The sequence below is a fragment of the Lampris incognitus genome, chromosome 3 (genome assembly GCF_029633865.1).
Source record: "Lampris incognitus isolate fLamInc1 chromosome 3, fLamInc1.hap2, whole genome shotgun sequence".
Taxonomy (NCBI): Eukaryota; Metazoa; Chordata; class Actinopteri; order Lampriformes; family Lampridae; genus Lampris; species Lampris incognitus.
In genome coordinates, this window is record NC_079213.1 from 74,991,225 (window position 1) to 75,063,313 (window position 72,089).

General features: G+C 43.1%; 1 protein-coding gene across 1 annotated transcript; it reads right to left on the reverse strand.

Annotated features, from left to right (window-relative positions):
* Window positions 1-13,503: 13,503 nt before the first annotated feature.
* On the reverse strand, window positions 13,504-47,586 carry hs2st1b (heparan sulfate 2-O-sulfotransferase 1b). The gene is made up of 7 exons (XM_056276571.1): window positions 47,010-47,586; window positions 27,265-27,503; window positions 19,849-19,934; window positions 19,296-19,434; window positions 19,000-19,097; window positions 16,781-16,938; window positions 13,504-16,477 (listed from the first exon to the last, which is right to left on the reverse strand). The coding sequence occupies exons 1-7, from the start codon at window positions 47,131-47,133 to the stop codon at window positions 16,251-16,253; spliced, it is 1,071 nt and encodes a 356-aa protein (XP_056132546.1). The 5' UTR covers window positions 47,134-47,586; the 3' UTR covers window positions 13,504-16,250.
* Window positions 47,587-72,089: the final 24,503 nt, after the last annotated feature.

Below are 72,089 nucleotides of genomic sequence, written 5' to 3' on the forward strand. Positions count from 1 at the left end.
CCTCCTTAATCACTCACCCAATCCTTAGAGCAGATTTTGCTAGGCTGTGGAATAATTAGGCAAGATGATGTGAGTATGACAAAAGACAACAGCAAAATGAAATAGGCGCTCTCTCAGGCCCTTGGGGTCTTTGCTGCATTTCTAATTAAGCCCATCCACAAAGTGAGGAGCTGGATTGAGGCACTTTCTCATCAGGGTCCCTCCATGAGCCTCTTTTGTTGAAACACACAGCCAATTACAAAGCTCAACAATAGAGCGGGGAAGTCATATACTCGCCACAAAGACAGGAGACTACAGAGAGTGCAAAATATCTATAACCATGAAGCGAGTTTGAGAAAAAAAGTCTTGAGAACAGAAATTAAATATGCATCTTTTCTTTTTGCACTTGTGTGGGCCTCTTTGGTTGACATGATACTCTCAAAAACTTGCCGACAGGTTCAATTCACTGTTGCACGCAAGTCAAAGTCATTTGTGCGTCGTGTTTCCGGGTAAACAGCTCAGGTCCAGCAGTGAGCAGTTTTCCAAAACTTACGAATGCACATCTAATAAGAGCAAAGATATTCCGGGGTTGAAATTAATCTTATCATTTCCCCACTCTAAATCAAAGATATCCTCCCTTGTTTATCATCTTTGCATATTGGCCTATCTCAGCAAATAACGTGAGTGGTTTTCTTATCACCAGGCCTTGCAGACTTTAGATTATGGAGCTATCGTTCATTTTATTCATTGTGCACGGAGGGTAATTACCCAGAGATAAGTGTTCCCTCTCCCAGGCCCGATCAGAGCTTTCCAAAAGCAATCTCCTCGGACACGGGTCCTGTCCCAGGCTATTTGGGCGACACAGAGTGGTAAGTGGGCAGTGGAGGACATTGGCTGAGCTCTGTGGTTTCCTGAGCTTGGATGATACCTCACATTGCTATCCTGACAGTCACGGCCAGGTGGCCCAATCTTTCAATCAGACATCCTATTTACCATTGCAAAGCTCTGCTGCCCTGCCTCATTTATAGCCGCTTAGGGTGCTTGTGATGAAAAGCAGATACAGCGTACATTTACCCTTCCATCACCTCTCTCCCCAGAAGGAGAGAAAGCAACATCCTGGTGTTTTCAATTGTTTTTCTTTCTTTCTTTCTTTCTTTCTTTCTTTCTTTCTTTCTTTCTTTCTTTCTTTCTTTCTTTCTTTCTTTCTTTCTTTCTTTCTTTCTTTCTTTCTTTCTTTCTTTCTTTCTTTCTTTCTTTTCAACATTAATAGTGAAGACAACAAGAGTTGTATTTAATTTCCGGGGTGATATCTGATAATATGTGAGATAAGATTCAATTTTTTTTTCCAAATGAAATTGTCAGAATAACAAAGAGTTGGAAAAACAAGCCCTGGTCTCACTTCAGCTGTTCATACATTTTTATTTTTATTTTGGATTTGCAAGGAGTGCAGAATGTGTGAACTGGACAGTTGTGTGTTTGTCCAGTCACAGAGGTGAGGCTGTGTTGCAGGAGAAGTATGAGCTCCCATCCAAATTGAATAAACAGGTTCCCATAGACCCGAGTAGTCCAGTTAGTGCAACATGGCCTCTCACCAGATAATAAAATGATGGATCATGTACTTCTAAATGCATTATATCATATTCATTTGGTGGAAATTCAATGTTTTTTTTTACTTTTAGGATTACAGCAGTTAGGTTTTTTATAAATACTTCAAATGCTAATGTGATATTTTGGTTGTCTTTGTCTAAAGCTTGAATATCTGTCTAAAGCGAGAGTACAGCTCATACAAAGCATAATGGACTTAGGAGACCTTATGTGTATCAGGATAATAGACATGTGATGGTCCTCTGAAAATGGAAGTCTTAATGGGTTGCATTGAGGGGATGCTTTTGAGAGAGCTTTTACAGAAAATGGAGCTCTTACACCTTGTATGTGCTCACACTAATACAGCCAACACACATCCAATTCAATACATCAAATGTTGCTCCTACCTAAAGCATATCTTGGCAGATATAATAGTTTCCTGTCTACATTTCATTCAATATATTTAAAATGACTCTGATCGTCATCAGCGTTGGTACATTTCACTTATTAAATCTGAAATAAATGGAATTCCTTTTGAAAATTAGTATCTGCTCCAAACTATAAATTAATTCTTATCAGGCACCTTGACCACCTGCCAAATATGCTGTTGGTCCTCTGTGTGCTGTCGAGGCATGGGCTCTATAAGACCCCTGAAGGTGTCCTGTGGTATCTGGCACCAAAACATTAGCAGCAGATCCTTCCAGTCCTGTAAATTGCAAAATGGAGCTGCTCTGGATCGGACTTGTCAGTCCAGCACATCCCACAGATGCTCAATCAGATTGAGATCTGGAGAATTTGGAGGCCAGGGCAGCAGAACATTGCCCAGAGCATCACACTCCCTCCACTGGCTTGGCGTCTTCCCACAGTGCATCCTTGTGCCATCACTTTCCCAGGTAAATGGTGCACATGTACACAGCCATCCACATGATCTAAAAGAAAACAGGACTCATCACACCAGGAAATCTTCCACTGCTCTAAGGTCCAGTTCTGATGCTCTTTGTGCCCTTTGTAGGCACTTTCAATGGTGGACATGGGTCATCATGGGCACTGTGACTGGTCTGTGGCTACGCAGCTCCATATGCAGCAGGGTACAACGCACTGTGTGTTGTGTGGTGCATTTTTTAACATCATTAAAAGTTTCTGTGACTTGTGCCACAGTAGACCTTCTGTCGGTTCGGACCAGACGGGATAGCCTTCGTTGCCCTGGTGCATCAATGAGCATTTGGCACCCAACACTCTGTCGCCAGTTTGTGATTTGTCCCTCCTCTGACCACTGTCAATACTCACCACTGCTGACTGGGATCACCCCACAAGCCTTGCTGTTTCAGAGATGCTCTGACCCAGTCATCTGGCAATAACAATTTGGCCCTTGGAAAGTCACTCAGTTCTCCTGCCCATTTCTTCTGCCTTCATCATGTTGATATGAGAACTGATTGTTTGTTTACCATCTAATCTACCCAGACCTTTACATGTGCCCTTGTTTGGAGATGATCAACGTTATCGGTTCACCTGTTAGTGGTCATAATGTTTTGGCTCATCAGTGCATCGACCTTTCCACCTTCAGGGATCAGGAACACTTTGTCATTTCACCTCATGTACTTGCGCACATGAAGTGAAACAATATGCCGTTTCCCCCAGCCCACAGCAGTGCAACATACAGACAAAAACACATTCAAGAACTACAAGAACACAAATATTCAAACTAACACATATATCCAAACCAAATTTTTTTTAAAAAAAATCACTGTCCAAGGGAACAAACACCAGCCAGGATGACTGTCAGAACGGCCGGTCTGCATGGTTCTGACCTTGTCTTTATAAAGGGAAAAAGCTTGTCTGAGTATCATGTGAATCATCATTTAGTTTCCCATATGTCATAGTGAAAGGAACACTGTACTTTCTGATTGGTTGATCATCCCAAAAACGGGTTTGCTAAGCACAATCTTAACACTGTTATTTCAGCCATGCCCTTCCTCCCCCACAAAAGAGGAACAGCACCAAACCATTTCCTGGTGTCACATATTCCGACTCAGTGGCTGCAACAAGGCTTTCTTTCATCCTAATGTTTGTATTTGCATACTTCAAAAACTTTCTTTGTTGGGTTACCTTATTCAATATGGCAATCATTATCGCTATTTGTAGTAGTAGTCCAAATTGTACTTTGAGCGATATTCAAAACAAGGAAAGCTATCGTTTAGAGATTATTTGGTCAATTTAAAATGTGATCTATATATATATATATATATATATATATATATATATATATATATATATACTATATACTCTGATAAAAGATTTGTTTGAATTTTGATCAAGGTGAACCCCCCACAAGAGAGCCATTGCCAATAAGGGCAGCCTTTAAGTTGTGGTTTTCATTATTTGGCTACCTCCGTAGTGTGGAAGATCCCAGCTGTAATACATTTCCTACTCATATGGTGGATATGTACAGTTAACATGCATTGCCATGTGCAGAGTTCTCTTTGATTTGATCTAAAGAAAGACCACAAAAGTTGGGCTGGGCAATATGTCGATATTATATCGATATCATGTCATAAGACTAGATATCGTCTGGGATTTTGGACATCGTAATATCGTGATTTGTCTTTTCCTGGTTTTAAAGGCTGCATTACAGTAAGGAGATGCAATTTTCTGAACTTACTAGACTGTTCTAGCTGTTATATTATTTGTCTCTACCCGTTTGGACATCATATCCACATTACTAATGAGTGTTTATCAAGCATGTTATTGTGCAAATATTTTGTGAGAGTACCAATAGCCATCTCGACAATATTGGCAAAATATCGATATCCAGATATTCAGTCAAAAATATCATGACATTTGATTTTGTCCATATCGCCCAACCCTATGCAAAAGGTGTGTTAAGAGTGAGAAACTGACCTGAATGTGCAAGGAATACGAACAGGAAATGAGAAGGCGATTCATGTGATTCATGTTTGCCTTAATGGCTTTCATACTGTCGATGAATACTTAAAAAATGTGGCTCAAGCTGACTAAGACTATGTAATCAGAAAAAAAATAGAAGAGACGGTACCTGTCAAATAGAGGAACGACAACACGATTAAGAGTAACGATGAATACAGTGCTAGCATGGGAACTTTGCTGTATCATTGTCCTTCTAGGTGATGTGTCGCCATGTTTAACATCTGCGAAACCGTTGTTACAGCAAACTTTAATGGCTGTCAAAGCTTCATCACCAGATGCAACACTGATTACGAGAGCCCAAATATAAATACAGCAAGCTCTATGATTGTCAATAGGAAATAACAGTACTTGAGAAGGTTGCCTTCAGCAGGTTCCATCAGCTGGAGCATTCAAAAGGAATAACTTGTGCAACTTGTGAGGAGGGACATTCGCATCACTGCAGAAGTCCATTGCATCTAATGCCCCGAGTTGACTACTGACTTGGGCTGGGTTCGTCTCCCCTGGCTGCATCCATACATAGTACCATTGTAAAGCGTCAAAGAAAAAAAAATGCAACTTTGGGGCAGAATCAAACTACATTGGTCATTTCAGATTGTGTGGATTGTTTACCGTTGCACCTCTGACTATTTAATTGGGCATCTCTTTGAAATCTGATGGGGGCACTTGGGCTCAAACAAGGACAAGGAAACTGTTGTCTTAACTTCATGTAGTTTTGCAAGCCATCTGTGTTTTTTTTTCCAAAACCACTCTGCTATCTGCTTGTACAAATATATATTTTACGCCTGAGCAATAACAATTTTCTTTTGCTGACCAGTAAGCAACCCTGCTGGAGTAAATGGAGTAAAGTCAAGTCAAGTCAGGTTTATTTGTATAGCCGAAAATCACAAGGGGGTCCCAAAAGGCTCTGCAATATATTACTTTACAAGTGCAATATGCGGCAATACACAACACCCCCTACCCTTGGACCCCCAACTCAAATGAGGAATAACTCCATAAGAAAAACCTTATGAGAAAAGTGCCTTGCTCGAGGACATCTTGATCATAGTTGTCGTTGGAGGGGATTACAGATCTCATTAACTCTCCCTGGTGCAGACAACCTTCCAGGTAGGAACTTCCACACTGGTAGTTGTTATACTTTGTATTTTCTTTTAATCCTAAGAAATAGGGCAAGAAGGGCATCTCCACTATATGCATACTGAATTGAATGCCTTCTAAGAATTAGCATACGTTCCAAACTTAAACTTGTTTAATTCAGGTTCTTTGTCTTTCCAGCTAATTATCTTGTCAACCTTGTTTCTTATTGCAGAAAAGGCATTTGTTTGTGTTGAGTCATAGCTTGTTCTTATGGCTATCATTTGAATTAGCTTTCAGTCCGCCATGTGGCAAATTACAGTAAAATGGTCTCTGTACTTTATCAATAGAGGTATTTGTTTGAAATGCACAACAGCTTACACAATAACCGATCATTCCAAAAAACTGTTCTTGCTGAGAATAATCTTCGTTTAAGACTTTGTTATTTCAGTTGGACACCCCTCTCTCCTACAAGAGAGGAGCAGCACCAAACCATTTCCTGGTGTCACATCTTCCAGCTCCATGAGGATGAAACAATTCTTTCTTTCATCATAATGAAATATGAGACGTCAGATAATCTCATAAATATGTGTTGTATTTCATTTTCTGCACTCACGCTGGTGGGAGAAAGAGGTAGCCTTTGTCTGGGGCCTGGATCACAGGAAGTGATTGCAGCGGGACAGTGAGGGACACTCATCTCTTGGAACGGGGAATGCTGGAAGACGTATCCCTTTTTGATCAGGGCTTGCTGACGGATCGCCTGGAGAAAGGCAAATGGGTATCATACCTGCACCTGATGACAAGAGGCCAATTTTGATGTCCCTTTTCTCTCATTGCGGTGCTTCCCTTTCAAGCCAAAATCTGCTTGAGCAGCCTGGGAAAATGGGCCTTTTACCCACCTTGCTGGCCACAGAGTTGACAGGACACCCAAGAGCGAACTGGAATATGGATGGGCGCAAGCCCTGATTTAACTACTTCCTGCAATATAAAGGCTGCATGTACTCTTAAGTGTCTTCATCTAGTTGTAACAAAAAGGCTCCTGATTGCTTTACCGACATAGTTTCCCTCATGTTAAGCTGGAAAAAGCGTTCGACCAGATGAGAGCAGGGTGTATCGGTTGTGGTCAGGCTGGTAATTCTCTTGTTTGTGTGCATCAGTTGCTTCGAGCACTGCTGTGTTTGCTCACATTTGGACGAGGCCTTCCACAGAGATGTGGGCATAGAGGCCCTGTAGCAAAGGGCAGAGAATACACATCCCGATATGGATTTCGAAGCGAGAACCGAGTGAGACTGCCGCTCGCTCTCTGAAATAAAAGCTGTCTGCAAGCTTAACCAGGGCACTGGCTGTTTGATCCCCGATTGTTTAATTCAAAAATGTCAAGCCATGTGAGAAACATTATATCTGAGCATCATCAAACTCCATATTCAATGTAACTATAACCTCAAAGGTCACATGTTCTAGCAGTGTTTATAATGCATTAGTGGAACAAACTCTTCACTGTACTCACTTTACAAATCCCACCTGGCCATGTATTAGTTGCAGATGTGGTTCTCTAATTCATAATGAACTAATAATGGTTTTGTTGGTACAAGACTGTTTTTCGTCTCTCCTTCGCACACACGCAGTTTAACTAATCTGTATTTGAGGTGTGGCAGCTAGGAGAAAATATTGCAGCCTTTATTAAGCGTAGTCTCTGGAATGTGTTGTTGCAAGCCTCAGGCTCCTTTGCAATGTGCATGATACTTATAAGATCCACACACCCAAAGACAGAAATCCTGTTAAAGCCGATTTCTATTCACATGGGTAGAGATATTTCGGTTTCACCTGTGGTTCCACGTCGCGCCAGGATTGTTGGGTTCAACATTCACGTCTCAGAACCAGGGACGGGACACGTGTGACAACAAACAGGCACCATCGATTTATGGGCATATGACCATAGACGACCATTTTCACAACTTGTGAATCCAGATGACATAGACCTACCTGGTTTTATGGTTTTCTGTGGCACCTTTCTACTTTGCTTTGACGCATGATTTATGATACATTATTTTTATTTTACTAAATAAATTCCTCTGTCTGATGTTAGCACACAGATACAAAGATGTGTTAGAATACTTAACATAGTATAAAGATAAATATAAGACTCAATCTTCCCCGCCCCCCCAACCGAGATCTGAAATGATCAGTCACTGACCGTTGCAATGCTGATGCAACTGACAAAAAGGGCCTGTAAAAAAGTCTTCCCTCTTTCTTTGTTCCCCTCTGCCATTAATATGGGCATGCTGTCGGTCATATGGATGATGGTTAATTTATTGATATGTGAAAAATGTTTCACGTCCAGTAAAAAATGCCATTTGAGTGAGATTTTAGGTAGGTAAAAGAAGAAGAAAAAAAATGAGCCCATTTATATGCAGTGGATGAATGTGGCAGTTAATGGTTAACAACTGTATCGCAGCACGTTTAAAGTGAACTGCGTTGCAACACAGCCACGTTGGAAAGTATGATGGGCAACATGAACCTGAAGTAAAGCGTTTGATGGCAGGCTCCACTCGATATTTGGATACATTTCTGTGCGTTTTCTGTGAAAGCCTGATATTTCAAGCAAGGATCAGCTACCAAAATGGAAATCCCTCCAATGTGCTGCCAAATGTTAAGATCAGCCTATAACTCTTCTCAAAAGATCTGCTTGTGATCTGGAAATACAACAGAGGTTGCCAAATACCCCTCTGGCCATAATGCATTATGTATTGAGCAGCTTAGTTTTTATGATTTATCTGTATGGATTTGGCCATTCGCTTCTGCATCAAATCATGCTGTAAAGAGAAAGGGGAAAGGGAAACATTTGGAGACAAAAAGGCCTGATCGTGAATCATATTCTAAATTGACATCCAGTACCTCTAGATAGAAGAGTTTCTAGAGGGAGAATTTTCTGGGTATGACAAAAGGCAGGCCACATACTGCATAACAAGGAGGACACATGGTATTTTGCAAACGCTAATCTGCAAACCTCTCAAAGTGGAGATGATCTGACTTGGAATAACCACCAATTCTTTGTATGAAGTCACTTTCTGAATGGTGCACTTACTTCCTCACTGTTTTTTCCTATGCGAGCGAGCTCGCAGTTAAGAAACGCAGCGCTGGTCTGAGTAACGGAGCCTTACACTCGAGAGTTGTGTAAAGTCAAACTAGTCACAGTTTAACAGTTAGCACCCAGTCCTCTGACCAAAAAGCTATTCCGTTATCACTTTTTGAAGAGATATACCTCGACTTCAGGCTTGCATAGACCATGGTATTGTGGTGTATGTGGTTCAGCTATCACATCGCAACAGGTTTTAAGGTATTGCTACTTTATCTCTGGGTTTATCATTAACCCAAGAGGTTTTAACAGCCAGATCTGACTGTAACCATACCGCCTTAGCCGTTAACCTGCGAAGATCACGAAAGAATTAAGTTCCCTATAAAAATGTATTACGTAGGATTAAGTCAGTTAGAAAGTCTTCCCATCACTTCCCTTCCTTGCAACTCTGATGTCTTAGCTGTGCGACGGCTCCAAATCATGCTGCACTCTGTTTTCCCAACATGTGTACTAAGTCCCCGCACATCAATGAATCTGGCCCCTGCGGAAGATTTAGGAATAAAGCGAACAACAATGATAAAAGAAAAGAGAGAGGGGAAGAGAACGAGAGGAAATCCAGTTGAAAGAAGGACTGGGCATATTGTAATTAGTTGCACCTGTTTCCTTTAACTCAGCTCCAGTTTCCCTCTACAAACGCATGCAGATTACCCATCAAAGCCCCTGGTCGCCGCCTCTCCTCAATGGATCCTTTGTTGCCAGTTGTCAGGGAGGCGGCCTACAAAAGTGTGTAACACAAGCAGGCCACATAGCTCTACAGCTTACAGTACATGCAGGCCTCCAGCATGACACACCATCCTCCAGCCGCATCTAGAATAATAGCGAGAGTGTACAGACAAAGAGTCTGGATCGCTGTGGTCTCCATTTGAGATACTCGGGGACACTTTGTTTTGGATATTGACCACAGCCGCTGCATCATCTGTCGAGACACTAACGTACGGAGGCCTGCAGCCACTTAAAACGCATGCCATCGGCACGGGGACATGCTTGGAGGGGCAATGCTCTGGGACCTCTGAGATAAAGAAATTAAACTAATCATATTACTACTACTGCTGCTACTACTTGTATTACAACTACTACTGATAATAATAATATTTCTTGTTTTAAATTATGCAAATTATAAAAATGGATGGAAGAACCAACATGCAACTCAATACCCAGTAAATGTATTAGCAAATAACTTAAGACAGAAATAAACTGCTGTCAAAATAAGCACTATAATATTGCAAGATACACTGAATTAGCTGGTTGTTCTCAGCAGATTAAATACGATAACTTTCTAAGGCGGCAATTTGAGCCAAATCGGCGAGCAGAATATCCCTACAGCTGAAAACAGACTTTCTACTGTATGTTTACAACTATTATTTCATTAATGTGCTGTAGTCCAGATCCCAAAGTCATTTATTGAGCTGTTGGATGATAGCCTTGCTCATAATCAATATCATGTATTGACTTGTTGTTTCTGCATCTGTTAGTTGATGATGTGGATTCTGAACTGTTCCAGTGTAGAATACTATTCGGCTGCGGCCATATCCAGGGGTTTCACACATTCCTGTGTTCACCACCTAACAAATCATGGTGCACCAATGTCCATGACACCTGTGTCACATTGCTTATAATCCCACACTTGTTTTTGACAATACTCTTGTGAGCCCATTCAACGGAGGCATCCACTAGTGCACAGCAATGACATCGTCCAGTTGATGGGTGTAACAGCACTCATTAAAAAAAAGAAAAAGTATTTGACTGGGTTATCGGTTCAGAAATCCACAGCAGGAAACCGAGCATTTTCCTCCATAAAATAAGTAGTGGGAGGGTCAACCGCAGTCTAGTAGGTTACAGCAGTACTGTCATTAAGCTGGACTTAGGTTCACATGTTCACCTCATGGAATGTATCTGACAAAGAGCATTATGGTGGAAGCAGGGGGTAAAAAAAGGGAAGGGACAGCTCCGTATTCAAGCGCTAATTAGAAAAATTAGATCTATGAAAGGCAGCGAGTGATCTAGGCCTTCAACCTACGTCTGTGTACCCCTGTAGCAGCACAAAGAGGAGGCAACAATGAGCGCTGAGGAGGAGGGGGGGGGAATAAATAATTTAATCCATTATCTACTCTGCAAAGCTCATCAGCACTGCTACACAATGGCCACGATTGAATTGCTGATTGCATTTCTCTCCTACCCTCCAGGAGAAAATGCCCGTGCTCCAACTATGTGCACTCAGGCTGCCAGCAGAACCAAGAGCAAGAGAAAGAAAGAAAGAGAGAGAGACAGAGAGAGAGAGACAGAGAGAGAGAGTAGTGTTGAGTGTCTTCCACCAAGGTCAAACTACAATACAGCAATCTAATTAAGAGTATCACAGAGCTTCCTGTTCGGGGTCAACCTTCCCGTTGTGCTCATAGGGTTGAAGTGTCTATTATGTTTTGAGTCATTTACTGTACATTTGTATGATGAATATGACCCTGATTAAATCTCTCTAATTTCTTCCCACTCCATCTCACCCGTCTATGTCCAATTTCATTTCTCAGAGTTTAGCAAAAGGCAGGGTACCATTGTTGTCCTCCGCTTGGCACCTGGACTAGCAATTATCAGTCTGTATGCGTGGATTACTGCTCTGCAGTAAGGGGTTTTTTGGGTTGTTTTTTTTTTTTGCATCGAGCAATTAGTATTTTGTAGCTATGCCTCTTCATTCGTCAAATTTGAGTAGGCAAGGGACCATTAATGAATTACTCTGGCAATGCTCTCTGATGTCGATGGCTTTCACGCCCCCCCCCCCCCGCCGCCGCCACATCATTTGCAATCTATCATCTCTGCCAGGCTTAACTATAGTAAGAATGTCAGGAACACTTGAGTTTTTCTTGGCTCAACGCCTCTGACATGCTGGCTTCATTTTACCTTCCATTCCAGAGCAGTGCATTTACATAAAACACGGTGAAAGTAGTACACATAAAAGTCCCCTTTGGCCAACCGCTTTAAGGTCCTGTCCACAGTCCCAGCAAGGGGGAGTCAAGCTGCCTCTGCTCTGCTCTGTTTGTTTTATGGAGCAATAGTGAAATCACTCAGAGGTCAGCTAGCTTCAAAAAAACTGTGCTGGGTCTCTCTTGGTCCACTGGAAAGGGGTCCAAAAAGAGTCCAGAGGGCCATTGCTGGTTGCCCAGCCAATTTTCATTGACAAAACCAGGTCATTATTTCGTGAGCAAATATAGCAATATGCGGATCACATGTTGTGTGTGTGTGTGTGTGTGTGTGCTATGACAGAACAGCTTTGCACATGTTGGTGCTGCTGCCTGACTGGCCTATCCATCTTGAGCATGTGGGGATGCAGTAATAGACATATCATTAGACAAAAGCCCAAAATGCCCTCTTACACAACAAACAGAATTATGGTTACCCCGTTTACACATCTTGAATTAATTTGAGTGGTGTCATTACGCGAGTGCAGCACAAATTATCCAATACCAAGTTAAACTATTTATAGTCCCCACAAGGCCTGAGAGCAAACCGCGCCTAATGGTGTAATCTGTATTCTTAATGGTAATGCACTATTAGTTTGCTCCATTTAGCTTTGTACAGGTGCATTAATAGGGCATGGTGAGCAGTTTTCACCAAGTCCAAGTCCCCCCCCCCCCCCCACACATCAACTTTCAGTAGGGCCAACGCTCCCTCTAGTGGACTATGGAGAAAGTGACACGTCCAAACTACGTCTTGACAATACAGTATCTCACAGAAATGACAATTCAGACACCGCTTAGAATTTCTGATTATGAAATAAGCAAGGCATAGGAATAAAACTAAAAAGTATTTCAACCATTTTGTGCTATAAATGAAACGGATTTATCATTTCCATTTACCACTATTGTAGTAAGAAATGGACAGAGAATTAAAAAAAACAAAAAAACGGTACAAAGCCAACATGACTGCGAAGTTACAAAACGACAAATAACACAGCAGGATATACTTCTGAAATATCCTGCTCCTAATTAACCTTCAAGCTCATCAGCCACAATCAATAAAGAGTGTAGGCTCTTTTAATTGAGAAGAAGTAATTATCAGACTGTATTCATCGCGTTAATGAAACAATGTTCCAATATGCCTCCAGCAAAACTGTTAATTGAGTTCTATTTTTTTCTAGACCGGCAGGGTCCTCTTGTGTCCACGGCCACAGCCCACAGTGCGTCAGATGGGTTGGGGCCTTTGTGCTGTCGCCATGTAGACACAGGAACAGGCTGTGGACTGGTGGAGCGTGCGCGGCTCATCCCTACTGACACCCTCCCTCCTTCCTGTCTACTCACCCATCAGAGAGCAGACAGGAGCTGGTAATAATGCTGTCCTCAGCAGATCATCCCATCCCAATCTGTTATTTCACGGTTTCACTGGTTAAGCACTCCCTGTTGACTAAGATATAGCGAGGCAATTATTCTGTAATTATGGAGTCAAAAGCGGGGTGGATTCTAGAGTCACTTCTAGGGCAGAGGTAAATTACTGTATGAGCTCAAAAGGTTTTTTCAACCAATCGCTCCAATAATTGATTTCTACCCCACACAAAGACAATGGAAAATCCTCATTTGGTTTGGGGCATGCCAGTCTTTGCTTCGTGTATGTGGGCGCTATTTACAAAAGTATGATTTATAAAAACCATTTGTAAAAGATTTTCTAAATTTTGCATAACTAAAGAGCTGACTGTTTTAATGAGCGGAAGTAAGGCCAAACATGGGCAGGGAAAAAAGCACCTTGTAATTGCAATGTCCATGCTTCTAAAGTCGTAGCATTTTTTAATGATGCAACAACTCCCTCTACAGACAAATGAACAAATTAAAAATTTTTTTTTAAAAAATCAGCAAAATGAACAGACCCCACTTATGCCAATTCAAGTATCAGAACAATCTGTATTAAGATGAAATTATTTTACATCACTTGATTCATCTGGCAACCATGCATGTTGGTTAGGTGACATACAGTATTAAACACTGGATAATGCTGGTAGTGGTTACAATGGAAGAAAATCAGGCAGGTCACTTGCAGATAAGCATTTGTTTAGGTTGGTTGTTGGAGTGAAGGAAAATTTCATTAAAAATTGAACTGGCATGTAAACGTAATACATAACTAAAAAAATGAAAATGCTGCCATGGGTTGGGATTATCTACATATTGATTAAAAAAATCCAATAAAAAATACTGCGTTCACTATACACCAATGAGCCAAAACATTATGACCAGTCACAGGTGAACCGAACAGCGCTGATCATCTCTAAACAACGGCACATGTCAAGGTTTGTGTAGATTAGATGGTAACCGAACAATCAGTTCTCGTAGTCAACGTGTTGGAGACACGGAGAAATGGGTAGGAGGAAAGACCCGAGCAACTTTGACAAGGGCCAAATTGTTATGGCCAGACAACTGGGTCAGAGCATCTCTGAAATGACAAGGCTTGCGGGATGCTCTCGGTCAGCACTGGTGAGTACCTACTGACAGCGGTCCGAGGAGGGACAAACCACTAGGCTATCCCGTCTGGCCCGAACTGACAGAAGGTCTACTGTGGCACAAGTCACAGAACATTTTAATGATAGTTATGGGAGGAATGTGTCATAACACACAGCGCATTACACCCTGTTGCAAATGGGGCTGTGTTGCCACAGACTGGTCAGAGTGTCCATGATGACCCCTGTACACCGCCACAAGCATCTACAATGGGCATGCAAGCATAGGAACTGGACCTTAGAGCAGTGGAAGAAGGCCGTCTGGTCTGATGAGTCCCGTTTTCTTTTAGATCATGTACATGGCCATGTATTTGTGTGCCGTTTACCTGGGGAAGTGATGGTACCAGGACACACTGTGGGAAGACAAGCTGGTGGAGGGAGTGTGATGCTCTGGGCAATGTTCTGCTGGGAAACCCTGGGTCAAGCCATTCATGTGGACGTCAATTTGACTTGTGCCACCTACCTAAACATCATTGCAGACCAGGTACATCCCTTTATGGCAATGGTATTTCCTGATGGCAGTGGCCTCTTTCAGTAGGATAATGTGCCCTGCCAGACTGCACACATTGTTCGGAAATGGTTTGAGGAATATGATGAAGTGTTCAAGATGTTGCTCTGGCCTCCAAATTTTCCAGATCTAAATCCAATTGAACATCTGTGGTATGTGCTGGACCGACAAGTCCAATCCATGGCGGGTCCACCTCGCAAATTATAGGACTTGAAGGATTTGCTGCTAATGTTTGGTGCAAGATACCACAGGAAACCTTCAGGGCTCTTGTAGAGTCCATGCCTCGACAGGAGAAGACCAACAGCATATTAGGCAGGCGGTCATAATGTTTTGGCTCATCCGTGCACGTTGCAGTGAAGGCACTGTCAATTCTCATACCACCACCCTGCTGAACATGACCCTGTGACCAAACACAGAACAAAGTCACAACTATGTAAATGTTATACTTGTAAACCCTGTTTTCAGACATTCAATTCGATTCTCATTTCTCTGACTCAATGCTGCTGCCATGTTTGTTTCATAGAATACAAAATGGAGAAAAAAAAGAGAAGAAGTTATTGTCAGCTATATCGAAGACACTGATGAACGTATGCCTGTGTGTATGATAAAATACTGACACAATGTAATATTTTTTCTAAAAATTGAGAACACCTGTGCTGGATACAAAACTTATTATTATAGACATATTATTGTTAAGGTCACGCACCAAAGGATGCAAGGTTTGAGTATATTTTCTTCATAATTTGGTCCAAGGACAGGGATGCATGGTATGCACACATGCTGATTTGTTTTTGTTTTTTCTTTTCAATCATCCTTTCTGTAGTTTGTAAACAATTACTGATACACCCCAAATAAAATAAAGAAAACAAAATAATATACCACGGCTATCTTACACTTCCTAATCCAGCAGACAATATGCCCTTATAAAACTTGCTGGGGGAATGAATTAGGTAAAAAAAAAAAGTATGGTTTAAAATTATTTCAACAGGTTTAAGTTCATTCAAGTTGAGAGTCCACCATAAAAGCAAAGACATGACTTGTAACAGGGTGAATCAAATGCTTCTAGTATGTTGTTTTTCCAAGTATTTAAAATGTGCTCTAATATTGCACTGCTTATTGTAGCTTGACGGTTTCTTTACAAAAAGGAAAGCTGTCACGTCTGCTGGACCAGTAATAATATCACAGAATTTTAGACAATTTTTGAAAAAAATAATAATATTCCAATCATGTCATTTTATGCATTTAAAATGCATCATCATGCCATTGTAATAAGCTATTTAGTGTGAAAGCCAAACGGCCAGAGTGCAAATTTTGAGTGAAGGCCATCGTTGAGTCTTGGTTAGGGCTTTGCTGCATCACACAAGAGTCGCTGAATTTTTGAGCCCCAGCAAAACTTTCCTCCATGCAGTGATTCAAGCAAAGCTCTTTGTAGAATTAACATCACTTGACATACGTTGATTCCCATGTGCCCGTCTTCTTCCCAGTGTATATAACTTTAAATGAAGACCTCATAAGCTTCCTGTGGCTTTGGCCACCTTGTTGTTTCCTCTGACTATGCCTTAGTTCACTTTGGGATAGATTTTTTCATAGAAGAAGCTCTGTGAAAGGATGTAGAGTTCTCCATCTTTTTCCCTAACAGCATGTGCACGTGCAAACTGAAACTGTTCAAGAGCAAACTCGTAAAACTCATTTTCGATTTTCCAGATCTCTGACTGCTGCAGCTTGGCTATGGTCTCTTTGGTAGGGGGCTTCTTTTCGGTTGTTTTTCGCAGGTGGGACCTCTTTCCTAGAAAAGACAGGGGAACGAGTCCATCAATCTGAGCAACCAAGAGTTGCAGCAAATTGGCAGTGGAGGAACTGAAGTGGGTTCTCGCCAATCGGGTTGTATCAAGGATTAGCAGGATTGAGAATGGCATGAGGGCAAGACAAGCAAGGTCTCAATTACATAATGGTTTAATTGCTATGCTACCTTCTTTGACTCTACCAACAAAGCTGAATGAAGGACATCTCAGAAATTAGTATTTTACAAGCATTCCAGACTAGCATAGCTGCAGTTCGAGCTGTAAGAGGAATCAGCCTAGGTCAGTACCTGTTCTGTAGAGCTCTGTGGCACCTTTGAAGAATCGTGGAAGTGCTGCCTCAAGGATCATGATGAAGTCCTCAAGCTCCTCAGTTATGCCAACCAACAGGTATTCATTCACCAGGTTATACTTGGCCTGCTCCAAGGCCCATCGACTGCCTGTGTTCCTATAACAATGAGCAACACTTGTTCACTTTGTGTGCAAATCAAAAATTCACTGGCACAAATTAAAAACTTTCAAAACAAAAAATAAGGTAAACTAGCACAACCTTCATTTAGCATTCTAGAATGCCATTTTTTGCAATATTTGACCTTATTCTTATTCAGAAGAGAAAAATATATATTTCACACACTACACCTTAAGAACTTTGCAGTAAACATAGGTCAAAGAAATTTTACAATATGGTTTGATTAACATGTTAGCATTTAAGTATTTTTATTTTAAATTTATTTCTGATTTTTCCCTTTTTCTCCCAATTTAGTGGCCAATCGATCCCTATTTTTTAGTTCAAACACCCACCCTCGTACTGCATGCGTTCGCCAACTGCATCTCTCCGGCTGGCAGTCTCGAAGGAGACGCCTCGCCACTTTCGTGACAAGGCGACTCCAGGCCAAACCACTGCTTTTTCCGACACACACAGAGACGCATTCATGTGACGAACACAACCCGACTCTGCGCCCCTCCCGAAGACAGCGTTGCCAATTACTACTGCTTCATCGAGTCCGGCCATAGTTGGATCTGACAAGACTGAGGCGCAAACCCCAGTCCCCAGTGGGCAACTGCATCGATACAAAGCCGATGCTTAGACCGCTACACCACTGCAGACCCTTGAGTATTTTTACAAAAGTATAAACGTTTATATATTTTTTCAAAGCATGTGATTTTCACCAAAGAAATTCGATCTTTTTGATTAAAAGGATGTCTTTCATTGTTGCCAGAATGAATTGCTTCACAAGGTAAAGCAAAAGGACTTATGAGAACTTATGAGAATGTATTGTAACTTGTATTGTATTGTAACTAGATTGTATTGTAACTAAAATGTAACTTATGAGAAGATATTTTTCTGTAGTTTTTCCACTTCTGGTCCCAATTTCAATCTCTACAATGGGAGTTACGCAGCAGATGGGGGTAGTTATACAGATTTCTATTAGTCTTATAATTCTATTAGATTAGAATCACTGTTTGGTGAGTCACTGTTTGGTAAAATTCCGTTTCTAAGCAGACAGATTAAAGCTAGATGGGTAATTTCTTTCCTTGGCCTGTGACAACGGGCAGAATTTGCTATCTTAATTGTTGAACAAGTTATTTCAACCAAGAAAATCAGTAGCTCCACTAGCCTCTTGTTGCTAAGACAAGTAGTAAGGTTACAAATAATTTGGCATGATCTTGTTAAACTACATTTACATTTTCTCATTTAGCAGATGTTTTGATCCAAAGACACAGTCAGTAAGTAGTTGATATAATTGTATCAACAAGCATCTTGGACCACTGAATAGCAGTCATATCATAGCTGAGTGCGTATGTCATGTCTAAGTGCAAAGTTGTGAACTTTATGTGGACCAAAACCAGAAACCAATCTTGACAGGTTGAAAACCAAATATGTAGCATCATTCTTGATTCATTTCAGCAGGTGGATTGCACAGGCTGGGACAGCAGCAAGACATGCATTGCAATACTCTACATGATAAGAGTTGACTAGGGCCTGAGCCAGAAGCAGCGCAGCGTGCTCTGATAAGTGTGGCTGGATCGTTTGGATCTTCTATAGAGCAAAACAGCAGGAACGGGAAACAGCCGCAATGTGGTCAGAAAATGAGAGCATGTTGTTGATCATCACCCCAATTTTCCTTGCAGATTGGCTCAGTTTGCCAACATTTCTTTACTGGCTGATTTTATGTGTTGTACAAGGACAAATCCAGTATGCTGTAGAATACTATCAAAGGCCAATGGACCGTCATACACCATCAAGAAGGTGTATGTTTTGTTATTATCCAAATTGTCAACTCCTCTTCAGTGTTGCAGTTTCAATTTAAAAAAAAAATCAACCTGTAATGTCAAAGTAGGGGTAAAGACTGCCACGACTAACAGATGACAATGCCGCATAAGCAAGTACTTTTACCAAATGCTTAAATACATTTAATTTTAAGTAGGTTAATTGCAGTTCCATATGAGGCATGCATTAACTCAAAGTGATTGTTCTCTGAAAACATAGAGGGTGCAGGGCACTCACCAGCACTCTGAATGGTGGCCGCAGAAGAAGGGAATCTGAAGCCAGAGCTTCTCAGGAGCACAATCAGAACCCCCCGACGATACACATTCATCAAAGGTCTTAGATGCGGGAAACAATAAATAAATAAATAACGGAATACTTTTAAAAAGATTACATATTCTTCAAGGTAAGCACTAAATTACCAAATATGTGGACAGAAATTAGTATGACAGGAAGGAAAACAAATATAAATAAAATAAGTTAACAAGCACACATCGAAGCAAACTCAATATTTTGGAAAAGCACCAAGTTAAGACCTTTTTGTCCCCCTGTTTCCGTCGTCGCAAGCCAGGTCTGTAGTCGTCTCCAAAACGCAGGAAGTAGTAGTATGACACTAGACGCTCTATAGGGTCCCGGACCACATTTATATACATTGGCTTGCCTTTCACCCCATACCTAAAGAGCAGTAATTAGAAGAATTGTAAATTGATATTGAGTTTATACTTTTTTTACTTTCTACTGAAGGGACCAAGTGTATATAGAGTAGAACCTTTTGGACTGAAAACATGAACCCATCCCACAATGCAGAAACATGCCCACAGATTTTAGCTGTAGTTAAAAAGTGTTGTGTCACACTATGGGATGAACTAGGATGTTATGGGATGAGCTGGCCTAACTGCCCGACAGCAAACCACAAGTCTACAGTTACTAAATGATATGAAATGATAATGTCAGTATTGATAAGGCAAACAATACTAATTAAGGATAAAGAACATTTTAGTAATCAATACAAGACCTCTTTTTATTGGCTTGGCTGTTTATTACTAATCTGGATATTAATAATGTTTCAACAAAATGAAGAGATCTTACTTTGAGAAGTCCAGATAAGCTACATGGCCGTGGTAGAAGCCAGGCTTCATCTCTCTCCAGGAGGTGACGTTCCTGACAAACCGCACCTGAGGCCAATATGAAAACTAATTAGATTGCCACAGTAAAACAATTGCCCTTTAATGGTAGAAATTGGGACAGAAAGGTAAAAATGATTGTTCGTTTACTGGAAAATTATTTGTTTCTATTTGAGGGATAAACATAAGAAAACTCTATCAGAGAAACTGCTGCTTATGGTCAATGTGAAGGCTTATTTGTTTCTATGCAAGTCTTAGAAAAATGGCCATTATGGTCAGTTCTTGCAAATTTATGGAATGATTTATACATTTTCTTTTTCAATGAATCAAAATACAGTAGGCCTACATCAGAATACCTATTACTAAGACCCGATTGGTAAGCAATGATATGCAGAAAGACTGTATTGCTTTTCAGATTTTCTCAAAAGGTAAAAACATCAACAGCTTAGCTGTATCAATGGGTGAACAAAGTTGACATTTCATATCAAGAGTATAAACCTAAAATAATATTAAAATAACTATCACCCAAAGCACTAGTGCTATTGCCACTGTATATGTTTTTAGGGTCCCCCCCCCTTTTCTCCCCGATTGTGTCTGGCCAATTACCCCACTCTTCCGAGTTGTCCCAGTTGCTGCTCCACCCCCTCTGCCGATCCGAAGAGGGCTGCAGACTACCACGTCTCCTCTGACACATGTAGAGTCACCAGCCGTTTCTTTTCACCTGACAGGGAGGCGTTTCACCAGGGGGATGTAGCGCGTGGGAGGATCACGCTATTCCCCCCAGTTCCCTCCCCCCATCCGAACAGGCACCCCGACCGACCAGAGGAGGCGCTAGTGCAGCAACCAGGACACATACCCAAATCTGGCTTCCCACCCGCAGACACGGCCAATTGTGTCTGTAGGGACACCCGACCAAGCCGAAGGTAACACGAGGATTTGAACCGGTGATCCCTGTGGTGGTAGGTAACAGAATAGACCACTACGCTACCTGGATGCCCCAGGGTTCCCACTTTAAGTCAAATGTCAAATTCCTTGACTTTTCCCTGACTTTCACTGAATAAAAAGCTGAACTTCCATGACCTATAATGAATGGAAAAACAGGCTGCCTTTGTGCTGAGCAAACAAAAAACAGCCACAGTATTTTAAACCCATCAATTTGTGAGCTTTATTCACAAGTTCAGGCATTTTTAGTACAAAAAAGTTTTCACTGTTTAAACAGTGCACAATTATGATCACATACAAGTAGGCCTACACACCCTTATAATGGGCGCTGAAAAAAAATCAAGTAACCATAATCACTCACACAATATGAGAAATGTGTAAAATAACCCAATGCAGAGAAATACTGCATTGAAAATATTGCATTTTGATAAATGGCAACTAAAATTTATACACGCTACGAACTAGATTTGCTGATATTCTATGACTTGGTCCAAAAAATGATCAAATCCCTTGACTTTCCATGTCTGGAATAGACTTTTAAAAATTCCATGATATTTCAGAAATTCCATGACCCGTGGGAACCCTGTGTTTTAAAAGACCACTTCAATGTACAATTGAATTTTCATGTGTTCAATTGAGTTCAACTTTTAACTTTCTAGCAGTGTAGTTCTCTTCCTTTGCCTCCAACTGGTGTAAACTTTGGAAAGGAGAAAGACTGTAAAATGGAGGGGTAGGGCGTTGTGAAATGGCAGACAGGATATTACCTCGGCACAAGCAGCCAAAAATAACACTTGGATAGCTACAGGGCATATGTCATAAGCAGCAGTAACAGTAATACAAATGCAAGGGGTTTAACAGGTCAGCACTGCATGCCACTGACATGCATATTGTCTGTGGCTCTACAAAGATGTGCAGAGTCTGCAGTTGCAGGCAATGACAAACTGAGTCTCAGCTAAAATGCAGTTCTTTTTGCCATGATTTCCTTGCCAGTTATTTCATGTGTTTCTAATCCTGAACCCAAGTCCCAACTTTAAAACAGCCCCTTTAAGTAGTGAGGATCACCCTCGAAAACCAAGTTTGTCTTCACAAGTAAGGTGGGCTGTCAAAGGTCAAACCTCACAAGTACAGCCGTAATTGCACATGTGCGCGCACACACACACGCACGCACGCACGCACGCACGCACGCACGCACGCACGCACGCACGCACACACACACACACACACACACACACAATAGCAGACAGACAGACAGTCTTGGATAGGTCAAGATGTGAGACTGCATACAAACCCTTTAAGAGATGTGTAGGAATTAGGGGCTGTCATGATATAATTACAATAACAACAACAACAACAATAATAATAATAATAACTATAACACTTTTCTAAAACAATGTTACAAAGTGCTTTACAAAGAAATAAAACCAGACAAGGCAAAAATAAGTAAAACCAAATAAGTAAGAGTAAAAATAAAAACAAATACCAAACATTTGTAACAGCTTTCATAAAAATAAAAGTTTTAAGATGAGATTTAAAAGAAGCCAGAGACTTGGTTAGACTTGGTTAGTCTTAGTTCGACAGGAAGAAATGTCCATAGTATGGGGACTTTAACAGCAAAAGCCCGATCACCCTTTGTGACAAAATGAGACCTAGGAATAACCAGCAGGGCTCCATCTGTGAATCTTAATGGTCGAGAGGTTGTATACCAGGTCAGTAAATCAGAAATGTATGTAGCAGCAAGACCATAAGACCATTTAAAGCCTTAAAAATTTAAAAATCAATTCAAAATGTAACAGGGAGCCAGTGTAGATAGGCAAGCACAGGAGTGATATGGCCATGCCTCTTTGTCCCGGTAACGAGCTGAGCAGTGGCATTTTGTACCAACTCCAGACGGCGGAGGAAGCCCTTGGTGATACCAGAGTAAAGTGTGCTACAATAGTCAAGCCGAAAATAGATAAAAGCATGTACAAATTTTCACAGATCGGCAATTGATAAAAATGACCTAATTTTGGAGATCACCTTGAGCCAGAGAAAGCATGACTGAACAACATCCTTCCATTATCCGAACCGCTTATCCTGCTCTCAGGGTCGCGGGGATGCTGGAGCCTATCCCAGCAGTCACTGGGCAGCAGGCGGGGAGACACCCTGGACAGGCCACCAGGCCATCACACAGGGCCGACCCCCCCCCCCCCACACACACACACACACACACACACATTCATACCTAGGGACAATTTAGTATGGCCGATTCACCTGACCTACTTTGGACTGTGGGAGGAAACCGGAGCCCCCGGAGGAAATCCACGCAGACACGGGGAGAAAATGCAAACTCCACACAGAGGACAACCTAGGACGACCCCCAAGGTTGGACTACTCTGGGGCTCGAACCCAGGACCTCCTTGCTGTGAGGCAACCGCGCTAACCACTGCACCACCGTGCTGCCAACTGAACAACATGTTTGATTTAATTATCAAAACCGAGGTTAGTATCGACTATTACCTCAAGTTTCCTGGCAGCCTGCTTAAGACTACCTGACAAACCACCAAAACTAGTAACAAAAGGGCTAATGGAATTTTCAGGACCGAACAGAATGACTTCAGACTTATCATTAAATTTGAGAAAATTTTCAGCCCATCCAGGATTTAATGTCAGAGAGGCAAGTTGTGAGATTTGCTGGGGCACTAGGATCTGTGGGTTTTAGTGGCATGTATAACTGAGTGTCATAAGCATAAAAATGGTAAAGCACATTGTAATTTTGAATGACCTGGCCAAGGAGCAGCATGTATATAGAAAAGAGAAGGGGGTCAAGAACTGAGCCTTGAGGGACACCACAACTCAGCTGAGCCATTGAGGAAGTCAAGTTACCAAAAACAACATAAAAAGTTCTGTTGGTGAGGTAACATTTTTACAAACTAACAGCCGAGCCTTTGAAGCCAACTCAAATCTCTAAGCGATGTAAGATGATGTTGTGATCGACTGTGAGAAGGCAGCACTTAAGTCTAAAAGAACTAAAATCGAGCCATCACCTCTGTCTGCAGTCAGCAGTAGGTCATTAGTGACATTAACTAGAGCTGTCTCGATACTATGAAGTGCTCTAAAACCAGATTGGAAACTGTTAAAAACATTATTAATGTTAATAAAAGAAATCAACTGAGATGAAATTACTCTCTCCAGAACCTTAGATAGAAAAGACAATTTGGAGATCGGTCTGTAGTTAGTTAAGGACGGGGGATCTAAATTCGGTTTCTTCAGCAATGGGTGAACAATGGCATGCTTAAAACTGTCTGCAAAAGAACCAGAGGCCTGAGAATTATTAAGAATTTGCAGAATAATGGGGCAAACAATTGAAAAATACCTCCTTGAGCAGCTTAGTGGGAATGATGTCTAAGATGCAGGAGGAGGAGTTCATATTATTGAAACTAGGTAAAAGAGGCAGAATTAACATGAGGAATGGAATGAATGCAAGAGGCTGGCTGGATTTGGGACTTGATATTCTCCACCTTATTTACAAAATGAGTGAGAACTTTTTTGGACAACTCAACATCAGGTTAAAAAAGAAAAAAGAAAAAAAGTGGAGGGACCATTAATAACAGAATCAATTACCCCGAAGAGAACTTTAGGGCTGTGGTTACTTTGTGATATTAGTTCAGAGAAGTACGCTGATTTTGCATCCTTATCTGCCTTCTGATAAGTTAACATTTGGTTTTTAAGGGTTTTATGTGCTAATTCGGACTTGTTGACCTTCCATTGTTCTTCTGATTTACTACAGAGTCTTCTAAGGGCACAAGTACGATCGTTCAGCCATGGGAAATTATTTGATTTGTTTCCCCTAGTTTCAAACGGTGCAGTTTGGCTGAGGATGGATAGGCACTGATCATTGAAGGAATTTAACAGTGCATTTGGATTGAGGGGGGATAAAGAGGGATTAAAGGATGATGAATTAAAAGCATCACAGAATTTAACTTCAGAGCCAGCACTGAGAATGTGACAGCATGTTTTAGAATAGTGACTAGGAATAGCGAGCTGTAGTGGGACTTAAAATGACAGCTTTATGGTCAGATACAAGCATATCCACCAGATTAAGACAACTCGAGAGTGAAACCAGATGAGAGTACAAGGTCTAAGATGTGGCCTTTGGGATGTGTGGCCGTTTTAACAGATTGACTGAGGTTAATATAAGATCCAAAAAATGGGAAGGCAGGGAATGGGAAGGACAACACAAATGAATATTAAAAATCATCAAGAATAAGCACCCTGTCATATATTTGCATGACAATAGATAGAAGGTCAGAAAACTCAGATAAAACTAACTGAATTATTCCATCCATTATCTAAATCGCTTATCCTGCTCTCAGGGTCATGGGGATGCTTGAGCCTATCCCAGTAGTCATTGGGCGGCAGGCAGGGAGACACCCTGCACAGGCCACCAGGCCATCACAGGACACATGTAACCTGAATTAGGGGGTCTATAAATTAAGATCCAGAGTAAAGGGGGAGGGCCAGTGATTAAAAAGCATAAAACCTCAAATGAGATAAATTACCAAAAGTATCAGGATGGCATTGAAGACCTAACTTACATAAAATAGATAGGGCATGGGAATATGAAAATACGCAAAATCAGGGGGCATAGCCTCAATCAGGGGAACAGTGTCCCCTGGGGACAGTCATGTCTCAGTAATCATAAAAAAATCCAGATTATTAGAAACAATAATATCATTAATGATAAAGGACTTATTATCCAGAGATCTCACTTTTATGAGGCCAAAATTGTTTGGGGTCGAAGCAGAATTAAAACCAATGGGAGTACAACAAATAGGACACATATTGCAGATATTTGCTCCAGATATTTGGTTGCTGTTGTTTATACTATTAGATACACTGTGTGGATGAGAGGCACGGTGCCTAATAATAGTCTGTATGGGGAAACCTCCCGGCGAGAGGGTCAATGACAGACGAGGCCAGGAGAGGGAGCCAGCGGGCAGAACAGTATTGTCGCGTGCCACCACAGGTGGAAGTGGAGGCTCCAGGAGGGAAGCGTGGGATGTGAACAGTCAGTCACGTGCAGAGGACTGTACGGCATGCTGCAGGTTGGCCACTATCATCCAGCTACCCAGCCTGTTTGGGTGGACGCCGTCAGATTTGAAGGAGAGACAATCCCAAAACAGATTAAAATTGTCAATAAAGCCAATATTGTGAGCTCTGCAGGCAGAGATGACCCATGTGTTGCAGTTTGAGAATTCTGCTGGAACGCCTCACTCCACAGGCCAACGTCGGTATAGGACCTGAGATAAAAACAGACTTTCCACAAGTACTTAAAAAGCTGCAAAGGTCCTTTTTTGGTTAATTCAGACTGCTGACGAGCTGCATCATTTGTCCCCACATGAACGATCACTTGATTGGTGGAGAACAGGACTGAGCGGATCAACCCTGGTTGTTTATTCAGGATATCAGGGACTGGCTCCAAGGAAACAGTGAGTGGCTGTGTTGAGAAAACGGATGTTCCTGATTGTGGAATCCCCAACAGTTAATGTGGCTGGGGGGAAAAGGGGATGAGGAGATGTCAGCTGTGGGTGTACACAATCCACACTGTGTTGAAATCGCCGACTGGGGATGAGGCGTCTGAGCAAGAGTGTTGTCACGAGGCAGTGACATCAGCTCTGAGAATGGATTTTTCTGCTGGCTCGGGGCAAGGAAGACTTTGAGAGCATCTAATCATGGCCTCTTTCAGGATCTTATGACGGGAAGAGGAGGTCATTACCTGGGATGAGGACTGTTGTTTTGGCTTCACAGTAGATGGACAGCCACCTGAAGACCATTAGCCACCAGAGGGGTAGCTGCAGTGTCGGCAGGCACCATTTTCTCAGAAGGGCTCCCATCAAGATGTGTCGGAGCTGCAGGAACATCAGCTGGGTGGACTGGAGTGTTGTCAGACAGGGTCACAAAGCAGTTGAAGAGGCCTATCATCTTAAAGAAACAGGACCAGAACTCAACTAATTTTGAACAGGAGAAAAACATATGACTATGATCGTGACCGTGCCAACACTTATCAGGTCTTGAAGATCCGTCGCCGTATTGCGAGAGGAGAAAACCCAGCTTTAATCGTATAACATCACTCAATGGGAACACAGACCATTCGCAATTGTGTTTTGTTGACTTAAAAGATTGCTTCCATTTTGTGCAAAATTGCAATGGAAACCAGCCTACAGACACAGGCAAGCCACACCACCACAGTGGTATTGAGAGAAAGAGAAGGAGAGCCAGTCAATGCTCTACAGCAATGAGAGAGTGAGGCTGCAAACGGCTACAGCACCAGAGCATACCGGCCATATGAGGCGTGCATGGGAAAAGGCAGACCCTGAGAAAAAGCGGTCTTAAAAATCCTATATCAGCCAGGCCCTATTACCTATATATATTATGCCCTATAAAAGCATCACAATCTTACCTGGTCCTGTAAAGACATGACAGGGTTGTTTTTGGTCGTATTGATGTGTAGGACGTGGAATCGATTCTTCCCACACAAGTCATAGGCAATGTTAGTGAAGGAGGTGCTGGCCGTCTTGGGCACTCTATTGTAGATGATGACCATGTCATCTGCTTCAGCCAGTGGTGGGGAGTCCCGGCCACCATCTTCACTGTGGCGCTGCTCTACTTCAGCAACCTCATGCCTTGCGATGGTTTGCTCTGGTGAGGAAGACAAATGACATGTAACATTGTCTAGAAAACTTTTGAGAGTTTAAATCCTTAATTCACAGCATTATGAAAAGCATAAAGACAATACTGAAGAAATACTAACAAAGGCAATAATCAGAAGTTACTCACTAGTCAGCAACTCTCAGCTATGATCTGGCCCTGATGATGTAATAAACACTGCAGTGCTTGAACAGTCCAGTATAATGTCTGGTGCACACTAGGGGATTTTCAAATCTTAACTGATTTTAAAAACGTGGGAGACCACAGACATAATGACAAATTTAACTGATTTTTAATATTTAATAGTAACAACACGCACACCAGATGATTCAGTCAAGATGCAGGGCCACAAACTTGGTGTTTATACTATACGAGTTCATAGTGGCAATACCAGGGACTTGGGATCTAACAGAAACTCGCATGATCAAACTGAATCACAATGTAAAACTCTTAATTGGCTTTCTCCCATCATAAGAAGACAGCGATATTGGCTGCATTTATTTTTAAATGTATACATTTCAATTACCCTCACGATTTAAAACAGTACCTTTCTCCTCTAATTATCAGTCTATACAGGTCCTTCTGATTGGAATAATCAATCCATCCATCCATCCGTTATCTGAACCACTTATCCTGGTCTCAGGGTCACAGGGATGCTGGAGCCTATTTCAGCAGTCATTGGGCAGCAGGTGGGGAGACACCCTGGAGAGGCCGCCAGGCCATCACAGGGCCGACACACACACACACACACACACACACACACACACACACACACACACACACACACACACACACACACACACACACACACTCACACATGCACGCACGCACGCACACATTCATACCTAGGGAAAATTTAGTATGGCCAATTCACCTGACTTACATGTCTTTGGACTGTGGGAGGAAACTGGAGCCCCCGGAGGACACCCACGCAGACACGGGGAGAACATGCAAACTCCACACAGAGGACGACCTGGGATGACCCACCAAGTTTGGACTACCCTAGGGCTTGAACCCAGCACCGTCTTGCTGTGAGGTGACCACGCTAACCACTGTGCCACTGTGCTGCCCTGATTGGAATAATCTACCTGTAAATATTTGCTCGATATCATCTTGCCACTCGTTTCATACATTCTGTTCTACACAGGTACGCAACATCCAGTTGGTGACGCTTCCCAGTCAGCTCGCTCTCATTGGCTATTGCGGGTTTCTGCTCAATATTCCATCACTGTTCCTTTCATACTACAGGATTTCAAGTTGTAAATATCAAACATGTTTGATATTTAGGATTTGAAATCAGGGAGACAACGATCCAGTCGGCAACATTAAGATTATATCTGTAAACCCCTCACACGACATGATCATTTGGGCAGATAAATTGGTTCAGACCAGCCTTGAATTGGGAACGCCCTGGCGATTGTCGGGAGGTGAATCAGACCCAAAAACAGCCCAATTATCCTCTAGTGTGGGGCCAGCATAAGGAGGTTCAGTCTTACTTCAGTACAACATTGCTTTTAAGTGATTAAATATCCTTCCACAGAAGTTAGTTGAATACAGTGTGGAATATCGTCATCATCAGCCATTTCTCCGGCGTCGGGTCACAACCCAACAGTGTGGAACATCATTTTCAAAATCCAACTCCAACTAGCACTTAGTTATAGCCTTAATGCTTGGTTTTATTCTCATATTCAACATGAAACTAGCCGTTGACAATGTCATTTAAAAGAAAGAGTACACATGTGCACTGAGGCTGCTGCTCAGTGAGCTGAACATGGATCTAAACATTGACTACAGATGAATGCTTCATAAAATCAATGTGATCAACTCGTGAAGCTACTCTGGCTTGTGAGGGTAGCTTAATGGAGCTTTGGGGGCAGAAAACCTCTGCCAGGTATATGGGTGGGGCTTCCCCTGTTTTGTTTAATGCATTTGAATATTGTCTACTGTATTGTGGGTACAGTCTTTGAAAAGGAAATTTCAAATGCCGTTTTCATTTTCATTTTCAAATTGTTAGAAAATTGCATTTTAACTTTAATTGACTTAAATAATGCGTGCAAAAATTGAATATTAGACTACATTGTGTATATTGCATTTTAATCTTCAAATTTAACGTTTGAATATTGTCCACAGTACAGCAAGGTTAACTCTTTGAAAATGAAAATAAAATGTCAAATGCTTTTTTCATTTTCATATTTTTCAAAAATTTTAATTTTGTGTTAGAAATAATCCTTGCATAAATGGCAAATAAAGTTACATTGTTTATAGTGCATTTTAATTTTAAAATTTGAATTAACATTTGAATATTGTCCACTGTACAGCAGGGTACGACTTTTAAAATTAAATTAGGGATCAGGAACACTTTGTCATTTCACGTCATGTACTTGCGTATATGAAATAAAACGAATTGCCACTTCCCCCAGCCCACAGCAGTACAACACAAAGCCAAAAACACATTCAAAAACTACAAGAACACATATATCCAAACTAACACGTATATCAAAACTAAAAAAAGAAAAAAAAATCACTGTCCAAGAGAACGAACGCCAGCCAGGATGAATGTCGGAACCACCGGTCTGCATGAGCTAGAACTTAGCTTAGCCCGCCCCGCTTCCGCATCCTGTCAGACCGCCCGAGGCGGAAATGCCAAGGGCGCAGCTCCAGGCAGGGTCCGTGGTCCCCGGGCCCACTAGACAAAGCAGACCAAGCTCTCTCAGCTGATCCAGTCCCAGCTCCCCTGGCCAGACACCCTTGACACACCTCCCCGCATTCCTCACGATGACATCAAAAACACCACAGTCAATGTCAACACAATGTCAAACTTTTCCATTTTCATATGGTCATTTAACGCCCATACGAGTATGTGAAAATGGAAATGCAAATAGGATTATTGCATTTTCATTTTCATTTTTACTAAAATAACACATATGTGGAAAATTATGCTATTGTGGAATTACATTTTCATTTTCAGGTTTTACATTTTCTTTTTAATATAGTCCCCTATAGGCATCTATACTTATCCTTTCTGTACCCCTGAGATTTAACACCAAAACTAGGCTGCCATCCCTATCTCAGCTATGCGTAGTACAGGACTCCAAACAATGAATAAAAAGATAATGTGGACATCGCCAAATACCATACATCTCATCAAGACAATGTGAGGGCAAGACCATTCATGCAGCCAAAGTAAGAAAATTAGTGAACTCATTGGTGCAATCAGGAGGAAGGCTAAGTAGACATCAGTTGTGAGGCATTTTTGAAACCAATTCTGAATCTGTCTTCACCTACTCGATACCTAAGCAATCAATCAAAGATGAGGATAAGGGGTGATGATCCAAACAAACCAACAAAGGCAGCCAATTTAGAACTTCACCCCAAACACTTTGAATGGTTGATGATGTGGGGACAGTGAATCAGGAAGTGCAGTGGATTAGTAAGGAGGAAGTGAGGGCAGCTATGAAGACGATGAAGAGTGGAAAGGCAGTTGGTCCTGATGACATACCTGTGGAGGCACGGAGCTGTTTAGAGAGATGGCAGTGGAGTTTTTAACTAGACTGTTTAACACAATCTTGGAAAGTGAGAGGATCCCTGAGGAGTGGAGAAGAAGTAGAGTGGAGAAGAAGTCTGCCTGTTCAATAGTTTTCTTATGTATTGTTATGTTTTTACTTCTGTATTAATTGTTGTTTGTTTGCCTGCCCAGGGACTGAAGATGCAAATTAGCTGCCGGCTAACTCTGGTGCAATTGTAAAATTGTGCGTTGTCCCTGTCAAATAAACAATAAACTAAACTAAACTAAGTATACTGGTACCGATTTTCAAGAATAAGGGCAATGTGCAGAACTGTAGCAACTACAGAGGTATAAAGTTGATCAGCCACAGCATGAAGACATGGGAAAGAGTAATAGAAGGCTAGGTTAAGAGGAGAGGTAATGATTAGCGAACAGCAGTATGGTTTCATGCCATGAAAGAGCACCACAGATGTGGTGTTTGCTTTGAGAATGTTGACTGAGAAGTATAGAGAAGGCCAGAAGGAGTTACATTGTGTCTTTGTGGATTTAGAGAAAGCATGATTAGGGTGCCGAGAGGGAGGTGTGGTATTATATTAGTCCATGGGCCAGAGCCCAAAATTTCCTATTTCGGTACACTCAAGGTGGCAATACTTACTTATAATTTTTGAAAGGATCCATGTCTGTAGATGATATTTTGGTATGATAACCATTCCTGAGTGGCAGCTGTATCACAGTTATCAGCTCATGAAGTTAACCACCCGCTAAAGTAAATTGCATTTTAGACGCTGGTGCATATCCTGGTTTAGCCTCATGGTCAGGACATTTTTCAATGTTCTATAATATTGTCTTTGGTATCATTTTAAAGGGGACCTTCGTAGCTTTCATTCAAGCCCTGTTGTGGATATTTCTCACAAATATAGAGGTCACTTGAGCTCTTCAACCCGTCAATAACACACATCTTTCTGCAATTTTCGCCTAAACTATATACTTTCTTTTAGCCCTGTGGCATCTAGGAATATCAGGGACACAAAACACAAAAACTGGAATACTCACAGGACTGTAAAGATTCAGGAAATGTATAATATACCCATACTATTTCATTGTGTGAGGTGATTGTGAACCTTAAATTAGAACGGCATTATTACTAAGAAACTAACTAGACCAAAGCCAGTTAGTCCATGGGTCAGACCAGATATCGATATCACCCAAGGTGACACAACTTCACTGGTGCCATTTTATTTGGTACACTAACAGAAGTAAAATAATACATGATAACCTTTCCAAATGAGCAGCTATTTCATTTTTCTTTCAGGAAACCTGTTTCTGTGCCTCTCACGATTGTGTATTTGCCCAGATTTTTACAAATATAGCATTTCAACACCCCTGGTACTGATTAGCCTAGCTTAAACTCTGGGACAGTTCTTAGTTGGCCAACAACCAAGGATAACCAGTACTGTGTACTTCCATTCATTGTGCTAAGCTAGGCTAACGTGCAGCCAGATAGCTTTCTACTAAACACATATAGAGGAAACTGGTATCTATCTTCTTGTCTCACTCTGGAGAAGATTGTAAGCTAATTTCCCATAATGTTAGCATGTTCTTTTAATGTATATGTTAATATGATTAGTTAAAGTGGCTATGAGGAACTTTCATCTTGTGTTGATTTTAGCGGCCTCATGTGGACAAAATACAGCTGTTGCATAGCAACTAGGTAATGTATCTATTTGTGGCTATGTAAGATAAATAATGGTAATATGACGCTGGTGAAGCAAAGTAAACTTTGTTTTAGTAGTGTTCATACACCTAAGTTACATGTATTTGTTTGTATGTGGCAGGTGAAAACTGACTGAATATGGCCACTGGTGAACAAGCAAGTTTTTACCCAATACCAAAGCGCCCACGGGTGGAGTGCATTATCCACTGTTCTGATGATACAGATAAGCTGGTTTCACTACAAAGTGTCGACTCATGGAGAACTCTGCTCAGGGCAGCTCAGATACGAAATCATGCACCAGTTTTGAAACTGGCAAAAGACATTCCTGAGGGACAGATTCCAGCAATCTACTACCACAGAAAGTGTCGCAGTATCTTCACTATGAAGCAAATTCTTGATGGCCTCCTTGCAAAAGAAAAGAAAAGTTGTGTCTCTGCTGAAGAGAAACAATCTAAGAGAGTAGCTCGACATGCTCCAAGTACATCTAGGACTTATGATGCAGAGTGCATATTTTGTCAGAAAAACAGCAAATATTCCAAGAGACAGAATACGAGAGAAGTACTGGTGCAGTGTCGAGAACTGCGAGCTGATGCAAAGATCAGGAGTGCAGCCACAAAGAAAAGGGACAGCAGAATCCTTGCCATTGTGAGTAGAGACCTTGTAGCAGCTGAAGGGCACTACCACAGGTCATGCTATAGACTTTACACCAAAGAAGAGGTTTCCAAAGGAGAGGTTGCCAGCAATGAAGATGATGATGCTGCAGCCCAGTATGAAGCTGCTGTGAATAAGGCATACAATGAGCTGTTCCTCTTCATCAGGATGGAGCTTTTTGGCAATCCTCAAGTGATGACAATGACTGATCTCTCTTCTAGACTGGTAGCTTCAATGAACTCCCAAGGCATTGCCCAAGTCAAGGAATCAACCAAGAAGCACATAAGGCGAAACCTGGAGAGTGAGTTTGCTGGAGCCTTGCAGATATTCCCTGATGAGAAAGGAAAATTCCTCCTCTATCCCGATAACTTGTCCATGAGGGAACTTGCCAAAGAAAATCAGTCTCTCAAAAGGGAGCTGCAGACCCTGAAAAGTGTCAGCGCACAAGATGTTATAGCCAAAGCAGCCATCAAATTGAGAGCAGACATTAAAAGTCAAGATGTTCCTCAAACCTGGCCGCCTGAAGTCAAACCAGAAGCAGAATGTCCTACCATTCCAGAGTCGCTCATTATCTTCCTGTACTCTCTACTCACAGGCTCAAATGATCCTGATCATGCATCCCAGAGAGTGCAGTGCCTTCTGCAGTCATTTGGCCATGACATAGTATATGCAGTGACATGTGGAAATACCAAGCCTTCCAAGCACATTGTTCTGCCATTCAGTGTCAAATCGTTGACAGGAAATGTAGAGTTGATAAACATCCTCAACCGACTTGGTCACAGTGTGTCCTATTCACAGATGGAAGAGATCAACACTGCCCTGTGTCTCCAGAAACTCTCATCATCAGGGAGTGGCATTGCCCTTCCAGCTAACATCCATCCTGGCATATTCACAACTTTAGCCTGGGACAATATTGACCGTCTTGAAGAAACTGTCAGTGGTGAGGGAACATCTCACAGAGTCAATGGGATTGCTGTGCAAGCAAAGCCAGTCAACCCACTTCCTGTCCAACCCATGCCCACTGTTCCCAAAACAAAGAAGAGAAGCATTGATGGACCCCCACCAATGTTACCAACTTACAATGCTGGACAACGGGTAGGGCCACCACAAAGCAAAAAGTCAGATGCCGATACTGCAGCCAATACTAAGCTTGCCAGAGAGAAAAACCTTCTTTGGGTCCTAGCACGCATGTCACAACAAGAAGAACAGTCAGTCAGCAGCTGGACAGGCTTCAACATCCTGACTCGAGGAGAGATGACGGTCATCCCCGACAATATAGGCTATCTGCCTACCATCCCCGACAATATAGGCTATCTGCCTACCATCAATGCTCCAGCGACACAAATGTCTACTGTCAACGAGGTGCTTAACCAGTCACTGAGCATCATGCAGTGCTTAGGCCTGAGGAAGATTGTCTGTGTCTTTGACCAAGCCCTGTATGCGAAGGCTGTCGAGATCACATGGAAACACCATGACAAGTTCCATGATATCATCGTTAGGCTTGGGGTATTCCACACCATCTGCACACTGCTGGCAATAATAGGAAAGCGTTTCCAAGATGCTGGACTCAAAGACCTCTGCATTGAGTCTGGCATGATTGCAGAAGGCTCAATTGCTGGTGTTATGGATGGCCGCAAGTACAACAGGGCAGTGCGACTACACAAGCTCCTGTATGAGGCTCTCATGCGACTGACCTTGAATGGTTTCCTGTCCTGGTTGGAAGAAACTCACAGGAATGACATGGTTCACCTGAATGAGACACTGAAGACCATTGACAGCCTTGGGAAAGAAGTCTCACAACATGCTTTGAAGGAGGTCCTCGAGAACAGCTCTTGTACATGCATCATGGATCTATTTGAAGTCTACCGTGAGTTCCTTAGAGGTGGAAACGGCAGCCTCTCGAACTTCTGGATGTCCTATTTGGACATGGTTGAAATCTTGTTGGGGCTCATCCGAGCATCCAGAGAGGGAGACTGGATGCTACACTTGGCTAGCATTCGAGCAATGATCCCATGGTGCTTTGCTTATGACAGGATGAGTTATGCACGCTACCTCCCCTACTACTACGCCCAGATGTCTGAGCTGCCCATCACACACCCAGATGTGTACACAGAATTCATGGAAGGAGGCTTCTCAGTCCAACTGGGCTCCACCAATCCCTTTGGCCGAATCCCTGTTGACCAAGCTATAGAAGAAACGGTGAACAAAGACACCCAAACAGCTGGAGGGACAAAGGGATTCAGCTTGAAGCCAGGAGCTGTGACCAAATATTATCTCACAGCTGAGTATAGAAGCATGTACCTCAGACAGCTGAGAGACCTGACAGGTCAAGGCAGGTGCAAATGGTCTCATCCAGATCTACAGAGTCCAATGATCAAAAGAGATGAAGCAGATGTCCAGTCTCTCATGGACCTTATGGAGAATAACTGGCTCAATCCTATGTCCCCTGATGAGATTGATTTGGTTAGCCTCTCCACTGGCAACATGGCTCCACCTGATGTGACCATAGATCTCTTGAGAGCTCTTGAGAAAGGAGAAGAGGCCAACCAAGCATTCCAGCAAACAAGGTTAGATGCAGACCCACCACCTGTGAAATTCCACGACAAGATGACCAAGCAAAGTCTGAAAACATTCTCCAATGTCAGCACAACACAAGCTCATGGAAAGAAAGCACAGGATGTGGTTCTGAAGGCAGATAGAAACCTTTTCAGTTACATGATCCTGGTGGCTGAAAGCAGGAAGGTGAATCTGAAGGATGTCCTTGCCTACCCATTGGGCCCACTACCATGGGCACTGGCAAATGCTGACGGGTCCTTACGAAAAACAAACAAGGCTGCACTTGCCAGAGAGCTTGAAAAGAATGTATCTCCTGCAGAAGACATCCCAATCCCATCTACTTCCATCATTGATGGGATGAGCCTGGTCCAAAAAATGAATGGCAACAACAAAACCTTTGCACAGGTGGCAGAGTCAGCCTTGACCCAGGTCCTCCATGAGGGAGCACAGAGTGGGAGGATTGATGTTGTTTTTGATGTCTATCACCAGACTTCGATCAAAGATGCTGAACGACTGAACCGGGGTGGAGACATCACTCTCCAGTACAAGAATCTTGCAGGGGGACACCACGTCCAGCAGTGGAGAACATTTCTGTGCAGTTCCTCCAACAAGACCAGTCTCATCAAGTTTCTGGTGGAAGAGTGGAAACTCCTACGATACAGAGCTATGCTGCATGGCAAGGTGTTGTACATGACCTGTGAGGAAACCTGCTACAAGTTGACAGAAGATGGGTGTGAGGAAGCAGCAGAACTGCACTCCACACATGAAGAAGCTGACACCCGTCTGCTCCTGCATGCATTGCATGCAGCAAATGCGGGCTCAAAGTCGGTTATCATCACAGCTGAGGACACTGATGTCATGGTGCTTTGTCTTGGCTTCCAGAAGGACATCACCTGTCCCATCTACCAGAAGTGTGGGACTCAGAACCGCACACGGTTTGTCGACATCACCAAACTGGCAAGTTCACTTGGAGACAGCATCTGTGACAGCCTAATTGGCTTACATGCCTTCACAGGCTGCGACACTGTCAGTGCATTCGCTGGTCGAGGGAAGCTGAATGCCCTGAAGATAGTGAGAAAGCACACTTCCTGCCAAGAGACCTTTAGTCAACTGGGACAGACATGGAATGTGAGTGATGAGCTGTTCCAGAAAATTGAGCAGTTCACCTGTCGGATGTATGTTGCTAATAGCAGCACTGCTGAGGTGAACAAACTGCGTTACCAGCTCTTCTGCACCAAAAGGGGAAAGGTTGAGTCCAGCCAGCTGCCACCATGTAGAGACTGTCTCTTTATGCATGTTCAACGAGCCAACTATCAGGCAGCAATATGGAAGTGCTGTCTGCAGGCTAACCCTGTGGTGCCAAGCCCTACTGAGTATGGATGGACAGACGATGAAGGCAAGCTGGCCATTTACTGGATGCGCTCCCCACCTGCACCAGATGTGGTCTTGGAAATGCTAACATGCAAGTGTGTGCATTCATGCAAAATGCCAAGCTGCATGTGCCTGTCAAATGGACTTCCATGCACAGACATGTGCAGGTTACAGACCTGCAGTAACCAAAAACAGCAGGATGGTCCAGAACTGGACTTTGAACTTGGGGAGTCAGATGATGAGAGAAACGAGCAGTTTGATGAATGACAGTGTGATGATTCTGATGGTATTACTGTGGTAGTAGTCTATTGATGCACAGGATGTTGATTCTGGACTTGGTTACCCAGAGCTTGATAACAATAATGTAACCATATTCACATATACCCATTACCCTACCCATTACCATTACATACACCCACTAATGATATGGGATTACATGTATCATTGACTAAGTCTATGTAAATGTCAATGTTGTTTAAAATATTAAAATAGTTCATTACCTCACTATGGTATTCCTTTTTATCATGTATTTTGATTGTGTATTTAAACAAATGTATAGAGACCAGTTTGTGACCTAACTGGCTTTGGTCTAGTTCTCATTTAAGGCTCACAATCACCTCACACAATGAAATAGTATGGGTATATTATACATTTCCTGAATCTTTACAGTCCTGTGAGTATTCCAGTTTTTGTGTTTTGTGTCCCTGATATTCCTAGATGCCACAGGGCTAAAAGAAAGTATATAGTTTAGGCGAAAATTGCAGAAAGATGTGTGTTATTGACGGGTTGAAGAGCTCAAGTGACCTCTATATTTGTGAGAAATATCCACAACAGGGCTTGAATGAAAGCTAAGAAGGTCCCCTTTAAAATGATACCAAAGACAATATTATAGAACATTGAAAAATGTCCTGACCATGAGGCTAAACCAGGATATGCACCAGCGTCTAAAATGCAATTTAGTTTAGCGGGTGGTTAACTTCATGAGCTGATAACTGTGATACAGCTGCCACTCAGGAATGGTTATCATACCAAAATATCATCTACAGACATGGATCCTTTCAAAAATTATAAGTAAGTTTTGCCACCTTGAGTGTACCGAAATATCGTCTGGCCCATGGACTATATGAGGAAGTCGGGAGTTGCAGGGAAGTATGTAGGAGTGGTGCAGGATATGTATGAGGGAAGTGTGACAGTGGCGAGGTGTGCGGTTGGAATGACAGATGGGTTCAAGGTGGAGGTGGGATTACACCAAGGATCGGCTCTGAGCCCTTTCTTGTTTGCAATGGTGATGGACAGGTTGACGGACAAGATCAGGCAGGAGTCTCCATGGACTATGATGTTTGTGGATGACATTGTGATCTGTAGTGAGAGTAGGGAGCAGGTTGAGGAGAGCCTGGAGAAGTGGAGGTATGCACTGGAGAGAAGAGGAATGAAAGTCAGAAGGAGCAAGACAGAATACCTATGCGTGAATGAGAGGGAGGACAGCGGAATGGTGAGGATGCAAGGAGTAGAGGTGACAAAGGCATATGAGTTTAAATACTTGGGGTCAACTGTTCAAAGTAACGGGGAGTGCAGAAAAGAGATGAAGAAGAGAGTGCAGGCAGGGTGGAGTGGGTGAAGAAGAGTGCCAGGAGTGATTTGTGACAGAAGGGTAACAGCAAGAGTTAAAGGGAAGGTTTACAAGATGATTGTGAGAGTTATATGGTCTGGCGACAGTGGCACTGATGAAAAGACAGGAGGCGGAGCTGGAGGTGGCAGAGTTGAAGATGCTAAGATTTTCACTGGGAGTGACGAAGGAGGACAGGATTAGGAATGAGTATGTTAGAAGGACAGCTCAGGTTTGACGGTTTGGAGACAAAGCAAGAGAGGCAAGTTTGAGATGGCTTGGACATGTGTGGAAGAGAGATGCTGGGTATATTGGGAGAAGGATGCTGAATATGGCGCTGCCACGGAAGAGGAAAAGAGGAAGGCCAAAGAGAAGTTTTATGGATGTGGTGAGAGAGGACATACAGGTGGATGGTCTGACAGAAGAAGATGCAGAGGACAGGGAGAAATGGAAATGGATAATCTGCTGCGGCGACCCCTAATGGGAGCAGCCGAAAGTAGTAGTAGTACTAGGCTATCAATAAAGGCGAACTGCAAAATACATTTGTCAGCCCATTCTTGTACTATATTTATACTTTGTAACTGCACTGTTAAAATGTGGAAATATATACTGTCTCAGCTGCAGCATCTGACATCCCTCTCACTCACAGCAGTGACGTCACACTTCAGTTCACCTTGGCCATTAAAGGGAAGACAAAATACCGAAGACCTCAGCTGTGTGGCAACACTTTAAATTGAGTGATGACAAGGCAGTGTGACAAATATGCAATCTGAAACTGACCTACCACAGTGGCACAACAAGCATGATAAATCACTTGAATGCTGTAAGCAGTAGGCTATTCTTATATGGTATAAAAAACTGAGCCTATACTAGCTAGCAAACAGCTTAGCTCATTTCTGATTTCTAGTCGCCATTATCAAGCTACTTTTATCCGCCGTTTAAACAGTAACGTTACACATGATAACATTTTGCACTTACTTTCCTTGGAAAATAGTTGCAACTGAGCCGAATAGATAAAATAAAACACAACTAGTAATATGAAAACATCAGGTGCGAAGGCAATTATCGGCATGGTATTACAGCCATCAACATCCTCAACCACACCAAAAACTACACATCAGACCCTACAGTTCCAAAAACCAATAACGAAGAAAAAGAAAGACATAACAGATGCCATAGTAGACTTCATCGCTATGGATATGAGACCCATTAACATAGTCGAAGGCGAAGGTTTCAGAAAATAAAGTAGACACCAGAAACTGATGTATAATATGGTGTAACAGTGGGAGCCAGTGTCAGGTAACACATAAAATAGACCTGCAACTGGAGATAATTTAAGGGTTAAAGTAGGCTTTTAAAAGGAAAGTTTTTGTCTTTTCTTGAAGGAAGGAAGTGAGTCAGTAGTTCTGGTGGAGTGTAGGATTGGGGGCATAATTTCTATTTTCATATCTTCCAATTGTGGTTACCCGAGATTGCCGATAAGTGATCTGATCACCAGGGGGAGGTAGGAGTAGAGGAGGTGGGGAGAGTACATCACAGCATGCCAGTGAAATGCCAGGATGGACGACTTAGGGTCCTGGCGCAAAGCAGCACACAAGTGTCGTCGCCAATTTCCAACCAAAGCAGTTGTCATTTTCCCATCCAGTGCCCACATTGTTTAAATAGCAAATGTACTTGCACCCATCTGTGTACCCATGGGCGTGTTGGTCTTAAATGAGGTGTGGTCAAGCACAATGTTGGCACATAGCTATCTTGAGGCAGTGGAAAGCGATTGCGCCATTGACCAACAAAAACCTGGACTAAAGTTTAAAGTCAATGGTGCAGTATTTTCCTGCGATTCAAAGGGTGCATTATTCAGATAGTAAGATGTGCCTACATAGGCGGATGCACAATGTGCATACTCTGCTTGTTACACACACAGGGAAGCGCAGAAGCGCACAAATACGCAAAAGATTACAACTAAAAACATTACAATGTGAAAGATTATTGTGTACATTACGATATTCAAAAAATAAATATCATAAGGTTATAATAGTTATCAGAATTAGCTAATTGCAGTAATGAGGTATGAAATTGGCTAATTAGTTGACCAATCGTGGTAATACACATAGGCATTTAACCAGACCCATCAAACAGAGGAGCCTATCGAAAACGGATCAGAGTCGGGTCGACTTTCCTGCAATGTCAATAAAAAAACATGTTAGTTGGAACACGGAGCTCTGATGAATTCCTGCTGCTCCCATAGATGGTCTGCTTGCAGGCTTTCATATGCACATGAGCAAATCCGTTTCCTCAGCAGAAAACCATTTGTTTTCCCAACTTGCCGAATCTGCCACTTAAATAACAACGCGCCAAGGTGCAAGCGCATCTGATTCTGATTGGTTTAATTCATGTTACGCCAAAAACACACCTATGATTAATTAAGAGGCTACGTACAACGCTTTTGTGCCTTACTTTGCACCCAGATTACGCGCCATTTAACTAGCAAGTCGATTTGGAAATGCACTTGTGCCATGCACTTTAGACCATATGCTATAGATCTTTTAAATACGGCCCTTGGTGTCAAAGAAAAACATATCTCATATTTGAGAATATTATGGGTTTTACTTGGTTTGTAGAAGTAGTATATTTATTCATTTTTATTAAATAATTTATTCTCTGATAAGCATTTTTAAATTATTGATGTTTGAATTTAATTTGGATTAAAGATTTTGAATAATCATCTTGAGCGTGGCTCAGCGTCTTGACAAAGCTTTGAAATAATCAAACCTTCAAGCTTTCTGCAAGCAATACAGTTAAAGTTACATGAATAAACATTTATAAGAGTGTGACCATTTTATTTAAAATATTTTAACAATAAAAAAAAATCTATTTTCTAGCAATGTCTCCTCTATTGAAACTAGGGGTTGACCGATATGTTTTTTTTCAGCGCCGATACCAATATCGATTATAGGTAAGCTATGGTGGCCGATAACTGATATTTGGGGCTGATATTCAGTTGCAGTAAATGTAAAACATTTTGTGCCAAAATTTACAGCAAAACAAACCCCAACACAAGGCTGCCTTTAAATGAGCATATGTTTGACTGAATTTTGTGTAAAACAGAAAATATTTGAAAAAATAAAGTGCACGATGTTCAAGGCACTAGATAATAATCTGAGTGGAATTATTTTTAATTAAAAATAAATAACTTCCAAAACATGAAAATGGAATGAATTTAAAAAGCATGGACAGCAGGAAGTAAACTTTGATCAAACTGAATAATTATAATATTAAAATAATTCCACATAAATTGGTTAAAGTGCTCCCAGCAGGCTTTGACTGAACTGAATGGAAAAATGCACATTAGTGTCATTATGTTCTCTTTCTCTTATCTTTATAGTGATAGTTCGGGTTTTTTGAAGTGGGGTTGCATGAGGTACTTATCAACAATCAGTGTATTACCTGCAGTAGATGGGAGTCTGTGTGCTCCCAGTTTGGAGATTCAGCAGGAGTAGCCGGCATGGAAGTTGAGGAATGGGACAGGGACAAAACCCTCCTTTGTGCCGCCCCCCCCCCCCGATTCAGTTATATACGAATTTGGAACATTCATTGACAGCCCTACCAGTTTACCAAAGAGTTGGCCTTTGCTCTCTCCCTTTATGAAAGTTTATGACAGTTTTTAAAAGCAACTGTCAATAATGTACTTTTGTATTTTGAAGTAATGATGTTGCCAATGTTTAGAGGGTTTTTTAAAGACTTTTGCAAAATTTAGAAATGCCTTGAAAAATGTTCAGGTGAGTTCCAGCTATATAAAGGTTGTAGCTTCATTTTGAAGTTTATTTTCATAACCTTGCTCATGTACAGCGAAATTTGATTGCTGCATTTATTGGAGTGTCTAATAGATTTTACTCCTGATAATGCTGTAGTTATGCTTTTGAACACACACCCTGACCGTTTTTCTACAAGTTTCCCCTTTCTCCTATTTTCACATCTCTCCTCTTCATGTGATTTTTTCAAAACCTTTTTTTCTATATGTAAGGAAATAATAAACATTTTCAATATGTGATTTAAAAAAAAACATCGGTTTGGCCACTAAAAATATGCCAATAATGATAATACGAAAAATGACAAATATCGAAGTCAATAATCAGCCAGACCGATAATCGGTCAATTCCTAATTGAAACAATGGCTCTCTTCGAAAGTCTGTGTGTCTGTGCTTGGTGTGACACTATCACAGCATCATATTCCGTTTAACATTATTATCTTAACTTTATTATCACAATCCAAATCATATCCATAATGTTAAATACTTTTATGGAGTGCAAAGCAATGTTTTGGTGAACACGCATAAGGAGAACGGAGAAGTGGGGTGTCAGATCCATGGAAAAGAGACAGCAAACTGGTTTGTAATTAAGGGTTTTAAATTAACTCGCCATTTGTGCTGATTAACGGGGCTCAGCGGGCGGACATGCCACTCCACCAGACACATCTCTAAGGTACAGATTTTAGAGATTTTTTCTTATAAAATCTTAATTCTGATAGTAAGTTAGTTAAAATTGCCTTGATATTGCCGTAGGAAGAAACAATTGTCAATCATCCCTTCAGTAATCGATATATGATCCGATCGCCAATCGGCACAAACCTAATTGAGACCAGGAGGCCATCCCACCATTTTGGGTCTAGGTGAGAGAAAAGCCAGGATCTAGAGCTTCACATTGTAGTAGATGGGACAGATATCAGCCTATTACAGAGGCAGAGAGAAGAGATCGAGGAGAAATGTACATGCTGATAGAGGATTGCATGTAACTACATGCAGTTCAGTGAACTGCCTGGAATGCAAAACAGCAAGGTTTTGAACTTTCCACGATCAGCAACTGGAAGCTAGTCTAAGGATACAAAGAGAGGAGTGACGTACACGTTTTGGGAGGCTGAAGACCAAGCATGCAGCATCATTCTGGATTGTCTGGAGTAGTTGGATTGCACATGCAGGGAGACCTGCCAGACATGCAGTGCAGTAGTCTAACTGTGAGAACTAGAGCCTGGACCAAAAGCTGGACAGCATGTTGTGACAGGTATGGTCTGATTTTGCAGGTGTTATATAAAGTGAAGCGACAAGTATGGGAGACAGTCATAAGGTGGTCTGAGAATGATAGCCATTTCTCAATCATCACACAAAAGTAAATGTTCTTTTCTTTTTTATGAAAGTAAACTGCCATAAGCTTTTTTCCCTTATGGTGACAGATTAACACAAATATGTTTAAAAAGATATACAAAGATAGATCTAGGCCTATATGTTTTCAGTGTTAGATATCACTTGCTCATTTTCTCCCTCTTCTTCGGTTTTGAGGCAGGGGAAATAGGCAAATCTGCTACATCTGCCTAATCTACTTCTAACAACTAGCCGATGCTATTGGCTATCATTTCAGGTGAGACACTTAGTGTATCGATATATGTTAGACGAGTGGAATTCAATTATGTGCCATGGAGAGTCATGCGTATGCAGATTTTCTTTCCAAACCAACACTACACCAGCTGATTTCACCTCCTGTCTGGTTGCGATGTTACTCAGTGAAATCCGCTGGTGTAGTGTTGGGTTGGAAGAAAACCTGCATACATATAGACAGCACATAATTGAATTACCACTGTGTTAGATTTTATAACATAAAAACTTGAGTTTAGATTCTAAGGGCTCCCGTTCTTTAGAAAAAAAAGAAGAAAAAAAAGAAAAAAGAAAAAAAAAGAAAAGTAATTTTCCAGAATATTTCAAGAACATGTCCAACATTTTCCATGATTTTTGTTTGGATTTTAATGACAGCTGTTGCTCACATTGGACCATATTATTCAGTAAATATCAGTGGAAGCCTCAATAGTCTCTAAGTGAACTGTTACTTTGTATCACCCCCCCCAAACTTAAATCACTGTTGTACACTCTCAGCGCCTAAAATCACACATAAAATATGCAATCTCAGTAGGTAATTATACTACTTCATAACCTAAATTTACAATTTTCCATGACCCCAATATTTGTCATTTCCCAGGTGTTTTCCAAAAAGCTAGTCTGTAAATCTCTATATTTTCCAGGATGAGTGGGAACCCTGAAAGAGTAGCGCAACACATTTTCAAAGAAAGATGAATGATCCTGCTATCTCAATGTGTCAACTAAGAGGCTATACTTTCAGAGCACTCTTCTCTAATTTTACAGAGCATAAATTAAACAAAAAAGAAAGCTGGAAAAACTTACTGAAAAGCACTTCATCTGTTTTTATGAACAGTGAAAAGTGCATAAACCCTTTATCAGATGTTTTTGCTATCATAGCAGAAAACTTTTCCAAAGTCAAATCACCCTGTTAATGCAAAATCTGCGTCACTGCCAAACAAAATAAACATAGCATGAACTGTAATATGATATGTCTTTATGCATACTCAATAATCCAGGTAAGAAAATGACGAAGTTGAATCAGTTCATCTGGACATAACGTTTATTGAGAGAGAAATGTTTCATCACTCATCTAAGTGACCTCTTCATAAGGGTGAGGATACCTGCGGTCAGTTGAGACTGAAGAGGTCACTTAGATGAGTGATGAAATGTTTCTCTCTCTCAATAATCATGTCCAGATGAACTGATTCAACTTTCTGTGATGCAATATGATACACTTACATATGATGCACTTTTAAACCCCTTTTTGGGATAACTCAGTTCACATTAGGCTAGATAATGAAATGCACCACACAGCTAAAGAGCCACCCCTCCCTGCAACACTTCAGTACAGTGAGTTGTTTTGTTGAGGTGTAATACACCACTGTCTGATTGAAGAAGAAGAAAAAAACCCCACTGTGCCATGAATGACATGTTTTGTGTATCAGAATTAATGGACTGTATGGTTATGGCTTCTAGTACCCTACATATACTAAAGAGCAGTAAGATATTTCCAATCAGCATACAATATGCAATCAACAGACTAAGAGCTGATTGATTTTATTGGATAGACTCAGATGCCCCATAATGCATTGCTTCTGCATAACATCGTATGCATTTTCTGTATTGTGCATTTGTCATTGTCATTTTCTAAATGAAAATGAAGCAGCCTTTTCAAAATATGAGAAATGAGAATTGTCTGGTAGTTCATAAATTTTATTTATTTGAGGAACAGGTGCAGTGAGATTGATGCTACTTCACTTTGAATAGACTGTGAGCATTCAGTCCCAACGACATATGTGGCACTCCCCCTGTAGATTCCATCAGATATTGGGGTCATTATATCACTAATACAATGGCTAGTTGGCCATGAAAATGCTGATTGATGGAAATAGAAAATTGAAGTTTGTCAGTAGTAGTAAGGATGTTAGTGTGCCATTCCTAATGAAAAATACATAAAGTCGAGCAATTAGGTCAGACCAATGCTTAATTTTTTTTTTTTGATTTTGAGATACTTTATTGATCCCCGTAGGGCAATGACGCACTGCATTTAACCCATCCTAGCTGTGGCGCTAGGAGCAGTGGGGACCAACTCCAGTTCGTCTTGCCATGTCTCGGTCAGGGGCACAGACATAACCCGAACATGCATGTCTTTTTGATGGTGGAGGAAATTGGAGCACCCGGAGAAAACCCACCGCAGACACGGGGAAACCAAACATGCAAACTCCACACAGAGGACGACCTGGGACGACCCCCAAGGTTGGACAACGCAGGGATTCGAACCCAGGAACTTCTAGCTGTGAGGCGACAGCGCTTACCACTGCGCCACCGTGTCGCCCTACAGGGTAGCTTCCAGCATAGAAAAAATTGCCAAACACAATTTTGCTGTTAACGACAACACATCTACAACATTCACTGCACTGTTTGAAATAAATGAATGCCCAATGGGGTCTAAATCAAAGCGCACTTAATGTTAGCAGATAATCATTTGCGTTAATGGGCTGTACTGATTAAACAGCGCGCTGCGTGTCTATGGACTCTTGATTAATAGACAGCACCGTTACTATACAGATTAAATGTTCAAGTTATTCGATGTTACTCAATTCAGGCAGGGAAGAATGCAAACATTTTAACACTAAAGGAGGCAAACGCGACAACACCTGGACCATTTGCAGTTACCTCTTGTTCAACTTACCTAGTTTGGCTCTTGACTCCTCCAATTTTTGAATTTGATTCTCAATGAAGATAGTCGCCAGTCCAAATGCCAGAATTGCCAAAAGCTGAAACTTGGGCGGCATCATAACCCTTAAAAGCCCCATGAAACAACCAGATCGCAAGACATACCGCGCATGCAACTAGAAAGTGAAGCAACGTTGTCTGGGTCCTTTGCTGGCTTGGTCCTTGCCTACCCTAGCAAACGTTAGCAACAGCAGCTCGCCATTACCGTTAGCTAACGAAAGTTGGTCCAAAAAAAAAAACTGGACGGCACCCTCGTCTAATTATTGTTGACTGGCCCTGTTAGCTCGTTATCAAACTAAAGATCGAGTAGGATTAACGTAGTAGTTCGACGAACTCGCACACGAGTTTTCCAAAACACTGCTTCATGTTGGTTTCTTGCTAGCTATCGTTGCACAATTCGCTAACAACTGCTAGCTCGGCAAAACTCGACATGTCAACCCAATCCGCAATACTGAATTGGCTTTTAATAGTATCGGCGTTAAGCCGCTCCATATACACATTGAGTTCAAGATGCGACATCCATTTAAATGCTAACCCCCCCGTGGGCAACGCGAAACTATCCCCAAGCGAGTTTCAACCAGAAAAGTTAAGTTAGCACATAAAAGCTACTGTGTATAGCCGTAACGATGTAAAGTTGAACGGCTACCAGGGACGTATCGTGTGCGCGTGGGGATGTGCGGCTTGCTAAAGATGCGCTGTTTTTGAACCGCGTTTAAGCTAACCCTAAACCAAACCCGAGTTTGTGGTTGAACTGACAAAGAAACAAAACCGTTTAAAAAAATAAAAATACATGTCAGTAATGATTTCATATCTAGCAAGATTTTACGGATATTTCGAAAGTTGTATTTGGTGTGACAAGAGTTAGAATTCCCGAATGGACACCGCACCTCTACGTACAGCCGCGTGTATCCCTACGTATGTCAGTGCTTATGTGTACCACTGGGGGTTCAAGGCAAAACAGAGCTGCCATACATAGGGAACATATGCCCTATTTAATAACGAATCTGGATTCAGCAAAGAAAGACAATCTGCTAAGATTTGTATGAAACCAACTAATGCAACAGATATGCTTATCTGTGAATTATAATCAGTTATGGTGTGTGCAGTTGCTGCAATATCAACTGGGAGTAAGTAAAACATTCATCACATCTGCTGCTGCTGTTGCAAAACAAAACAAATCAACACCAACAACAGCAGTCTCCATGTTATGGTCACAAATTAAAACCAGCATAGAATTTTCCAAATTAAAAATGGCCTCACCTGCTCAGCATGATCATTTCTGCTCATGTTTAGCACCCAGTGTTAAACGTATGCTGAATATACTGCATACTTTGTAAGCTTGATGAGAGCGTTCCTGATTTGTTTGCCATTCTGTTGCTGATTTTGAATTAAAACTCTAATTTACTTGTCTCCCCTTTTTCATTCAGTTTCTCTGCACTTTGCTTATTCATCCGTGGAAATTAAAGAAACACTCAACGGTAGGGAACGTGCTCAACAAATAAGGAGCAAAATAATCCAGTGATTCAAGTAAATACTTTAATAGACAGTTAAATCAGCCATCAGTTTGTTTAGTTTAGATTGACAGCTGATGATTGTTTATGGCATGAAACAGGCTTGTACTGTCTATTAAAGAATTTATTTTAATCACTGGATTACATATATATAGAGCGTTTTTTTCCAAAACCGTCAATGGTGTTGATAGAAGTGCTCAACTAATGAGGAGCGGAATCGTTTTTTCCTGCCTCTGTATTGATATACATATATATAGTTTAGGGTTAGATGGGTTAAAATTGCTGGATTTGTTAGTGCTGTCATGATGTCCCGCATGAAGTGCAGTGACCTTCAGCTGCAGTGATGTGAACTGGGGTAAACTGGGGTTGGGTAATAGGAGCTGTCCTCTGAATACTGTGTGCTAACTGACTGGCAGGGGGAATCATACAAAGCACTTGAAATGTTTGCAATCCCTACATAGAAGAAAAGAAGGAGAGGGGCCAGGCATTTCAACAACTAGGGTAGATGGGGGGCTGACATCTTCGGAAATTGGGTAGAATAAATGTGGTAACTGACTGGAGGTGGGGGTGGGGGTGGGGATACTATCTGACAAAAAAAGAGAAGGGGAGCCCAGACTTTTGTGGGGGGTGAGGGGAGGTCATCTTGATGGCTTCTTATTAAGGAGTATAAAAGGCCTTGATCTCTCTTCCAGAGGTTTTTATTATTTATTTTTATTTTTGTACAGCCCAATATCACAAATTACAAATTTATCTCAGTGGGCTTAATAGCAACACAACATCCTGTCTTTAGACCCTCCCAGGACAGGATGTTGTGTTGCTGTTAAGCCCACTGAGGCAAATTTGTAATTTGTGATATTGGGCTGTACAAAAATAAATAAATTAATCCATACATACATAAATAATAATAATAACAATAAAAAAAACCTTCAAAGAGCGATCAAGGCCTTTTATACTCCTTAATAAAAAGCCATCAAGATGTCCTCCCCTCACCAGGTTGTGACAGATGTAGTTCATGCGCATGTAGAGATCTGTACAGGGCTACTGTTTTGCAGTTTCTAGCCCTTCTTGAAAAAGGGGATTTGAACAGTTAGAAATGAAACAACATTCTTACTTCCATGAGTCCATAATAACATATGTACTTCCTGCTTAATAATATCCATGTTAGATCAGCTTCACTTTTAAGTGCTGAGTGTTGTGATAGCGTTGGAAAGAGAATAGTGCCCTTTTCATTCTAATGCATCTGATTCTTCACCCGGGCCTACAGTTATTCTTGTGGTGAGCAAAACACATTAAAGGATTTATGCATGTCTTTTTAATGAATCAGGTATGTCACCCATTATGATATGAAGAGGAATAACCAGACATGGAAGCGAAGAGAAATGATAACAAGTTTATAGCAACAGTAATAAATTGGACAGTACAGCTATCATGAAACGTATCCATCAAAAAATGGTTCACAGTGCATCTGACAGCATCACAGGCATCAGAATGAAGAGATTCAATATTTCCTTTTTTTATGCTGCAAGGCAGCAGCAACCGTCGCTTTTATGGGGACCAAGCAGCTGCTACGCCTGCACTTTTTAAACTGCCCCCACAATAAGGCAAAGACCAAGTTTGGCCTGTAGAGCTAGAAACAAATTTGTTTTTCCATATCAATATACTTACCCCAAGGCACTTTAGATATCAAGAATCCTTAATGGTAATCATTAATGTAGCTTATGCAGCACACCTCTGATTTATACCAAATTACTTAAAATGCTGCTCCCAGACAAAGCCCCATATTCTTGAAATTTCTATATCCACTGTTCCCATAACCAGGATGTTTTTAATTAACTTAAACAGCTAAATGTAATGTTTTGGTTTCTTGAAAAAAAACAACCTTATAAACACTTATGACCGCATAATCCCAGTTGTGTGTTTTTGGTCAATGCTGAATGTGTGTGTCTCTGTGTGCACATGCAGGCCTCGTATGTCGGTGTGTATGCATGCATGTGTCTAAACAAACATATATGTGTTTCTCTGCCGTCCTGTTTCATCGTATTATCTGTTTAGAGTTTGCTCCCCACCAGTGCAGATGAACAGGTTGTGTCGTAATCTTTTTAGTGTCCTTATCAATGAGGGATCTCCATAAAGGAGGTGAGAATTCGGAAATTGTGCCAGTGACGCTGCTGACAGAGATTTGGCTGTGAACCTCAGTAATAACACAACCTGTGTGAAGACATTTCTCTCACAAACAACCACAGACTCTTCAAGGTGGGATGGTCATACCTAATGCTGAATGCAATGCTGAGTGTTAAAGAAAAAAGAAGAAGAAGCCCACCCTCACCTATGTCTCGAATTCTGATATTGTTTATAAACAGATATATGTTTAACCTGATGTAATCATTTTATCAAACCAGGCTTTCTGGTCAATTCAGCTCAGGTCTCTCCAGCTGTTTAATGCCACTTGCAGCACTGCTAATGATGCTCATCTTAGCTTCCACTAAATGTGTCCTAGTTCCATTAAGTAACATTGCCTTTGAGGTCATCAAAATGCTACTGCAAGAGGATTGGGGTTACTGCAGGAGAATTGTTTCTGAGCTAAACAACAGGAGAAAGGGGGCATTTTCAGGAAGGGGTAAGAGCTGTCATGCTGGTCTTCTTGCAAGAAAGCAAATACACAAACAGGAAGATTGATTCAGATTGAATCAATAAGATGGAAGATTGGGTACAGATGAAATCCTACATTCAAACGCAACTTGGCCATTTAGCGACTAAGCAGCGGTCATATGGTTTTCAACCAGTAGATGGAGCCAGAGTTTTAAGGATAAAATTGCACTGACCAAAAAGACTGCTTGTTCCCTTTCTCTCATCCCTTTTCATCCAAAATCTCAGGTGCGTCTGAGGCGTAGGGGCCACGGGACGCGATCAGTCCACGTTTTCGTGTCATTAAAGATCAGAATAAGATGCTACAAAGAGCAACATGAATGCATCAAAAACAAACGGAAAAAAATAAAGAAACATGAATGATTTTTCAAATCCTAACGGGGAAAACACTATGGTGAGCAAATGACAACATATTAATTATTAGTAAACATACTAATACATATTAGTAAACATACTAAGAATTTGATCATTCGATGTAATTCAAAATCACGTGAAACAGTATTTTTGTACACTCAGCTATAGGGCATACATTGGACGTATTCATACTGAATGACGTTTAAAGAAGACGACGCATGCTCCTCCGCCTCCTCACAGTGCAGACCTGCAGCAGAGGCGGAAGCGGAAGCGGAAGCAGCAGCAGCAGCAGCAGCAGCAGCAGCAGCAGCAGCAGCAGCAGCAGCAGCAGCAGCAGCAGCAGCAGCAGCAGCAGCAGCAGCAGCAGCAGCAGCAGCAGCAGCAGCAGCAGCAGCAGCAGCAGCAGCAGCAGCAGCAGCAGCAGAAGCTCAGCTGGCTGCAGGTGGAAATGGGAACTCTTGCAAGAATGCTAAAGTGGACTCAGGTGTGTGCTAGTACGTATTGCCATTGTGCAACACAAAAGCATTGGGGAAAAACGCATTATACGTATTCCCAAACAAAAACAACCTTTACAAACTTGAAAATAGCGCTGAATACGTTGTCGTCATTTAACGAGAAATACTGAGACAAAATTACATCCCATGTGTATTTTTTGCTACTAGTTTTTTTTTCTTCTTACAATCGAGACAGTTTTTATTTTGAAGTTATCCCCAACACTTCCTGACAGTTTTCGATAATCAGACCCCTCTAGATGTATTCTTTGTCTGACTGCAGTTAGGGAAAAGTTTTGAATGGGACCCTTTTTTATTTATGTGCTCAGACAAGTGAACAGCCCATGGACTGAAACAGAGGAAAGGAGACATTTAATAGACTTTTTTTTTGTTTTTTGTTTTTTTTGGTAAAAATTATACTTTCTAAAGTTGTAAATGGAATCCAGTGTCGATTCTAGACTCGGGGGGAGGGGGGGCAGGCAAAGAAGCTCATCAAATTAATTCGATCAACTGTGCTTGATCAACCATCATAATCATTTATTAAAACATAATAATTAACACCATGTACACACGTGCATCACACAGCTTAGATTTTTACATTATGGGTGTCACAAGAAGTCAATGTTTTCGGTCTCTCTCTCTCTCTCTCTCTCCATATATACACTGCTCAAAAAAATAAAGGGAACACATACGCAATGCAATGTAGCTCCAAGTCAATCACACTTTTGAGATATCAACCTGTCCAGTTAGGAAGCAACACTGATTTGTGAATCAATTTCACCTGTTGGTAAATTATCTAATTTCCACCTGGTGGACATTAGACAATTTGAAAGACAACCCCTATAAAAGGAATGGATTTGCAGGTGGTGGCCACAGACCATTTGCCTGTCCTCATCTTTTCTGGCCGATCTTTGGTTAGTTTTACATTTTGCTAGTGCCCTCACCACTAGAGGTGGCATGAGGCGGTATCTGCAACCTACAGAAGTTGCTCAGGTAGTGCAGCTCATCCAGGATGGCACATCAATGCGTGCGGTGGCAAGAAGATTTGATGTGTCTCCCAGCACAGTGTCCAGAGCATGGAGGAGGTACCAGGAGACAGGCCAGTACACCAGGAGACATGGAGGGGGCCGCAGGAGGACAACAACCCCGCAGCAGGACCGCTATCTGGTCCTTTGTGCAAGGAGGAACAGGAGGAGCACTGCCGGAGCCCTACAAAACGACCTTCAACAGGCCACTAATGTGCAGGTTTCTGCTCAAACAGTGAGAAACAGAATGCATGAGGATGGTATGAGGGCCCGACGTCCACAATTGGGGCCTGTGCTCACAGCCCAACACCGTGCAGCCCGATTGACCTTTGCCAGAGAACATCTTGGTTGGCAGATTCGCCATTGGCGCCCTGTGCTCTTCACAGATGAGAGCAGGTTCACACTGAACACATGTGACAGACGTGAGAGAGTCTGGAGACGCTGTGGAGAACGTTCTGCTGCCTGCAACATCCTCCAGCATGACCGGTTTGGCGGTGGGTCAGTGATGGTCTGGGGAGGCATATCCTTGGAGGGCCGCACAGACCTCTACGTGCTAGCCAGAGGTACCATGACTGCCATTAGGTACCGGGATGAGATCCTCAGACCCATTGTCAGACCATATGCTGGTGCAGTGGGCCCTGGGTTCCTGCTCATGCATGACAATGCTCGTCCTCATGTGGCCAGAGTGTGTCAGCAGTTCCTGTATGTCGAGGGCATTGATGCTATGGACTGGCCTGCAAGTTCCCCAGACCTGAATCCAATCGAGCACCTCTGGCACATCATGTCTCGTACCATCCGCCAACGCGATGTCGCACCACAGACTGTCCAGGAGTTGACCGATGCCCTGATCCAGGTCTGGGAGGAGATCCCTCAGGAGACCATCCGTCGTCTCATCAGGAGCATGCCCAGACGTTGTAGGGAGTGCATACAGGCACGTGGAGGCCACACACACTACTGAGCCTCATTTTGAATCGTCTTGAAGAATTTCCACAGAAGTTGGATCAGCCTATGTTCTCATTTTCCACTTTGATTTGAGTATGATTCTGAATCCAGACCTTAATGGGCTAATGATTTTGATTTCCATTGATCATTCTTAGGTTATTTTGCTCTAAACACATTCCTCTGTCTAATAAATAAAGATTTTCAGCTGAAATATTTCATTCATCGAGATCTATATTGTGTTTTTAGGTGTTCCCTTTATTTTTTTGAGCAGTGTATATAGAGTATATATATATAACCGGCTGCGACGGTTCCTGTGGTTGCTCAGCCAGACCGTCACAACCGGGACGCGAGCTCGGAGTTCCCGCACCGCGGGCGATAACGTTAACCAGTGGACTAAAGTGTCCAACCCGTTACCCAAGGCCAACGTGTCTACTAATCCGTGCATGTTGCACTACGCCCCTCCTTCTGACACCAATGTAGCGAACTCAGGAAGCAACCACAGGAACTACCGCAGCCGGGAGGCGAACCCGTATCTCCCGCACTGCCGGAGACATCGCTAACCGCTTGACTAAAGGATCCGACATTTTAATCAAGGGCCAACGTGTCTACTTATCCGTTCACGTTACAATATCTCTCTCTCTCTCTCAGGCTGTAAGTTGTTTCAGTAGGCTATCTTATAAAGAATGACACACACACGAGTTGCTCAGTGCAGCCAAGTATATTCAAAGTGATGTAACATGTTCCTGAGCGCGGGTCATGTGTATCTAAGGTAAACTAGTGGATAGCCGATGGCATCGATCTATCTAGACCCGTAACATCCTCCTTTTCCAAGTATAAACACATACACATGAAGTTAGTGCAAAATAAAATTACTTTCATATACGAACAACCAATAACAGTGCAACAGCAGTAAATCTCTTCATATCCCATACCAGTGTAATAACCACAGTAGCGTATGATAACATTTCTCCTCTTTTCCCCCTCTCTCCCACATAGCAACCATCAACATTATTCAGATTACATAGTGAGTTTCAGTGGAGGTTTAGACAGCCGTCCAACCCTTGTGTAAGTGTGTCCATCCGAACGCGGAGCGCCAACAGGAGTAGATGGCGCCTTGGGCATGGACCTGATGGGGCTCGGCTCGAACACAGCCTGAGGGGTCTCAATGACAGTTTCTGTAGCTGGATCCCCGTCCGGTGTGTGTGCCGCAGCGGGTTCAACAGGATCGTGCGCGGCTCGTGCAGCTGGCTCAGCCACTCTGAGATCGATCCTGTTACGACGGTACAGGGAGCCATCAATGTCCACAAGATAAGACCTCGGCGCAACCCTGCGGAGACAAGTTCCGACTCTCCAGCGGCCAGTGTTATCACCTGGCAGGGGCTTCATCCGTACGACTTCCCCAACTTCAAGTGCCGGCAATTCACGGGCAGATCTGTCATAGAAGGATTTGGCGAGTTGCTTCCTGTGGCGCAGCTTTTCAGTGACGCCCACGACAACAGCTGGTTCCAGGAGCTTACTTGCCGCCGGGATGGACGTCTTCAACCGGCGGGACATGAGGCGTTGTGCTGGGCTGCTGCCCATGTTTTCCGTAGGTGTATTCCTCCAGTGAAGCACGGCTTTCCAGGGGTCTTCACCATCATGCGCGGCCTTACGCAGAAGATTTTTTACAATCTTCACGGCCGACTCGGCCTTGCCATTCGCTTTCGGGTGTCTGGGAGAGGAGGTCACGTGCTCAAATTCCCACTCAGAAGCGAACCGTGTGAACTGAGCTGTGAACTGAGGGCCGTTGTCTGTAATAACCTTCTCTGGCTGACCATGTCGGGCGAACTGTGCCTTACATCGCTTGATGACTGTCTCTGCAGACATGTCGGGTAGAAGCTCAATCTCCCAAAAATCGGAATAGTGGTCGACTATTAGGAGATAGTCTTTCTGTCTGAAGCTGAATAGGTCCATGCTCAAGACCTGCCAAAGGGCCTGGTTGGTACTTCGTGAGAGAGCATGGTCTCCTTTTGCTGATTGTGGGCGTACACATTGCAGGTCGAGCAGCTGCTTACAAAGTCCTTTATCTCTGACTGCATGTTGGGCCAGTACAATGTCTCTTGAGCGTGTCGGTAGCATGCATCACCCCATATGTGACTTGAATGTATGCGCGTCAACATTTCTGGGCGGAGTGACTTTGCGATGATGACTTTTTGCCCCCGGAACAGAACTCCGTTCTGCACACTGATTTCATCCCTGAAGGGCCAGTACTCCCTAGCGATGAGGGGCGCTTCCTCCTTTACATCTGGCCAGCCCACGAGAACAGTGTTCTTCAGTGCCTGTAAGCATTCATCTCTGTCGGTGTGTCGTCTGATCTGTTCCAGCCGCTGGTTAGTCACATTCAGGTACTCTGCCTGGTTCACGTGCTGTATGTCTTCCTGCTCTTGTTGCAGGGAGCAGATAGCGTGTCGCTGATATGCAGTCCCTCTGCCGGAGCATCCAGCCGTAGCTCTGCTGAGCGTGTCGCTTATGAACATCTCTGGGCCTGGTTTGTAGATTACCCTCAGGTCGTAGTTCTGCAGAGTCATGAGCATGCTCTGGAGTCTCTTGGGCGCATTGAGAAGTGGCTTGCTGAAAATAGAGATCAGAGGCTTATGGTCCGTCTCTGCTGTGATTGGGTCGCGGCCATATAGGTAATGGTGAAACCTCTGGCAGGCGAAGACGATACTGAGACACTCCTTCTCAATTTGTGCATAGTTTTTTTCGGTGGGGGTAAGAGCCCTCGAGGCAAATGCGATTTGCTGACCTTCCTGCATGAGACAACAACCGAGACCGCTCTGGCTGGCGTCGCTCTGGATTGCGATTGGCTTAGTTACATCATAGTAGCGCAGGACGGGCATGGCTGTCGCCAGCGCCTTAAGCTCATGAACCGCCGCCTCGTGCTTAGGCAGCCAGTGCCAGGGTGTGTCCTTGTCCAACAGGCGTCGCAACGGCTCGCAGACAGTAGATAGATGAGGCATGAACTTGGCTAAATAGTTAGCGAAGCCAATGAGACGCTGCACGCCCTTGGCATCTGTTGGGTTCGGCATGTCAATAATGGCTCTCACCTTCTCTGGATCGGGCTTCAGTCCAGCAGATGAGAGAATGTGGCCATGAAACTGCACCTCAGCCACCTTGAACTGCAACTTCTTCAGGCCGAGGCGAAGCTTGACCTCGCGGCAGCGTTCCATCAACGCCGCAAGCTTGACGTCGTGGTCGTCCCCAGCCTCCTTGTCTGTGTCCCCGCAGCCGACGACCAGGATATCGTCTGCAATGGGCTCAACGCCCTTCAGACCGGCGAGGAGCTCGTGCTGCTTGCGCTGATATACCTCGGGCGCCACCGATACTCCAAATGGTAGCTTGAGCCACCGCTTCCTCCCCCAGGGGGTCCAGAACGTGGTCATGAGGCTACTCTCATAGTCCAGTTTGCATTGCAGGAATGCATCCCGAGCGTCCACTAACGTGAAGACTCTGGCCTTGGGCAATTTATACAAAATGTCCTCCAAGGTAGGCATGATGTAGTGAGAGCGCTTTAGGGCTTTGTTCAATGGTTTAGGGTCAGTGCATATTCTCAGCTTCTCCGGTTTTTTAACAATCACCATGTTGCTGATCCAATCTGTAGGATCTGTGACAGGCGCAAGGTGGCCGTCAGCCTCGTACTTGTCCAGCTGGGCTTTGACTGCTGCTTTCATTGCGATTGGGACATTGCGAGGGGCACTCTGTACTGCAGCAGCACTAGGATCAAGGTCAAAATGGACCTCCCCAGGCACGGATTCCACAGCGGAGTTGAACACGTCACTGTATCTGTTGATAAGCTGTTCTTTAGTTAGGGCTCCTGGTTGTGTGTGTTCCATTTTGAGCACATCCTCTGGAATTGTGAAATGCATGAGCCCTAAGCGTTCACAGGTGGAGCCTGACAGAAGAGGATGTTGGCTGGTCCTCACTATTTCGAATGAGAGCTTGTGTGTTTGGCCTCTCACAGTACAGTCAGTCTCAAAGGTGCCCATAGAGCTCAGTGTTTCCCCCGAATACAGCTTCAGTCTGGTGTCACTCGGGCGGAGAGGTGTGTTTGGGGCCAGCCTTTTCTTGTCTTGAAAGCCCATTACATTGCAGGTGGCTCCAGAGTCCAGCTGACATTGTTGTGGCTTGTCGTGGAGTTTCAGAGTCACAAACCACTTCTTTCCTTTGGTGTGCACTGCGCCGATTGACTCAAACATGTACAGATCCTCTGCATCATTACTATGCTCTGGGGGTTCTTCTGTGTATTCCACACAGTTTACCTTGCCCTCAGCATGCCCCTTTTTGCTCTTTAAGCACACTTAAGAAAAGTGATTAAGTGTCCCACATGACCTACATTGTTTCCCGAAGGCCGGGCAATGCTCTCTGCCCCTTGAATGCGAGCTGCCACAATATTTGCAATTGCCTGCATCTCCTGCTGTTCTGGGTGGATTGCTCTGTTTCCATTGGTTTTGTCTGGGTTGCCTAGCAACGGCATGCACTGCCTCCGGCTGCGGTGTTGTTGCAAACTCCATTGCTCTCATACGGATGTCAGTTTGCTCTGCTGCGCGACACATGTCAATAGCTGTGACCATGTTCAAATCCTTCTCTCTCAACAGCCTGCGCCTAACGGCCTCGCCTGCAACTCCCAGGACTATCTTATCACGGATCATTTCATCTTTCAACTGTCCATACTCACAGGTTGCTGCCCTCTCTCTCAGTCTCGTCACAAAGGTATCAAACGATTCTCCTTCCTCCTGCTTGCAACTCCCGAAAATGTACCTCTCGTATATTGTGTTTTTTGCTGGCTTGAAGTATTTCCCCAACTCTCTCAGTATGGCGTCAGGATCCCCTTGATCATCTTCTGAGAGGTTCAGATTGTGGCGGTAAATATGCCTGCATTCACTTCCCATCACACTTCTTAGAGTAGCCGCTTGTATTTTCTTGTCCTTGCCAAGTATGCCCGTGACGAGGACGTAGTCTTCATATTCGGCCCGAAAAATGTCCCAATTGACACTCCAATCGCCTGTGAAGCTCATCGGGGACGGTGGTGGAATATTCACGTTAGCTGCCATTGTATGTGATGCTATCGGCGCCGGTAATGCTAGCGTTAGCTCCTCTGTGACAACGACTTCAGCAGAAGTACTTTGCTCTGAATCGGAATCCTCCGACATGTGACCTACTCAGGCCTACAAACTTAAACATGCGAGCTAGTAAAATAAGAAATTAGTTCTCCGACTTCTGGCACCATGTTTCAGTAGGCTATCTTATAAAGAATGACACACACACGAGTTGCTCAGTGCAGCCAAGTATATTCAAAGTGATGTAACATGTTCCTGAGCGCGGGTCATGTGTATCTAAGGTAAACTAGTGGATAGCCGATGGCATCGATCTATCTAGACCCGTAACATAAGTTACACATGCACGCAAGCTTCAAGTGAATTGTTTGTGTGTTTTTATCAAAATGCCTCCCTCTATCTGTGACTTGATACAGCAATATAAAAATCGTGAAAGTCTGGAACATTTAATGTCAGAGTGCACCATATATGGTCATGAGAGGCGCACCTTCCAAATAAATATCTCAAAAACGATAAAATGTAGGTCCCATATTTTTTCTTCGTGGGTGGCTCGACAAGTTTTCCCACGTTTTATGTATTATTTGTGTACATGCACGCAGAACTGTGTGAACAGCAGCGAGTTAGAAATCCTTCAGACAAAATCACAGTGCTGTCCTCCACAGAGGACCACAGGCGAACCCTGCTTTCTCCTGATCCTCCCTCCCACAACAACTATAAGGAACTCCACTTAGGGTTTTTTCTTTTTTTTGAGTTAGCAGCAGTGCACTGTATAGTGCCTTTATGGGAAGATTAAGGAGGTTTCTAGTTGTCATTGCAAAATGACAATATGAGTGGCCATCAGCGGCCCCTTTTCCCAATTTTTTTTGGGGGCCCCAAACATTGCCTGGTTTACCTCTCCTGATGGAGCACCTCTGTGGGCATCTTCACGAGAACAATATCTTGGACGATGTCATGACAGTTTGCAGTTTTGTTGCGTTTGCAACTCAAAAGATGGAACACTACACTACACTCATCATCATCATCATCATCATCATCATCATCATCATCATCGGCAGTCACTTGGGGTTAAGTATGACCGTCCTCCCTCTGGGTCCTCAGGTGGGCGTAGAGACCGATCCAGAGCCGCATAATGGGAGGACACTTGCACGTGACATCTGGTCCTTGTATAACCAAAGTGAGAGCTGTGTTCGCATTCTCGGCACAAAGTCAAACACGTTTTCAGAAGGTATTGAACTCCGCCAAGGTTGTCCCTTGTCTCCAATTCTGTTTGTGATATTCATGGACAGGATCTCAAGGTGCAGCCAAGGTGAGGAGTGTGTCCGTTTTGGGAAGCGCAGAATTGTATCTCTGCTCTTCGCAGATGATGTGGTTTTGTTGGCTTCATCTGAATGTTAGATTGGTGGTTCCTGGATGATGATCCTGCAGCTGACCCATGGGCACCAGAGGAGGTGTGCCAGACAGTAATGCCCAGCAGGTAATACCAGCTACCTGTACATTTACTAAAATGAGTAACATCAAAATGACTTATGATTTGGATATTTATGGACTGGCTATTGTCTTATATATGCCAGTGATAGAAAATGTCAAATATGACATTTGTTTGTATGTAAAACTTCAGGATCATAGCTTATCTGTACTAAAAAGCTTCCAGATGAGAATAAAGCTATCCCCTCATTTATATCACTGTTCTTGTGTTTGGTCTTTTCCTGCTCTTTCCCCGCTTTACATTTTCAGATGCAAATAAGTAAACCAGATTATTCTCCTTAATCACTATACGCTTGATATGAAGCTGGGATAAAGTATCAGAGTTTGTTTACAGGTAAAGTGAAAGAATGATGAGAGACTTCATGGCCAGCACGGTGGCCCAGTGGTTAGCACTATCGCCTCACAGCAAGTAGGTCCTGGGTTTGAACCTCGGGGTTGCCCAAACTTGGAGGTCATCCCAGGTTGTCTTCTGTGTGGCGTTTGCATGTTCTACCCATGTCTGCGGTGGGTTTTCCCCGGGTGCTCCGGTTTCCCCCACCATCAAAGAGACATGCATGTTAGGGTTAATGCTCCTGTCTGTGCCCCTGACCGAGGCATGGCAAGACGAACTGGAGTTGGTCACTGGATGCTGCACGGTGGCTGCCCACTGCCCCTAGCTACACAGCTAGGATGGGTTCAATGCAGAGAAAGAATTTCCCCAAGGGGGGATTAATAAAGTAGTAAAAAAAAGAAGGCAGGAACAGCCCACTGTATAGGCAGTATAGGCAAATGCTGGGGGGGGGTGTCACAACTTCAACCTAAAAAAAACAACAACTTTTACTATTTTTATCGTTCTATGCACCCCTATCGATATAATGTAAACATTGTTGAACACCGATGAACACTGTCTGTCTTGAATGCCCTTATGCTGACGTCACTGTGCAGGGGGGGGGGCGAGTGATTACTCTACATGTGCTGCTAATTATGCTTTTCAATAAATAAACGGCCGGTTGCCCTTGTTTGGCATTCCGGTGAGACCAGAGATCCGATGGCTACCGTGTATCAGTTTGTCCCCGTTAATAGTGCTTTCTGCTAGCTATATGTTACCTACACAGTCCTGATGGCAGCTGCAACAGGTTATGGGCCCAGGAGGGACGTGGGAACGCGTTGGAGCAGATTGTTTTTTGACGGGGACGAAAAGAAATATGAGTTGTGGGAAACGAAGTTTCTGGGACATTTGCGCCTTCAATGCTTGAAGGACTGCATCCTTTACGAGCCCGACACAACTCACGCGGATTATGACGAGGAGAGCGAGCAGAGCAGAAATGAGGAAGCGTTCGCTGAATTGATCCAATTTTTGGATGACACTAGTCTCTCTCTGATCATGAGGGAAGCGGCAGATGATGGCCGAAAGGCATTAAAATTACTCCGAGAACACTACGCAGGTAAAGGAAAGCCTCGTGTGATAAGCTTGTACGTCGAATTAACCACGCTGCAGAAGTCAGCAAACGAGACTGTTACTATGTCATCAGAGCCGAAACGGCAATAACAGCACTTAGAAACGCAGGCGAGATTCTTCCCGAGTCGTTACAGCCATTTGCTGTTCAGATCATCACCCAAGCTGATGACAACATGACTTTTTCCGAGTTCCGAGCTAAGTTGAGAAGCTTTGAGAACACTGAGAAGCTGAACACGCAACCTGATGACGGAGTGATGAAGGTGACTGCTATTCCCGGGGCGGGCGGGAGAGCGAACGTTACCTGTTTTTCCTGCGGGGAGAGGGGTCACATTGCCCGGGCCTGTCAGCAAAACGACCAGGGGGGCCAGCGGCCCAGGCAGTGGTGCACTCTCTGCAGGAGCACAACACACAGCGACGCCGCATGCAGACGGAGGAGGAGGGATTACGTGAGCGCGCCATCATACTTACCGCCGACGAAGAGGAGCACGAGTTCGCATTCCGGGTCAGCGACGGACAACGGGAGGGCTCCGAAGGTGGCCTGATGGTGGACACAGGAGCGACATCCCACATCATCACCGACCAACGCAAGTTTAAGAGCTTCGACTCAACGTTCCAGCCAGCGAAACACACCCTGGAGCAGGCTGACGGGACCAGGATAACGGGTGTTGCCACGAGAAGAGGAGACGCGGAGGTGATTCTGGAGGACACCAACGGCTGACGGGTGAAAGCGACGTTGAGGGGAGCGCTGCACATTCCCTCCTACCCACAGGACATCTTCTCCGTGAAGACAGCGACTGCAAACGGTGCCTCAGTGACCTTTCAACAAGGCAGAGACCGGCTCGTCCACAAGGTTCGACATCAGCGAGCGCAACAGGCTCTACTACCTGAACACCTACGACAATGGTGAGCATGAACTCGAGAATGATGAATGTCATGCATGCTATGGTGTACAGACTTGGCACGAAATCCTTGGTCACTGCAATTATGACGATGTGTTAAAATTGGAAAGTGTCACTAAGGGAATGAGTGTTAAAGGCAAAACTGAGTGTAACTTGGTGCCATGTGAAATATGCATTCAAGGTAAATTTGCCCAAAGCAGAAATAGAGAGGCAGATGTAAAAGCTAAAGTCGCACTTGATCTGGTGCACACAGATTTAGCTGGCCCTATAGAGCCAACAGCCAAAGATGGATTCAAGTACATTTTGGGATTCACTGATGATTATTCAGGAGCAATGTTCACTTATTTTTTTGAGATCCAAGAGCGACACAGTGAAGGGTACAGAAAAGTTCTTTGCTGACGTTGCACCTTATGGCAAAGTCAAATGTATCAGATCGGATAATGGTACAGCATTTATGTCGAGAGATTTTCAGTCACTGCTTAGCAAAAATGTCATTAGACACGAGACCTCGGCCCCCTTACTTGCCTCATCAAAATGGGACATCCGAGAGAAGCTGGAGAACATTGCTTGAAATGTCTAGATGTATGTTGCTTGAGAGTGGCCTGCCGAAAGAACTGTGGACATATGCAGTTCAGACTGCTGCGGTTATCCGTAACAGATGTTATAATGGGCGTGTAGGGCAGACTCCATACTACATGCTGACCGGGAAAAAGCCTGATCTTTCCAAAATGTATATTTTTGGCTCTGCGTGCTATGCATACAAACAAAATAAGAAAAAGCTTGATCCCCGATGTGAAAAGGGTATTTTTGTTGGTTATGACAAGAACAGTCCTGCATACTTTGTATACTATCCAGACACAGGGAAAGTGTTTAAGAACAGGTTGGTGAAGTTCATTACAAAGCGCGCTACTGAATGTCAGACTCAGACAGACCAGGAAACCAGTGAATGTGTTCTGCCTAGAGAGGGCGCTAAGACCCAACCACAAATCGAGATGATGAGTCAGAGTACACAAGATGTAGAGCAATGTGAGTCAGACACCAACATGAGTGGGGAAGGTAGTCGTCCAAGGAGAGACCGGAGACCTCCCCCGTATCTAGATGATTATGAGTGTGATGAACAGGTTTTAACCAGCATTGACTACTGTTACAGGGTTATTTGTGATGTACCCCAAACCCTGAAACAAGCCCTAGGCTCACCAGAGTCCTCACTATGGGCTAAAGCTATGCAGGATGAGATGAGTTCCCTGAGGGAAAATGACACTTTTACCCTAACAACATTGCCAGAAGGTAAACATGCAGTGGGGGGCAGATGGGTTTACAGCGTTAAGGAAAACCCAGTTGAAACCACATATAAAGCAAGATATGTAGCTAAAGGCTATAGTCAAATTGAAGGGATAGACTATAGTGAGACCTTTTCCCCAACCGCTGATATGACCTCTGTACGCAGTTTAATGCAGGTTGCTGCACAATATGGTTTGGAGCTGCACCAAATGGATGTACAAACTGCATATTTGCATGCTCCCATTGACTGTGAGCTATACATGGAACAGCCAGAAGGTTTTGAGGTTAAGTCTCAAACTGGTGAGAGACTAGTCTGTAGGCTCAACAAGTCACTCTATGGCCTGAAACAGTCAGGATGAAACTGGAATAAAATGCTGCATGATTTCCTTTGCCAAAATGGTTTGGTTCAGAACCCAGCTGACCACTGTGTTTACAGCAAACAAATTGGGAGTGAGAGAATCATTTTGATTATCTGGGTCGATGATCTTCTTATTGCAGCGAGTGACTGTCAAACCCTCAGGAATGTGAAAGAGCTATTGGGAGACCAATTCAAGATGAAAGATCTTGGTAAACTAAAACATTTCCTTGATATTGACTTTACACAGGGAGATGGTGAAATAAAGATGAACCAAAAGAGGTACATCACAAAAATCCTGGAGAGGTTTGACATGACTCACTGCAGACCAAGATCGACCCCATGGGAGAACAAACTGAAATTTGATGATGAAGGTAACCCTGTTGATTCGAGGAGGTACCGAGAAATGGTTGGCAGTTTGATCTATGTAATGACAAGTACTAAACCTGTAACTAAAGCTCTGCTTGACAAGTTTGTTTCTTTTGTTTTTGGTAAGTAAGATGTTTTTATTTTCTTTGCTAGATGTACCTGACAACTGCATACTGTAATCAGCCTAAGAGCAAGTGGGGGTGTTGAACACCGATGAACACTGTCTGTCTTGAATGCCCTTATGCTGAAGTCACTGTGCAGAGGGGGGCGGGTGATTACTCTACAGGTGCTGCTAATTATGCTTTTCAATAAATAAACGGCCGGTTGCCCTTGTTTGGCATTCCGGTGAGACCAGAGATCTGATGGCTACCGTGTATCAGTTTGTCCCCGTTAATAGTGCTTTCTGCTAGCTATATGTTACCTACACAGTCCTGATGGCAGCTGCAACAAACATGTTTTCCAAATATATTACGATATACAAAAGCAAAATAATTTTCTTGATCGGATTTTGGACACGACATAATCAATGATTTCACAGCGGAAAAAAAAAGGTAGAAGGGTTGAGTTGTAGAGGATGGCTGTACTTTCAATGTCTTGCCTGTTGGATTTATTAATATTTCTTAACTGGTCTATTTTTCTATAACTGTATTTAATCACAACAAAGAGATGTAAATAGTTGATATATTCATTTATTTTTTGTTATGGTGTTTTTTGATTCATTTTTCTAAATTTTATTTATTTACCGATTGCACATTCTGTTCACACACTAGATTGTACTGAAAAGCTTTTTTAAACCTTATTTCTTGTTCATTTTAAACTTAGTTAAAATTGGGGCTTGTAATAAGAGTTGTTTTTCTAAATGATGTGCAATATTTCAATCTAGTTATTTATGCAACTTTTTTTTATATTGCATTTGTACATTTTAAGTTCACATAACATGACGAGGACATAACATTTCTAATACATTTCAATCCGGCTTTCGTCACAAGTATAGTACTGAGACTGCATTACTAAGAGTGTCCAATGACATTCTTATGCATGCTGATAAAGATGAATACTCTATTCTTATTCTTCTAGATTTAACCGCTGCCTTGATACCATCAATCATGTCATCTTACTTGATAGGTTGGAGAACTGGGTTGGCATTTCTGGTACAGTGTTAAATTGGTTTCACTCTTATCTGACTAATAGATATTTTAATGTTTGTATTAACAATCTTGTATCCTCGTCAGCTCCCCTACTGTGTGGAGTCCCTCAGGGGTCTGTCGTTGGGCCAATCCTCTTCTCTTTATATATGCTTCCTCTGTGTCATTTGTTTAGTCACTTTCAAGACATGTCAATACCACTGTTATGATGATGATACTCAGATCTATTTCTCTGCCAAACCCAATAAACTTAATCAACTGTCCTCCCTCCACCAAAGACTGGATGTCCCTTAATTTCCTCCATCTAAACCCTGACAAAACTGAAGTTCTCGTAATTGGTCCTGAGAACTTTGCCACTACAGTTATACAGTTTATTGGTCCACTTCATTCAAACATCAAACATACCACTACAAATCTTGGTATTGTAGTGGTTATGGGGCTACATAATTCCCCTTATTGAGCTAGTAGGAACGTTAGTTTACAGCTGCTGTTTCCTCGGTTCGGGTTTACAGTGACACACTTCTGCTGCGCGGGTTTTGTTGTTGTAATGGTGGAAGGAATAAATGGTGCACGTTGTGTAGCCGAAAGAGAAAGTTGTCACGACTCCTGCTTGAGCTCCTCTACAGTATCATCTTTGACAAGAATATGTCTTTTGATCCCCATGTTACTAAACTTGTCTAATCTTCTTTTCTTCAGCTAAAAAATATTTAAAAAATCAGAAATATTTTGTCTTTTAAGGTTATCGAAGTATTAATTCACACTTGCATTTTCTCACGTCTAGATTACTGAAACTCCCTCTACTCTGGCCTCAACCAAGCTACTTTAAATAATCTACAGCTGGTTCAGAATGTCGCTGCTAGACTACTAACTAGAACTAGCCATAGGTCCCGCATTACCTCTATTCTTGCATCCCTCCATGGGCTTCCTGTAAAATTTAGAATAATCTATAAGATCTTATTGATTACATTTAAAACACTGCATGATCTTGCCCCCAGTTACATTTCCGATCTTCTCATTCCACTTCCCGACCACCCTGATCCTCAAACCTTGGTCTTTTATCCTTCCCCCAGTGTGACTGCAAAACAAAAGGTGACCACACCTTTGCAGTTTCTGCCCCAAGCCTCTGGAATAATCTTCTCCAATCCATTAGATTTGCTGAATCTTTGGACTGTTTTAAGCGGCTTCTAAAAACCCATCTTTTTAGGCAAGCCTTTTTATAAAGCCCCATCCCTGCCTTTTGTTTTCGTTTGTTTTTAGCTCGGTCTGTTACTCCCTGTGCCATATTTTATATTCATTCAATTTATGTATTCACTCATATTGTTCTGGATTGAGTGTAAAGCACTTTGTAACTGTGTGTTTTTAAAAGTGCTATATAAATAAAACTTTACTTATTTAGTTACTTAAACTCTTGACATATTCTTCCTTCAGAATTACACCTACCCTGTTTCTCCTCTCATCTGCACCATGTCAAAAGTGTTTGAATCCACCTCCAGTGCTCCTGGCCTCACTTTCCTTCCACCTGGTCTCTTGCACACACAGTGTATCTACCTTCCTTCTCTCCAACATATCAGCCAGCTCTCTCCCTTTGCCAGTCATAGTGCCAACATTCAAAGTTCTGACTCTCACCTCCACACTCCTACCCTTCCCCCTCTCTTTCTACTTCATCCAATAGTAGCATAGTTTCCACCAGCACCCTGATAGTCCACAGTACTGGTGGCAGTCGTTGGTAACCCGGGCCTGGACTGATCCAGTATGGAAATCTGATTTATGATCTGCATATTTGATTTGGTAAAGGTTTAAGGCCAGAGGTCCTTCCTGACGAAATCCTCCCCATTTATCTGGGCTTGGGACCAGCACAAAGAATGCACTGGCTTGTGCATCCTCAGTGGATGGGTTAATTTTGTCACTATAGATATCTGACGTTTATCATCAGACAGTCGCAGTGATGCAACTTTTCGTGTAGCTCCTGTTCTGCCACTTGCTGAGCCAACAGCATTGTAGCTTATCTAGTATCAAACTGGAATCTGTTTTTATTGTTTGTTACATTTGGCCACATGTTTCTCATTTATTGTATTTGGGTATTTACAGGATATTATCATGGGTAGTTGAGAACCCATTAAGCATAATTAAACCCCTCCAGGCATTCTGGCAGTTCCCCCTTAAGTACATTGGAAACCTGTTTTTGATGCACTGGAAAATATTCTGTTTGTGCGCTCAAGGCATTTGGTAAATCACATTGGAGAAATCACAGATAACAAATGTATATAATAGAATGTTAGTTTCTTTCATGTTGATGGTGCATAAGCTCATTCCTCACACCAACTGTAATGAATGAAAGGTCACGTGTTTAACTTGACCTACTCACGGGTGTACGTGCAGTGCGCGTGACGTATACAGGAAGTTAGAAGCGCATGTTATGAAGGTTGTATGTCGGATGAACGCTAGTAAAAGCTACACAGTTAAGAACCTACGAAGTCGGCTCGTTCTTGAATTATTCTTATGTCAGTAAGACAAGGCGTCTACGGACATTACATGGTGTCAGAATAGTCTGTGTATCTGAACACGAGCGGTCATGCCGAAGTTTAATCCGCCGAGTGAATTCAAGTTTGACTGCCCCGTTGAATGGCCGCAGTGGAAACAACGGTTCTCGCGATTCAGGCTCGCGACAAAGCTGGATAAAGACGACGGGGAGATTCAAGTGAGTTCGCTGATTTATGCAATGGGCGGCGAGGCTGAAAAGATATTCAGCTCGTTTGACTTCGCGGCGGAGGGTGATAAAGTGGACTATGATATCGTACTGAAAAGGTTCGACGACTACTTTATTCCCCGCCGTAACATCATACATGAGAGGGCGTGCTTCTATCAGCGTAGCCAGCAGCCAGGAGAGACAGCGGAGATGTACATCCGGACATTGTATGAGCTGTCTGAACACTGTGAGTTTGGGGACAAGAGGGATGAACATATCAGAGATCGTCTGGTAGTGGGCATAAAAGATAAGGTTCTCTCCCGTCAGTTCCAGCTCACAGCGGACCTTACTCTGGTGAAAGTCATTGAACAAGTGCGCCAGGCGGAGGCAATAACAAAGCAGCTCAGCCTCCAAGCTAACCAACCAGAGGCCCTGCTGGCTAACGTCAATGTTGTCCGATGGCGGGACGAACGCCAAAACAAAAAGGGCGGACAGCGTCATGGTGGCGGCAGTCCGGCAACCAACAAAGTAGATGAATGCGGGAGGTGCGGCAAGACGCAGCACACCGATGAGCGGAAGTGTCCTGCAACGAACAGTAAGTGCAACAAGTGTCATAAAAAGGGACATTGGGAGCGTGTATGTCACTCTAAAGCGGTGAGAGAAGTCACTGAAGAGGTTAAACAGCTGTTCTTTCTGGGAGAAGTTGGCAAAGAGAGCAGTCAGGAAGATTGGACTGTTAGTTTAACAATAAGTGATGTACCAATAACCTTTAAAATTGACACGGGGGCTGACGCTACTGTTATCAACCAAGGGACATTTAAAAAGCTGAAGCCAAACATAAAACTGGGACCTCCTGACACATGCTTCATAAGCCCAGGTGGAAACATCAGCTGCATAGGACAGTTTCAAGCCACAACCAACTACAAGGAGAAACAATACTCCTTTCCAGTGTGTGTGATCAAGGGGAGAGGCAGCTGTCTGCTGAGTCGTCTAGAGGCAGTGGAGATGGGTCTAGTGAAGCGGATGAATGAGGTCAGTGGAGTTTTCGGTTCAAGTGGACTGCTGAAAACAGACCCAGTGAAAATAGCTCTGGTGGAGGGTGCCCAGCCATACGCGGTGCATACAGCCAGACGGATACCGCTGCCACTTGTACCACTGGTTAAGAAAGAACTGCAGCGCATGGAAAATGAGGGCATTATTGAAAAAGTGACTCAGCCCACAGAATGGTGCGCCGCTATGGTGCCGGTGCTGAAACCGAACAAGAAAGAGGTTCGCTGCTGCGCTGACCTCAGGAGGCTGAATCGAGCGGTGAAACGTGAGAAATACGTGCTGCCCACTATGGAGGAAATAATGCCAAGGCTCGCAGGGTCAAAGTTCTTCACAACGTTGGATGCAGCAAGTGGGTTTTACCAGATCCCCTTGCATGAAGACAGCAGGGGGCTCACCACTTTCATCACCCCATTTGGGAGGTATGCTTTCTGCCGCCTTCCATTTGGTATAACGAGTGCTCCAGAGATTTTCCAGAGAAAGATGGCGGAAACTCTGACCGGGCTAGAGGGCACAGAGGTGTACATGGATGACATCCTTATACATGGAGAGACTGAGGAAATCCATGACCGGCGCCTAGCAGAGGCGCTGGGGGTCATTGAAACAGCAGGTCTCAAACTGAACCAAGCGAAATGCAAGTTCAAACAGAAACAAGTCCGCTTCCTTGGTCATATCATCAACGAGGCAGGCATCAGACCTGACCCGGACAAAGTGGCCGGAATAGAGAACTTTCCTCAGCCCCAGAACGTGACGGAACTCAAGAGGTTCCTCGGCATGGTGAACTATTTGGCAAAATACGTCCCAGAGCTGTCCACTGTAGGTCAGCCGCTTTATGGACTGCTTAAAGCAACGACAGAGTGGCTGTGGGGACCTGCACAGAACACAGCATTCCAAGACCTTAAAGCAGCACTCGCCACCGCCCCGGTACTCACCTTTTATGACGTCACTAAGGCTACGGTGGTGTCAGCAGATGCCAGCAGCTACGGGCTGGGAGGCGTTCTGCTCCAGCAGCACGGGGAACACTGGAAGCCCGTGGCCTACTGCTCCCGACGGCTGAGTGACGCAGAGACAAGGTACGCACAGATCGAGAAAGAGTGCTTAGCCAGCGTCTGGGCATGTGAAAGGTTCGAGAAGTACTTGTTTGGGCTTGACAATTTCAGACTTGTCACCGATCATAAACCACTAGTGCCTCTCATGAACAGCAAAGACTTGGATAATGTGCCCATTAGGTGCCAGAGACTGTTAATGAGGCTGATGCGTTTCAACGCAGTGGCTGAATACGCACCAGGCAAAACTTTAGCTGTGGCTGATGCACTCTCCAGAGGCCCAGAGCAGTGCTACGGAGATGGTGCTTCTCATGATGATGTTGCAGCGCACATTGATGCCATCGTGTGCCAGGTGCCTGCCACACCTCAAAGGATGCAGGAGATAAAACAGAGCACGGATGGGGATCTGCAGCTCCAGACAGTGTTGGGCTTCATCAGACACGGCTGGCCTGAGTATGTCGATAAAGTGCCGGAGACAGTCAGAGACTTTTATCAGGTGAGAGTTATCTGAGGTAGATGGTTTAGTCATCAGAGGCAGTCGTATCGTCATTCCCACAGAGATGAGGGAGGTGATCTTAGACAGAATACACGACGGGCACCAGGGGATAGTTAAGTGCAGAGAGAGAGCTAGCCAGTCAGTGTGGTGACCCAAAATGACAGAGCACATTACAACAAAGATACAGCAATGTCAATTCTGCAGAGAACACAAGAACACACAGAGAAAAGAGCCTTTAATGTCAAGTGAGCTCCCATCCAGACCATGGCAGAAAGTTGGCATAGACCTGTGTGAGTACAAAAAGCAAAACTACTTGATAGTGTCTGACTATTATTCCAGGTTTTTGGAGATCCTAAATCTACCAACAACTACTAGCAGTCAGGTTGTAGCTAGGCTGAAGGCTACATTTGCACGTTTTGGTATCCCTGAAATTGTAGTTAGTGTAATGGGCCACAGCTAGTTTCAGAAGAGATGAGGAGGTTCAGTGAGGATTATGATTTCATCCATGTGACTTCAAGCCCACACTACCCCCAGAGTAATGGACAGGCAGAGAGGGCTGTTCAGATAGCCAAAAGCATATTAAGGCAGGAAGACCCTCTCCTCGCCCTGTTGACATACAGAGCTACACCCTCTTCTTCCACTGGAGCCAGTCCAGCGGAATTGCTCATGGGTAGGAGACTCAGAACCACCTTACCCACATTGCAGCATAACCTGAAACCGGCCTGGC

Excerpts from the sequence above, each read along its gene's own strand:
- hs2st1b (XM_056276571.1), bottom strand. The coding sequence starts at position 47,133 with ATGGGGCTTTTAAGGGTTATGATGCCGCCCAAGTTTCAGCTTTTGGCA. Across the intron at positions 19,935-27,264 it reads TCATGTCTTTACAGGACCAG|GTGCGGTTTGTCAGGAACGT; the intron begins GTAAGATTGTGA and ends TATTGGCCTCAG. Across the intron at positions 19,098-19,295 it reads GGAAACAGGGGGACAAAAAG|ACCTTTGATGAATGTGTATC; the intron begins GTCTTAACTTGG and ends CCCGCATCTAAG.